The following is a 67,513-nucleotide window of genomic DNA, read 5'->3' as shown; positions in this document are numbered from 1 at the left end:
CAAGCCAAAAAATTCTTTCAAAACATACAAAAAACAATGTTTACCTTCCAAGATAGTGAGGAAAAGAAATACAGCCCAAATACTAAAAAATTGAGGGTAAAAATAAAGTACCTAAGCTTCCCAAGGAAGGTAGAAACTATATGTTGCCTCCTTCCACCACCCTTTGTAATCTTTGATGTCACAAACACTTCAATAGAAGTGAGATGAAAAGGATGACAAAAAAGTGGGTAGATGAGGCTGAAAGTGTGAGGAGAAAGAGGGTGGATGGGGCTCAATGTGAGAAAGAGAAAGATGTTCCATGTTTAGTTAGCTATGCATTTATTTTAAAATTTTTCACAAAAGTAGTCTCTACTAAATAGCAGTGTAATGTAACTTGCAGGTGAAAGAATCTCTAAAAAAACCCATCTCATAAAGTTAATGTGTAACCTAGGAATACATATAGTTTCCTAAGAGAAAATATATTTCGTGTCCTAATTAACAAAACTTTGATACAACTTAATATACAATGTGAAATGTTCCACCATATCTTTTACCCCTTTGTACATACAACTATAACTTAGAATGAGCCTAGGAATGCCAATTTCCATTTAGGCAAAGTGAGCATAACCAACTACAAAATTATAAAAATGACCTCATTATCCCCTTCTTGATATTCCTTCATCCGATAATTTGTATACTCGTTAAACATTAGGATGTATGTTAAAGGACAAACCTAAAGAAATCTTTCAAAGCAAATAACATATCAATACATCTAAGTAGAACTTAAGACATATACTCAAACTTGGCATTAAGAAAAAAAAAATTTCTTCTTTAATTTCACATATATAGCACTTACCATTGTCAATTTTTACTTTCTAAGATCATATGTTAGTTTTGAAGTAGGGTTTTAGTTTTGTGTATCAATTGCATTGTATTTGGTATAAAAAAAATTAAAATTGCAATCTACTTATAAAAATGATAATACTTTGGTCAAGTTAAAATTTCGAAGAGACAAAAATCCCTACTGAAATTATGCACGAGATATCCAATAATCAGTAACAACTTGCTCTCTACTTCCAATAGCATTATACAATCAATGTGCTGCCATTCTAATCCCCATGGTTTTGCAAGTTTTGAAAATAGCCATGAAAAATTGCAACATGGAATTTGTGTACTTCTTGAAATAGACAAGATGCAAGATATTGACAAAAACTTACATTTTTAAAGTGATGTGTTCCTAAATATGCTTATATAGCCCTCCATTTACCTATGCAATATTTCTATTAGCTTCGTAATTACCACTTTTTATTATTGTTTGGAGTTACACATATTATATTTGATGTTTCAAAAAATCGGAGTTTAAATCGAAAAGTTATGCAGTGCAAGGAGTTAATGCAGTAACTTGGAAGCACAAGGCTCGACTAAATGCAAATCACAGCTCGACTAGGTCTCTATGACCTTGATTCAACTGTAGCAGAAGTTCCCTAATCGACCATGTGGTACGACAAAGAAGTCACAAGGGGCGACCAGGTCGAGCTAGAAGATTCCAAAGTGCCAGTTAACAGTAGTTTCACAGAGACCCTCGACCTGGGCGCAACTAGGAGACCTTGGAAGTGCGACCTGGTCAATGATGCCATCGATTGAACATGAAGAAATAATTGAAGATCTTCCAGACTATGTCAACCATGGCGCATCATGGTCACGATGATGGTGCAACGAACTACCCCTGGCATAAGATGCTTAACGATTAAGATTCCAAGGAAGAGTTCAACCAGGGCAATGAAGGCATAACAAGTTTAGCATAGTCGACCGAGTCACACCTTGGTAGTGCGATTAGGTCGACTCCGGTTGACTTCAAAAATTTGTTTTGCGATTTTGTTGTTGATTGCTTCCTGATTTGGATTTGAGCGCGTGTAAACCCTAAGGGGTATAAATTGAAACTTCTAGGAGATAATGGTGGTCGTCAAGCCGTGTATTGATTTTTGTTTTTTAGTATTGCAAAGTTTTAACATAGTTTTCGTTTTTGCTGTGTGGAGATTCTAAATTTCAATAAAAGCAATGTTTACATTATCGTTTATCATCTTGTATTTGTGTTTGATTAATTGCATAATGACCAGATAATCTCCAAGATTCTCCAATTGTGATGAAACCCTAAGTTAAATTCATAAAGCTAGGGTTTAGTTGATTGTTTATAATAGGATGTGGTTGCATGATGTTGTTTAGACTTTTCTAAATTAATTTTCATAATCAAAGTACTTTGATTAGTGTGGACCAAGCCTAATATATGTTCATGCAATGGGATTAATAGAGAGAAATTCGTGTTTGCTGGATAGGGTATACTCGGTTCTCCCGATCGTGCTCCGGACGATTGGAGTGAACCCGGATATGCTATACTACTTGAGCGGATTACTTGTCTTTATTTAGGGTTCATCCTATGCGTTCATATTAGAATGAACCATTGAAGCCCCATTATGGATAGTTGACCGAACCTTAATTATTGAAAATTAACGACTTAGGGTGGATTCATAACCGAGAAATTACTCTCCCATAAGGACCTCACATAAAGACCTTGTGCCCGTCTTAGTATAGTTGAATTAATTAATTTTCTTTCATAGTTCTAAATAGAAATCTAACTTTCAATTTTTTCTTAATGTTTCTAACATAGTAAATTAGATCAATTTTGGTACAACACTGCATTGAGTCCCTGAGGATCAACACTCGACTTAGTCACTATTCTACTGAACTTGGTAGTAGTTACGGATTTATAAATTTTATCTTTGGTAGTTAAGGACCCTAAGCTTGGCGAAGCTATCAAATTTTGGCACCGTTGTCAAGGACTTACTTATAATAGTGAACCAAAATTAGTTGATGTGTTCCAAAAATGTTGAAAAGTAAGGTATACTCCTAAGAGGGGGGTGAATTAGGTTTTTAAAATTTTCTTTGAAAACTCTTTGTTTTATAAGTTCTTTTAGGTAAGTGCTAACCCCAACCAACTTTATTTTTAGCAGTCACACAAACACAATGATCAATAATCCTTTGAACTTTAACCAACAATCTTTCCAAGTTCAATCTTTTATGTTAACGACTAGCTTAATTAAATTCTCAAAATCAATGAATAATGATAATATCAAGATGATTTTCAGATGATCAAATAAATCAAGCTTACAAATTTCCTTTAACAGAATAATGAATCTCAGCACAATAACTTTGACTTGTGATATTCAACTTATAATAATTCAAATCAACTTTTCTTTTCAGATCATAACAAAGTTAAACTTTTCTCAAGATTAATCTCAGCTTTAACATTCAGCACTTCAGAATTTTAATCTAATGCTTCAATTTATTACCAAATTCCAAAATCAATAATTCTTCTCAGCTATGAACAATGATAGCTTTAATATAAGATTTCAATGATTCAATTTGAAGTGTTTCTTAGAATAAATAATTCAATCACTTAAGATTTATCTTCAGTTGTGCATTCAACAATTCAGATTTCAAAGCTTTATCAAAAAAACCCAATCAACCAATCAATATAGTTCCTTTGATCAATGTTCTAGCAATTCCCAATGAACAATCAGCTCTCGTCAATTAATTAAACTTACACACAGTTGATATATTTGCAGTAAATTAAAGAGAGTAGGGAGAAGAGTTGTAGACCGTATTTTTATAAGGTTCAGCTTGAAGCCTACGTCCTTGCCCCAAGCAACAGTTGTGAGGATTCCAACTTTCTTTATTAGGCCAAAGTTACAACCTCTCTCCTTCTCAGGTGGAGTTCCCCCTCTAATGAGAATCCCCTCTCACTAGGCAACAATTCAATCCCTTAAACGGTCAAAACAAGTCTCTCTCTAACAAGAATACCCCATCTCGTTGGCCAACGATTCAACAATTCTGAATCGTCAAACAATAAGAGAAACAAGAAACAACTTGCGTACAAATAACACTCTTAACAAGAGCATATGAGTACAATTGAAAATTACAATATACTTAAATCAAAATCAATATAGAAAGATGAAGTTCAAAGTAAGTATCACCGGGGTTCTTTCTTAGATTGTAGAACTCAGTTAGAAGAGCTAAGAATCTTGAACTTTTATCAACAAAATCATAGCAGGTACTTCAGCAAAAGTATTAGCAAGAGAGCTTTGGAGAGTAGAAAGAGTTTAGCTTGATTGCTACTTGTAGGTGTGATTAATCTTAAGTTTTCACATGTATTTATAGATAGAAAAACTTAATTTTTGTATTCCCCAAGTTTACTTGCAGTATTCCCTAGTTTTGACAAAGTTTGGGGTCCAAGCAATTAGTTTTGGAAACTTTCCCTTGCTATTTTAAATTTAAAAAGTCGAAGGTCAATCGAATGAACTATCGGGGTCAGTTGCCTGTGCCTTTTAAGTACAGCGTATTTTCAAACATAGAATGGGGTCAGTCGCCTAATTCTATTCTGTTTGCTCAATTTTCTCAGCATAAAAATTGTCAGTCGACTGAGCGAACATGGTCAGTCGCCTAAAGTTATCACTTTCCAAAAAATTTTGAATTTCAATACATTAAAGATGTCAATCAACTGATCTTACAAGGTCAGTCGCCTAAACTTGCATTTAAAAAAAAAAAAAACTTTGCTTTTCAACACTTTAAATCTTAGATCTTTGAAAACTTAAATGAGACTTATTTAAAAAACCATTTTTAAAACATGGTCTCTAAGTCAATAATTGCTCCTAAGAGTTTCATACATCTATATTGAAATTGTTTGAAGTACTAACATGAGACTCTTTCAAGACTATAACTTTCTAAGCTCTAAGTCTTCATGTATTTGCTTTGATTCTTTATATTTGACTTGGCTTCAAGCTTCAATAGACTTTAACCTTCATAAGATCTTGTAGCATTAAGTTTGAGCTTTTAACAATCTTGTCAAGAACTTAATGTTGATCACTTAAGTCACTTGATTTTAATCTAAAAACACTTGAGTCACGAGAAACTTTACTTAACCAAATATGTTAAGTTCCTTTGATTTGTTATCATAAAAATAAGATTCTAAGTCTTGTTAGGCCAACAAATGTGTTATTTTAGGCCCCTATTTATCTATGATTTGCTCTCATTTTCTTGGTAATTATCCCTTCTTATCCTAGTTCGGGGTGTCATGTGGTTTGTTTCATGTATCAAGAAATTGGAGCTTAAACTGAGTTAAGCAATGCAAGAAGCCAAGGAAGTGATTGGGAAGCACAAGGCTCGACCAAGTGCTCAACCAGGTCTCCCAGACCTTGTTTCATCCAAAGCAACATGTATCTATTCAGCCATATGGTGCGACTAGGCAATCACAAGGGGCGACCAGGTCATGACAAGAAGACTCCAAAGTGTTAATTACTTGTAGATTTCACAGAGTGCTTCAACCATGGCGTGACCAAGACACCTTGAAGCTGTGACCAGGTCAAAGAAGCCTTCAAATGAACAAAGAGTTAATTGGAGATTTTCTAGGTAGCTCAACCAGGGCGTGACCAGGAGAAGTCCAAGGTGCGACCAGGTCATCTTTGATCGAATTCAGAAATTGTTGCGCGAGATTTTTTGCCAAACTTTCCTGATTTGAATTCAATCATGTGTAAACCCTTTTGGGTATAAAATCAAACTTCAAATAGGTGATTAGGGTTCCCCTTTGGCTCCTTTTTTGGTTAGTGACAAACCGTGAGTGCCATTGGGTGCCGTTTAGCTTAGTTTTAATTTCAATCATCAATTCATTGCCTTGTTTCAATTCCAAGTTGTAAGTTGCAATTGTGGTTCCCTTTTGGTTCTTCAAAGGTCCTGTGGCAAACCTCAAGTTTGATTGGTGCCATTGAGATTAGATTTCATTTAATTGTCAGTTTACTGCATTGTATTTCAATTTTGAATTTCAATAAAAGTATGCTTTAAATTCCATCTTTCAATATCTTGTTCTCTTCTTTAATTTCATGCAACATGAGTAGCTAAATCTTTAGTTCTCTAGTTTTGATGAAACTCTAGGCCAGATTCCAATAGCTAGGTTTTAGTCAATTGTGCATGAAAGGGTTTGGTTGTGACAAAGTAATATATCCATGTTCGCTGGATAGGGTATACCCTGTCTCCCGATCGTGCTCTGGATGATTGGTGCAACCCAAATACCCTATTCCAATTGAGTAGATTATACTAAAAAGGAATTCATGTTCACTAGATAGGGTATACTCCGTTCTCCCGATCATGCTTTAGACGATTGGTGCAACCCGACTACCCTATGTTACTCGAGTGAATGACTTATTTTGGAAACCTTAATATGGATAATTGACGGAACCTAGGTATTGCTCACCAAAGGCTAGGGTGGATTCATAACCAGAGACTTACTTTCCATAGGTAATTTAATTCAATTTACTTGCTTTCTTAGTTTAATAGAAAAATCCAAACTTCAATCTTTTCATTCTTATTTTAGTGTAGTAAGCTAGATTACAATTGGTTGTCCGCTATACTAGATTCCCTGAGATTGACACCCAACTCACTCCTCATTCTACTGAACTTAGGATTAGTTAGGTTATAAATAATATCTTTAGTAGTTAAGGACCCAAGCCTAGGGTAGCCTACCAAATTTTGGTGTCATTGCTAGGGACTCAGTTATGGTAGTGAGCCAATTCATAGTGTAGTCTATTACGTATTTTTATTTTTCTTTATTTTCTTTTGTTTTTATTTTTAAGTGATATTTGAAGGCTTGATTGAATGCTGAATTTGTATATGTTGGGTTTGCGATCCTTGGATCCTGAGTCAATGCCTATAGACCCTGAGATTGAGAGATCCCCTCGGTTAATTAGGAAATCTACTTCTAGTCCAAAGTTAGCCGAGTCCTCTGAACCTAAAGTCATGGTTGAACGTCAAACGGTTCCCACTCTTCACCATCAAAACCAAAACCTGGAACCTCCTGCTCCCTATCGACCTGTTGTAGAAGAGTAACCTCTTTGGCCCCTTAGGGACTATTTCACATCGAATGCATACATGTTGGCATCTTGTATCTGATTCCTAGATGTCGAGACGGCGCAATTCAAAATCATGACCTCCACCATCTCGATGCTTCCTAACTTCTTTGGGAATTCGACTAAAAATCCATGCAAGTATCTTGATGAGTTTCTTGAAATTTGTTCCACCATCCATATACCTAACTTTGGTGATGATGCCCTTCATCTAAGGTTATTTCCATTCTCTCTCAAGGAAAAAGCCAAATATTGGCTGAATTCTTTAAAGCCAAACTCGGTGACCACCTGGGCTGCCATGTAACATGAGTTCCTAAAAAAGTACATTCCCATTAGGAAGACTAACCAACTTAGGAAGGCAATCACTTGTTTCTCATAGATAGATGGTAAGCAATTTTTCGAGACTTGAGAACGCTTTAGGGACCTTTTGCATAAATGCCCACACCATCAAGTCCCTAGGTGGCAGTTAGTTCAAACCTTCTATGAAGGGTTAGCTAAGCGCGATAGATCCATGGTCGATGCATCTTGTGGAGGTACTTTCCTCACGAAGCATAAGAATGAGGCTTGGACTCTCTTTGAGACCCTCACCAAGAATTCTTAGCAACATATGGTTGCTGCTCATAGTCCTTCCCAACCATCTTCTTCCCACTTTAAGGGAGTCTATGACTTAGCCACCAGCCATGACCTTGCCCCCACACTACACACCATTTTTAATAAATTAGATCAAGTCTTGTCCTTAAGACAACCACCTTAGTCGGTGGTATGCACAGAGGTGTGTGTCATTTGCTCTGATCCCTCTCACTCATGTTATACCTGCCCCCATGCATCTCCCACACCTGAGTTTATGCAAGAGGAAGTTAAAGCCACCCATAAATGGTACGATATGTCAGCCAATGATCCATACTCTAATAAGTACAATCTTGGGTGAAGGAAACATCCTAACTTCTCCTAGAGACCACAACCTTCAAATTTTTCAGCCCAAAGACCTCAGCAATCATCCACTGCTCCACCTCCTTGCCCATTTCAAAACCCTCAAAATCTTCCCATGTCTGCCCCTCGTCAATTAGCTTATCAACAACTATCTCCTCCTCAGCCTCAATATGATAAATCTTTTTAGGAGACGGTGTTGAAAGCCTTTTAAGGGCATCGAGGCAGATCATCAAGTTGTTTGGCAATTACTCCACTCCCATTCTCAGTCTATCACCAAGTTAGAAGCCACCATGGGCCAACTAGCTACATCCTTGAGTTGGAGAGATGAGGGTAAGTTGCCGAGTCAGCCCCTCGTGAACCCAAAGGCCAATACGAGGTATATAATGTGAGCTGATTGTTAGTCATTCGACATATCATGAGCAAGCCCAGATTGTGACCACCCTCAAGAGTGGAAGGGAGGTAGATAATAGGGTCGGGGAGAAGTTAGACCAAGGTAAGGGTAAAGAGAAGATGAAGGTTGAACCCAGTATTGAATATATTCCCTCTTCCTTCAATCCTGTGATTAATCTCGGGACGTCCACCTCCTTCGTTGAAAGAGCATTACCCCACTATGTCCTTACAGTGCCATATCCTGCAGCTCTTCAAGCACATTCTAAATATAAGAAGGAAGAAAATGTCGAGTCCATGATGAACACATTTATGCAAGTAAAGGTCAACCTTCCTCTATTAGATGCCATTAAGAAAGTGTCTACATATGTCAAGTTCCTCAAGGACTTGTGCATTGACTGAGTATGTGAGCTCCATTCTCCAAAACTCAAGGACCCCAGTGCTGCCACCATTTTATGTGTAATTCATGATTACACTATCAATAGGGCCTTGATAGATTTGGGAGTGAGTGTGAATCTACTTCCCTACTCGGTCTACAAACAATTCAGTTTAGGAGATCTTAAACCTATCCCGATCACCTTGAGTTTTGTTGACCGATCTATGCAAAGGCCCTGGGGTGTTGTTAAGGATGTCCTTGTAAAGGTCAATAAGTTATATTATACTGTTGATTTCATTGACATGGAACCTACCGACCCAGAAAAGAATCTGATCCCTGTCCTTCTAGGCCAACCATTCTTAGCTACGACTAATACTTGTATCCAATTTCGGACCAGGATCAAGGACGCATTCTTTGGCAACATGAAGCTCTAGCTGAATGTGTTTCACGTCTCCCAAAACCCATCTTTGAATGTGTACAGGGATGTGGACATGATTGACGAGTGTTTTGAGGAGGTTGCCCCATCGATTCTTACAAAGGATCCTCTTGAGGCCATGCTGCAGTGTGATCACCCCTCCTTTTTAAGACTAAAGGACCCGTATGATTATATCTTTGCTATTTATGACTCGCCCTCCAACCTAAAGAGTATGATTTGGGTATATGAAAAGAGGACCAATAAGGGACTAGTGGAGGAACAACCTATTATCAAACTCGGGTGAGTTCGACATGAGCTTTCATTGTAGCTGGTTGAAGACAATAAACTTAGCACTTTTGGGAGGCAACCCACTCGTTTTTCTTGTTTTTATTTTCCTTTGTCTCTTTAGGTTGTATATTGTAGGGTATGTTCGAGTCTAGAGTCCTTAAAATAGGTTTTAGGTTAGTGCCTCAATCTAGGGTGCGACTAGGGCTTCCCTGGGTGCGACCAGGTCCACCCCTCATGGTCTTGAATTAGGAATGGCCTCTGAATTCTTAAAAATTCCAAACTTTTCGAGAATGGTTTGACCAAGGCATAACCAGCACTTCCCCAGGTGCAACCTGGTCGAGCCTCTAAGAGCCTGTTAACCTTCTAAATTCTAGAATGGTTTGACCAAGACACGACCCTCACTTTTAAGGGTGCGACTTGGTTGAGCCTCTAGTGCCTGTTAACCTTTTGAAATCCATAAGAGTTCAACCAAGGCACAACCAGCGCTTCACTATGGAGCGACCTGGTCGAAAGCCAATTTTCCTAACTAAGTTGGGGGTGCAACTAGGCTAACCTAGGGTACGACCTAGTCAAACCTGTGCAAATCTTTTTAAAACACCTTCTTCCCGTGAAGCCCTAACTCACTTCTTCCTTTGTTTCTTTGCACCCACTTCGTCGCACCCTGCCCAAGCTTGGTCACTCGAGCCACCAACATCTTATTCACCTTCGACGACCTTCCCTAGCCTTTATTCATCCATTCCCCATTCAAAAATTCCCTACTTGTGCACCTAGGGCCCTTGCAGGAGGTTGCGTCTCTTCACCTTCTACCTTGTCGCATTTGGATCATCTCCTTCTGGGTAGATTCGAACGATGACATGTCGTTCTGATTCCCTAAAGGCAGCCCCAATCGTCTCGTGTCGTTGTCAAATGGAAGAGAGTTGAGGATCAGCCTAGGGATGAGTGTACATCCGGGTCTGATCGAATTCCACCTTCTTAACCAAAAAAAGAGTGATCGTACGGCCTAGAAAGAGTAGGGGTAGACTAGTAGAGGGAAGAGGACTCAGAGGATGACCCTTGATGACTATGATTTCAGTCCGATGTATACGTTCCAGCTTGATGAGACTTGTGAAAGAAATGCTACATCGAGGTCCTCAAAAAGAGGAAATTTGACCATTACATGACCCCACTAATCACGTCATATCATCCTAAGTTGATCTGGGAGTTCTACACACATATGTAGCACGATCCCTCCACCGACACTTGGAGCACCGTGGTTCAGGGAATCGCATTTGAGCTAACATCCGAGTTGATTGATTGGGCATGGTCACATGACGAGATCGATGACATCCCCTAGCTAGTGATCGATTATGTTGAATCTATGAGTCCGATCCCGTTTTGATAATGACAAATCACTTTGTATCTTACCTATGCACTAAGCATTTGAACATGATTACCCTTGGCACGCATGGATGGTAAGGATACGATGGAAGCTATAAGGAACTCAATGCTCACACCACAGAATGGCATTTGAAAAGCAAAAGGAATGAAGACAAAATTTGTCAATTGTAATTGCATTATATTTTTGGGTTAGTAATAATATGGTCTGTAATAATGCATTGCATGCATGATAAGATTTAATGCTCAAAGGTCATAGATTGACCATTAGGTTCTAAAACCCTTCAGCAAAGTTAACTGTCCATCCAACTGACTTAATGAACTGAAAATACCCAGCCGACTGACAGTGCCCAGCTGACTCACTATTTTGAACGTGGTTCAGTTAGCCAACTGACAATTTATCAGAATTAATTTTTGAGAGACAAAATGGTGTTAGTCGGAAAAAAAATTAACCCAATAGAGTGGATCAGCCGAGTGACTCTGCGGGAAATTTTAAAATTCAAACTTGCGGGAAGTTTTTCAAAATTGATTCTCTGAATTAATATCTTTTGAAAAGTTACCTAAATGCTCCATATTAAATGAAGAAACTTTTCCTTAAAATGGTCTATAAATACCTCCCTTACTCAATGAAAAATTACAAGGAAGCAATACACGATTTCTATGCTAAAACTCTCCTAAAGCTCATTCTTGTTCACACCTTTTTACTAGGGGAAAACTCTACAAAATTGCTGGATTGAAAATAAGGGTTTGGTTCTGAGTTGCATCTAAAATATTTAAAGAACCATTGATGACTTCTAAACCTTGAGTTTCACATTTTCTATTTAGTTTTGGTTTTGAAGTACGATTTGGAATTTAACTTATACAACTTGCTCTATGTTTAAAAGTGTTTTTGTACGCAGATATCCATTCCTTAATACTAGATCTTTGACGGTTCAAGGTATTATTGAATCATTGGACCAAACATAGGTTGTTGCTTAGAGAGGCTTCTCTTCCTGAAAATGAGGTTGATTTTTGTAAGGTTTTTGTTCTACCCAAAAGGAACAAGGTATAGTGAAATCCTTAGGTGGTTGACCTAAGGCAAGGACATAGGCTGGCGTAAGTCGAACCTCGTAAAAATAGCGGTGTCACTCTCTTTCCCTGACTCTCTTTAAATTTCCAGCAAACATATAAACTGCGTGGATGTTGTAATTCTTTCAACTATAAAAACAACGCATATTGGAAGTTAAACAAACCAAAGCCTAATTTGTTCTTGGGCTTGCGGAAACCAAAAGGGAGTACGTTGGTTAATCAATTTTTTTGCGGAAACCGTAAGAGAGTACGTTGATTGGTTAACAATCCAAAACTCATTAACTGAAGGTCTATTTAAATTCCGATGGGATGTTATTTTAATCTCCAGTTCAAAAGCCAACTACAGGACTTGCATATTCATATACAAGGTCGCTGAATATTGCAAAGCTAATATTAATTACTTGCATGGTGTTTGTTTGGCTTGAATAGTTAATCACTTGGTTGTGTATGTTGTGGTTGTGGATTGAATAGAAGAAGTTAGTGCTTGTGTGGATTGCCTAATCAATAAGAACAAAAGAAGTCTTTAAAAGATTGTAAAAAGTTAAGAACTCTTAAAAAGAATCTAAGAATTTTTAAATAACCCAATTCACCCCCCATCTTGGGACTACACCTTAGGTTTCACACTTTAACCGAAGTGGATTTGTCATTGGGACGTCGTAGGGACCACTCCAGGGCTGAGGTAAGGAGAATAAATTATGTTAACTATTTTTAAAGATTAATCGATTAAATTAAAGATTATAAGCATGTGGAAATTATGTGGGTTTTAATCTGAGTATATTATGAGGTATATGATTATATGAATGTTATCAAAGTATGATTTATCATTTAAATGTGTGGCATGAGAATATTTCAATTTATTGTATAAATTAAACTTGTTGAGATCACGTGGATTGTTGAAAGTAAAGTGGAAAGATTGTCAGATATATGGTATCGTTGTATGGTGCGATTGTATATTTGATGGATATGTTTGGTGATATCAAGGCAGAGGGGGACGACAATATGTAACACTTTGATCCTCGGGACTTAGCCCGAGGGCTTGCTCGTGAGGGACGACGATATGTAATGCCTTACAGCGAGTGCCTGGGTATGTGCTAGATGTGGTCACCAAAAGATAGAATTGCTTATACGTAAACATGATCCAGGGAAATGAGGAGATAAAAATATTGGTTTATGGAACTGTTTAATAGTTTTATATGTAAACATGAATGTTACAGTATTAAATGTTATTTATATATATGATACACTAAAACTCATTGGCCACACATTGATAATAATTTACTCCTTATTGAGAGGTGTCTCACCCCATCGTGATCAATAATTTTTCAGAGTATAACAGTAATTAGAGTGCGCAGTGGAAGCATTGGTGGGGTAGAAGGTTCTTGGTTAAAATTGTTATTATTTTATTTATGTTTTTTATGAGTTCAAAATTTTACTGTGATACTGGGATTTTTATTGTAATAAAGGATGGTTTTTAGTACTCTGGTAATTGTTATAGAGATCTTCCGCTGTGTATTTATTGGTATAAGAGATTTATTTAATATAACCCTCCAGACCCCTTTCTGGGTTCGGGGCGTTACAAGTTGACTCAGGTGAATCAATTCAGATGAGCAAGGGTTTAGGTTGACCTAGAGTGAGTCAACTCACTAGGTTGGATCAATTTTTATTTTATTTATATTTTTTTTTTAAATTGAGCATTAGGCCCTTTGGGTTGGTTTTTTAAAAATTAGGCTCGACTTTCGAATTGGCCCTAGGGCCCTTCTGGTTGATTTTAAAAAAATAGGCTGGGCCAGGGCCCTTTAAGGGGTTTTTTTTTTTTAAATAGGCTTGGTTTTTTTAAAAAAGGTTGGGCCCAAGGCTCTTTGGGGGTGTTAAAATTGGGCCCAGGGCCCCTCGAGTTTTATAAAATGGGTATGGGCTTTAATTTAAAAATGATTGGGCCTTAGGCCTCTAGGATGAAATACAATTTGGGCCTCAGGTCTTTAGGGTTAAAAACAATTTGGGCCTAGGGCCCTTTGGGTTTTAAAACGATTTGGGCCCAAGGCCCTCTAGGTAAAAATTTGGGCTCTTAAAAGTTGAGCATTGGACCCTCTAGTTCTAAAAAATGAGTTATTTAAAAGTTGGGCCTCGAGCCCTATGAGTATAAAAAATGGGGTTTAAAAAAAGTGGGCTTCTAAAATTCGTCTTGGGACTTTTTGAAACTGGTTTGGGCCCATGCCTCTAGACATTTTTTAAAAAATTGGCTCCGTGCCTTAAAAAAATGGGTTTGGGGCATAGGTTTGGCTAATGCGTTTGTGGGTTTGGACTGTGTGCCTATAGGGTATATAGTGGGCTTTTGTGGGTTGAGACAATGAACTCTGTGGGCTTAAGTTAGACTGTGAGCTTTGTGGGTTGAGACAGTGGGCTCTATGTTCCTATTTGCATGGGAGATACTCCTTTTTCAATTGAATAATTGTAGCATAGCATGATTATGGAAGTGAAAGCAATGTAATCATACTAACCTTGGGTCTTCTGCTCCTTTAGGTCTTCTTATCCTTGTGTTCTCATCTTCTGTGCTTTTTCTCCTCTATCTAGGATGTTTCTTGGTCTTAGCCTCTATCCCCTTGGTTGGTAGGAACCTTTCGTGTTGCAGGGCAATGAGCTTTGTGACTCTCTTCTCTGAGAAGAGTATGATGTTACCCTCTTTTCTTTTCACTAGGGTTGCACACCCCCCCCCCTCCAATTCCTCGCTAGTATGCCGTCTCTCTCTTTTTTCTTAGATCTCTCTCTGTTTTTTTTTTTTTCATCCTCTACCCTTTGCAAAGGTCTCCTATTTATTGGGTTGAACCCTTAGTCAACATAGGTAACAAACCAACCTTCCCTTTTCAACCCTTTCCTTGTTTTGAATCTCCCATGTGCGTGTTTTCCTTCCTATAGCAAAACTCCTATCCCTATTGCAATCAACTGATTTTCTTTCCATATGGGACCTTGGTTGAATATTAGAATTTGGGAAACATATCAATCTTGCGAATTCTCGCGTTAATTTATGAAGTCATTCATATACTCTCCCTTGACTGCTTTCTTTCTTGCTGAATTTGTGTGCAAGTACCCGTGAAGATCTCAGGGATATTCTTTGCAGCTTCTTACTTTTTTGTTTTCCCTTCCTATATTTCTGTGTATTTCTATGTTTCTACTATATTTTGATGTATTTCCCTATATTTTGATGCATTTCCCTGTATTCTGATGTATTTTCCTATATTTTTGTACACATTCAATAAAATTTTGTTATATTTAAGGTTCGATTAAAATTGGGTGTCTACAACTACTAACCTAGGAATTGCTTTTTGCGTGTGCAGGTGTGGGAACTTGAAAGGCTGGCTCGATTAAAGGCTCTGTGAATGACTGAGAGTTGCTCCCTTTTTGTTGTTGTTTTCCCCCCCCCCCCCCCCCTTTTTTCCTTTTGATGATGTGCTTGTAACACAATAAAGAATGTAAACAACAATTTGTAAAATACCCAATGAATCTTTCATTTCAAGTCGTGAGACCTAGAGAATCAAAATGAGAGATCACCTCTAGGCAAAGATATTAAATAGCACCAAAATTAAATTTAACAAGAAGAAATAAAATTTAAAAACTTGATGTTCTGCTACATAATGGTCGAACAAAATGGGGTGTTTACATATGGTTAAAATTTTAAACCAAGAATAAATTAAATAGTTGTGGATAAATTTTATAGTTCACTAATGGTTTACCGTTTTGAAACTACATTTAAACACAATGCTCCATAGCTCTTACTTCTATTATGATCCAAACTAAAAGTGAATTTTCGCCCCTCATCATTGTAACACAATGTTGTGCTATGGAAGTAGGTCACCTGTTGTTTTCTTATTTTTTTAATAATATATAAATTATATAATGAAATAAAAAAGAACTCACTAAAAACGTTCAAAATTTTCTACTAAAAATCAAGTCATCCATCAATAGTAGTTGCTCCTCCACATTTAACAATGCATAAAGATAACATAAAACTTCTCGTGCAAATCATTTTAATTGAATATTGAATAGGAAATTAAAGAGACAAAAAAAAAAAAAAAAAGATAAGATACACAAAACTTGAACACATAAAGTTTAATATTGCCAAGGCTATGAGCTTGAAGCTAGTGAGGAAGAGGTAGCCATCAAATTGAATAGGGAAAATTGTGGCCTCAACAAGAAAAAGTCACAAAGTTGTTGGCAAGAAAAGAAGGGGCCTAGAGATGGACAAGAACAACTTAAAAACCAAACGAACCAAACCAAACCAAACCAAACTACAAAATCGAATAAAAAAACAATTGATCATGTATTCAATTTGGTTTCAATTCCAAAATTTTAAATTTTAGATTGTTGATTTGGTCCATTTAGTAACCATCACGAATAAAACCATCCTGATATGTTATAAAAATAAAAATAAAAATGCATATTATATATAAATATTGTAAATTTAAAAAAGCAAGCGCCTAACTCAAAGACAAAGAGTTGTGCTTAAATTTTAAAAATAAACATATCAAAATTTACATGTTAATTATTTTGTAAGACAAAAAATATTAAATTGTGATATTTCGAAATTTTAAATTTAATTTAATAGTGAGATTTAATTAACTAGTAAATATTGGTCTAAAAATTAATTAATTAAAGTTTCGTTAACAATCTAAAACAAATTAATTTGGACTTACATTTTTTAATGATTTGAGGATGATGTTAACCCTCTCATGCCAAAAGTTGATTGATCTTAGACCTGACAAAGTGGATCAGGTTGGATAATCTATGATGAAATAGGCAAATTATCAGGTGTGGATATTAGAATCCATATCCGACTCATTTAAGTTGCAGATTTATGATAGTTAAGAACAAAAAATCCTTGGTAGATGGTAGATAATTCATCATTCTCATCCCTTATATAATTGAATTTACCATCTGATGAATAATTTATTTTGTATTATAATAACTGAAGTTACTTTAAAAAATTATAATTTAATAATTATTAGACATTTAATAACTAACCATGAAATTATAATTTTTATTATTATTTAGAACATGAATTTAGAAGCTTTTGTTTTGATCACGAAAAAATTGAGCATTTAGCCTTGAGTTTGAATATGGGCATAAGACAAATATAGAGGTATATGCACAAGAGTTGAGAGTGTGAGAGAAAACTTTGGTCGATAGAGCTTATGAACATTGAATTAATGCCTAATAAGCATGATACATGAGATTATCATTGAATTTAAACATTAGCTATTAGCGAATAGACGAATATCTATCAGATTTAATCCTAAATTCATCAACCTAATCATTTAGAGGCGAATAAAAAAAGTTTAAACCATTTTCAACTCAATTAATGTGTGAATTGATTATGAGTTAATTTAAGCAGGTTGGATTCGGTTCTACAGATTTTTATCCATTTTTTCAAGTCTAATTAATCTTTCAAACTCAAAGATGGGGTTGCATATTGCCACGTATCCCATTTGAAGTGGTCAGAACCACCTAACGTGGTGGTCTGAACCTACCCACTACTTTTCTAGGCCTTCCGAGGGGAGTTTTTTTTTTTTTCCATTTTTTGGTTTTTTTTATATTAAAATATTTAATTAAGGTTCGGTAGGAACTTTATTTCCCACCTTAATTTGAAGTAAAAATGTAATAACCCAAGAAATTCCCACAAGACTCGTCGACGAACACAAAGGTTTCATCAACGAGGGATCATCAGGATCTCGTCGACGAGAAGATACCGAGAGAGGGTTTAAAGCAAACTGAAACTCGTCGACGAGGGTGCAGGTTTGTCGACGAACTTTTTATAGGATTCTTCGATGAGGTGATGTGTCTCGTTGATGAATCCCACCCTATAAATAACTAAAACTTGGATTTTTAATCAAAATCTTCAGTGCAGAAACCCTCCTCTCTCTCTCACATGACCCCCTCCCTTTCTCTCTTCGATCCTGGCCCCATTTCTCATCGGATTGAAGATCTGAGGCCACCACGATGCTCCTGCAGAAGCTCTTTGCAAGTCTGTTGGAGCAGATCATGGGGAAAGTTGATTTGAAATTCATCCCAAATCCAAGGTAAGATGTTTTATTTAGAATCTGTTTTCCCTACAGTTATAAGAAGTGTTGTATACAGAAAAATACTGATATTTTGTTCAGGGGGATATTGTTTTCATGATGCTGAGTTAGGAACCCTGTAGGTATAGGATCAGAATTTAGTAGGGGCTTTTCAGATTTAAGGTAAGGGAAATATGCTATGCTAGCAATTTTTAATTTGTATACATAATATTATGAATATGTATTTACAAGCATGCAGATCAGATTATTTTCCAGAGAATTATGAATATTATCTTTATAACAGAATTACAGAAATCAAGCATGAGATTGTGTTTACTCAAATGTGTGGCATGAGTTTATTACACTACAATATATATATATAGATTTTACAGTATTACAGATATTCAAATATTTATGATTATTAGCAATGAATGAGACTTACAGTATTTCCCAGAGAAAAACATGATTTCTACACCATAACACTCAAACAGTTTATTCAAACAGATTATACAATGATAGCATCAAGATGCTACAACAGATTATTCAGAGATTACAGATATTATATATAGAGATTACAAATATTATATACAGAGTATACATATATCATATACAGATATTTTATTCAGATATTACAGATAGTACAGACAGAAAACACAGATGTTACACACAGATAATATATATATTTCAATCAGATATCTCAAATAATACAGCTCAGAATTATAGTGTTATGGTTATTTTTGAAATCATGTTAAAAGCAACAAGATGATTATATATTTATATATGTATACAGTATTACACAATATCAGATTCTTGTGAAAATTACAGACAGATATATTTACAGCAGAGCAAGGTACCATTGCTAGTTTTAGACACGTGCAACCACATGACTCAGATAGCATGTGGATTCTGTCTGACCGTGTTAGGAGAAATTTGTAGTCTCCCCAGCATGCTGGGTTGAGGTAGCCGGTTAGACGATGACAGAGGTTTGAGATAGCCCAGAGTGATTGCAGTGGGCTAGGATCTACATAGATCCTTACAGATTGGCAGATGATAGAGATTGACTTACTTGGAGGGTTGACCAGAGTAAGTCCAGCCTACGCCGCACAACCCTATCATGAGGGGATATATCATGATATACAGATCTCAATGTATAGCAGAAGTTCCTATGTACAGATATATCACACAACATCGGTTTATACTATTATATTAGTAGTACCTTCAGATAGCAAATTCAGATACACAGTTATATTTTAAAGATTACATGATAGATAGATATATTCTGTACAGTTTATTAGTTTTCTCAGATTACAGTATCAGTATTACTTAAGTATTTTAAATGATTAACTCAGCCGCCACACACTAGTAATAGCATATTTCCACTTACTGAGCGTTGTCTCATCCTAGTGACTTATTATTTTTCAGGGGATCCTGCTAGGTGAGCAGATCAGGCTCGCGGTTAGAGATTGTCTTCAGCTGCCCTAGTTGGAAGGGTAGGTGTATTTTTTATGCTAATGATTTGGGATAGATTGGTTTGGGATGTTGTCACTGGGTGTTTTCTGTTGTAATTATATTTAAGAGCTCTATAGTTTTCTAGTATTGTATTGTATATAGCAGTTCCCAGTTTTGTGTACCACTGCTTAGTTATGTTTGACAGAAAGAGTTTCTTCAGTACTCTCTTGAGCCTGAGTTATTTTCAGTACTAATTCAGACAATTGATATTTACAGGAAAAAAATGTTAAATAAATAGCAGGTCATCACAAAAAATCATTAGATGGTTCAGCAATTTTTAAGCAAAATAAGTTAGACCATCCAGCAAGTTTTGTCTAGGAAAGTCAGGCACCGTTTGATGCGTGGCAACAAAAATCGATCGATCATCCAATGAGTTTTTTTTCAGGTTCTCTAAGTCTTCCTATTCCATTTTTTTCTCACGAAATTGCAGAGTGCAAAGTGCAACGTAGTAGCTACTGACCAATCGGAAGATTGGGCGCAGCGCAACAGGTGATCATTGCAGCCGAACGTTGTGAAAGAGGAACCGAACGTTGGGAAGGAAGGTATATAAATGGGAGATGAGGTATGTTTCTTTTGCTTAAGCTTAAAGGGTTCCCGAACGTTGTGATATTATTTCATTAAGATTTGTAAGTTTGATTTAAAAATTGTGTTAGTTTGTAATATAAACTAGAATTTGATACATTCCATTTGGTTATATTGAACTAAAATTTGTGATTGGAAGCATCATTTGGAAACCCCCAATTTGAGGTTAGGGTTTATTCTATTTTCCTATTTAATTTATTTGAATTTGTTATTATTTTCATGTGTAATTGTTCTTGTGTAATTTGCTATTAGTTAAAATTTTTTTGTTGGTGCTTTGTTCTCTTTAACAAAGAATTTATTTATTTTGGACTGTCATACTTTATTCACATGTAATTTGGTTCAATTCACTTTATTTATTGTTTATAGCTTTAAAAAATAATGCTTAATCTTCTATTAAGAATCAAGTTTTGTTTGAGATAATATAAATTTGAGACTATGATTCTAATCAAATCTTAATAAAAAATTTGTTTTGAGTCCAATATGAATTAACAAGGGTCTACTTGGATCAACAATTTTATTTTTTGAGAAAAAAAAGGTTAATTTTATTGTATTTTATCTTTATATAAAATTTGGAAAAATAAATATTAATAACGTCTCAAATGAATCCATTCTTGTAAAAATTAGAATTAAAAAATGAGATAGACCTGTGTTGTGTATTTGCAATTAAAATAGAAAAGCACAAATAAAGCCAATAACTTCATGTTATGCCATGTGCTTATATATACATTTTTGTTTCATAGGTTTTACTATTTCTTGAGGGTCGGTCTAAATTGCAAGAAGCTCAAGTAGTGTTTCGGTTGTCGAACATGTGACTGAAGTGGAAGAAGACACCCAACAAACACGTCGTTATGAAATAACTGTGTGTGGTATAGATGAGCAATACAGGAGTGCGGAGTTTGGTGGGATGACTGTTGTGGATTTGAATGAAGGTCTGGGATCGTTGTTCGAGCCGCCGACTTAAGAAATCCTTGTTTATCACATGGATAAATAGGGAGGGCACACTAAACCCGCTGATTTGTTTGCCATTGTGTTAGACGAGAGGATGAACATTACAAACAATGTTAATTTAGATGACGAAAAAACCTATAAGCAGGAAACCATTGAAGAATTAAATGAGTTCACCGATGATATGAATCCACCCTCCTATGAAACGAACGATGCCACGAACCTCTAATGTACGCTTAAATTGATGCAAATGTCACAGATGTGTCACGCTAAGAGGAGCTTCAGGATGAGTGACTCGTTGGGATGCCATATACAAGTGACTCATTCGAATAAGTCGTTCAAGCTGGGTAAGGGGATGCTCTTCGGGTCTAAGGATCAATTGATAGCTGCGATGCAGATTTATTATGCTCAAACTCACCATGACTTCTATGTGGTGTAGTCTAACCTAGTGTTATGGGTTGCTAAGTGTAAGGAGTTTGATTGCAGATGGAGATTGTGTGCAATGCTTTGGAAGAAACACGACTTATTTGAAATCACTTAATATAGTGGTCCGCACACATGTTTGAATGAACTGCTATCGTAGGACCATAACCAAATCACATCATCCCTAATTGCCGGGGAGAGAGTGAATATGATTAGGGGAGATATGCCTACATCAATCGCCACTTTGAAAGAATTCATAGATCGTTACTTCAATTATTTGAGCTCGTATAAGAAGGCATGGTTGTGCAAATAGAAGGTCACTGCTGAAGTCTTTGGTAATTGAGAGATATCATATCAAACATTGCCGAAGTGGATGGAAACGATGTATAGGTACAATCCTAGTACTATAGTCAATTGGAGGTGGACTTTTGTTCCAGGATGCGATAACATTGCAATGTTGGTATCTGCATTTTCTTCATTTATAACATCTATTGAGTGTTTTCGTCATCGCCCTCCTGTTATATGTGTAGACGAGACACACCTGTACGGTAAGTATAAAGGTAAACTCCTTATTGCTACGTCTCCGGATGTAAATAGGACATTTTTTCCCCTTGTATTTTCCATTGTCCAAGAGGAAAGCTTCGACACATGGAATTGGTTTCTATGTTGTCTTCGTTCCGTTACCGATAGGGATGACATTTTCCTAATATCAGATAGGCATCTAGGCATTCTGGTTGTGGTGCAACAAAATCATGATTGACAACCATCACGTTCCCACCACCAATTCTGCCTTCGGCATGTGATAAGCAACTTCAATACTAAAGTAGCAAGTGTCAATCTAAAGCGTATGACAGAACGAGCGAGAAGGGAGCATCGGGTAAGAAAATTTGACAAGTGGATGGAGAGGATAATTGTTGAAGGTGGAGAACCAGTAAAGTCATCTTTTGACCACATCCCTTCTCATATGTAAACTCAATGTCACAACGGTGGACGAAGGTATGGGAATATGACCACTAGCCTTGTGGAGTGTTTTAACGCCGTCTTGAAAGGAGCTCATAGCCTCCCAATAACGGTCATTGTACAACTAACATTTTATCATGTTACACATTATTTCAAGAGTCGACGAGGGGCTGCTCATAAAGCAATTTCTAGAGGAAGTGCATTTACTTCACATATACTTCTAGCCATGAAAAGAGGGAAGGTTAAAGCGATTAGACATCGAGTCACGACGTTCAATAGGTCCACTAGTACCTTTAGCATAACAACAGCGTAACAAGGGCCATATGAAGGAAACAATGTTCAAACTTTGAGACTATCAAGTTTGTTCACCCATGCTACAACACTGTCGAACACTATGCGATATACACAGCCGATTTTAACCTGATTAGGCACGAGATGTATTGACCAACATTCTTGTTGCCAACATTGCAAGCAAATCCTGCGTTAGCTCGGCATAAAGGTCGACCCAAGAGCTCACATCTACGTAATGAGATGGGCATAAGGGAAGGTAAGAAGAAGAAGAACATGTGCAGCATATGTCATGACAAAGGACATAATCGGACAAGGTGTCCAAGAAGGACTGATGTAGGATGGGAATGGTCGACCTATGTCCTACGATTCAACCCTCACACAAGCACATACACTTAAACACTTTAATTTAAGAATTTAATTATCCAAACATAAACACAATAAAACATGCTTTATTTCACATGTTCAAGGATTTTGAAAAGGTGTATGACTTGTCCAGCAATTAAGTCCCGATTGGTTCTTTCACAAAGGAATCAAGTTACATGCTAAAAAGTCATTATTTCAAAGATTCAAAAATAAAAGTTCTATGTTAGCAAATTAATATTCATACAATTGATTTTAACTAACAAGTACCAATATTGCAATCTATGGATCAAAAGGGCTATTCAAAGATGTGATTTTAATCTACTAGCAAGGGTTCACAAAATATAGCAAAGGATTCAAACACAAGTCCTGAAGTTACCAAGAGATTGGTTTGGATGACTTGACGTTGTTCCACACGTAGTTAGGTCACACCGTAGGTCCTTCGTACAAGATTTGAATCACAAGATGAACGCAACAATGAAGTGTAGATGATGATCGTCGTGTGGGTGTATGAAGATGCTGGCCGTGTGGGGTTGATAGGGGCCGTGAGAGTATTAGATGGAGGAGGGGTTGATGGAGTCATTGGATAGTTTAGTGGTCTCTCACCATTTGATCTTCGAAAAGAACACCGTAGCTTCACACTACTCACTCACAAGGAGAGGAACAAGCTTTACAAGCTCAAGCAAAGAGATGCTTCTTCAATATCCAACTTCAACTTCATGTCTCTTGTTCTTACAATAAGAAGGCTATTTATAGGCATAACATCGAAGACAAAACACTAAACACTCAACAACTCTCAACAACTTTCAACAACTATTAACCTAACACAATTAATACTTACTAAAAAAACAAGGAACTCCAACTTTTAAGCACACAAGTCAAGCTTAGTTGTCTTGCATTATTACAATTCAAATTTGAAATTTAAACATATTCCAAAAGGAAGGCCAAAACCATGTGGGACCCATTGGAGCCATGTGGGGGCCACATGGGTTCTGAGTTGGACTTTGTTTCAATACTTCACTTGGGTCTTCAAGCATGGTTTTCAAGCACTTAATAATCTTGAAATAACATATCCACGAAAAATATAAATTAACACAATAGCAAAGTCTTCACATAAAAAAAGTCTTCCATCAAAGAAGTAGAAGATCTTCAATTAATCCCGTGTGTTCTTGCAAAATAGATATAAACAATAGTGGACATTTGGAGGTCGCCCACGCGTCACCATGTCAGCAAAGGAGTGGACATCGAGATGTCGTCCATGTGTCATCATATCAGTAAAAGGGATATATACGGCATGTTGATCCCCATCAAGGACCCAACTTGGGGATGGAGCTGGCCCATCGAATTGACTGATAATGTCTACGTAAGCCTCGATTTATAGAATACATTATTAACTTATATTATTTGATTTATATAGTGGTTGTTTTCAACTTTCCCTTTTTGCAGCATCGATCTAGGGCAGAGGGATCGTTTAGTCTTGACGTTGATCGAGTAGCACCAATCCAGCTAAGCATGGGCTGAGGGTCACACGGAGCCCTTGTACTGTCAATGGGGCACACAGTTTTTAGAGCACCTAATTGATGCAGATGGCCGCATCATTACATAGATTCGGGAGGTGGGATTCTTCGACATTTATCGTATTGGTCATATCCAGGTGGGTTGACATTTAGTCATGACCTTCATGGAGCAGTGGAGGCCGAAAACACATACCTTCCACCTATCCCACGGTGAGGCGACGGTCACGTTAGAGGACGTCATGATATTGTTCGGCCTGCCCATTGACGGAAGGCCCATCACTAGTCATATGTGTGGACTAACATACGGTGATGCAGTCCAGTGGGGACGAGTGGCACTACAACATACATGATGGGGATCAACATGCCATGTGTATCCCTTTTACCAATATGATGACACGTGGACGACCTCTAGATGTCTGCTCCTTTACTGATATGGTGACACATGGATGACCTCCAAATGTCCACTATTATTAAAACTGTTTTGTAGGAACACATGGGACTAATGGAAAATTATACTTGAAGACCATCTAACTATTTGGATGGAAGACTTGTTTTGAAGACTTTGTTATTATGGTGATTTTATACTGTTTGGATATGTTATTACAAAGCTATTAGGTGCTCGAAGACTCAAAGTGAAGTGTTGAAGCAAGAAGACATATATGGGCCCCACACGACTCTATGGGCCTCCATTTGGTCACATAATTGAGTCTCCAATTGAATTTGTAATAAGTCTAAGTCAACTAAGTATAAGCATATGTGTGTCTAGTAAGTTGGAGAGTGTTTAATGTATTAGTATTTAGTGCAGTATTTAATATTTGTGTCTCTCATGCTTGTGTGGGAAGTGTAAGTTATTTAATGTCTTGTCCCCCATGCTTGTCCCCCCCCCCCCCACCCATGCTTTGTCCCTCTATGCTTTGTATCCCATGCTTGTCCCCCCTCGATACTTTGTTTCCTATGCTTTGTCCCCCCATGTTATGTCTATAAATAGCCTTCTCATTGTAAGAACAAAGATGAAGGGAGTTGAAGTTGAATATTGAAGAAGCATTTCTTTGCTCGAGCTTATAAAGTTTGTTCCTCTCCTTATAAGTGAGAAGTGTGAGGCTACGACGTTCTCTATGGAGATCAAGTGGTGAGAGACCACTAATTTATCCAGTGACTCCATCATCCCCTCCTTCATCTAACACTCTCACAGCCTCTATCAACATCACATGGCCACCACCAAGATACACCCCCATGACCACATTCCCTACACTCCATAGCTACGTTTATATTAGTGTTTTAAAGCTTGTACGAAGGACCTATGGTGTGATCTAAGCTCGTGTCGAACAACATCGAATCATCCAACGAATCTCTTGGTAAATTTGGTACTTATTTTGAACCCTTACTTTATCTTGTGTAAGCCTTTGTTTGAAGGTAGAAATTCCATATTTGATAAGCCATTCGAATCATTAGATTTTGATATTGTCACTTGCTAGCTAATATCAATTGTATAAACGTTAGTTTGCTAACATACAAATTTCATTCTTGAAATTTTTGAAATAACATCTTTTTGGCATATAACTTGATTCATTTGTGAATGAACAATTGAGACTTATTTTCAAGACAAACACATACACCTTTTCAAAATACAACAACATGTGAAGGGTAGCATAATTTATGGTGTTTATGATAGTTAATTGAATTCTTAATCCAAAGTGTTTTGATTGTATGTGCTTGTGTGAGGGTTAAACTGTAGGACATAGGTCAACCAATCCTGTCCTACGTTAGTACGTGCCGGTAATTGTTAGGGGTTATGCCACCTGACACCGAATTGCACAATGCCCACATCCGTATGCGCTATCTATTGGAGCGGTTTAGTCATTGATCGGCAAATGCAAATGCTGAAACTGTAGTATGTTATGCACAAGCCCACATTTTGCGGTTGTTATGTGGGATGTTATTTTGCAATTTGTTGGGCAGTTTCACCCATATGATGTTCCCAGCATTGTTAGAGGACCTTGCGCAAACTCGCTCATATAGTTGGGGATCTGCGACTTTGGCATGGTTGTATAAAGAGATGTGCTGCACCACACACATGTTGAGGTGGCAAATTTGCGGTCCTCTACGTTTACTATAGATTTGGGCATAGGAGAGATGCCACTCCTTAGCTTCTTTGCGCCTCGGTACGCTGCATAAAGTAAGGGACGAAGATGGTCCTCCAGTTGACCCAGTACCACTAGCATACCAGTTAGTAACAACATCTGTTACAATGGAGTTGTACTCTAAGTGTTACAAATAGTACTTCGTAGTACTGATTGCTCGTTACATTCTAATATTTATGTTTTCGTTTTCTATATGTAAAGGGATGACATGAGGGTGCTATTAGTTGTGCAGCATATATTGCCCTAGTACAAGTTTGAGTTGGACATGCACCAGGAGTAGGAGGTATTCAATTTTAAAAAATCACAGTTTTTCTGTAAGAGATTTGTATAGTGCGTTTAATTTTTTTTTTTTCTATTTATGTGTGGTTCATATGGAGGTCGTACCCCGATGAGGTTATAACCGACTTACCTGCTGATTATCACGTCGAGAGTGACTTTTGGGTAACCCAATTGTCACTTATATGCTTTCATATTGTGGAGTGGTATCTCCCTAACCGAATTTTGCATCAGTTTGGCTATCGAGAGGGCATTCCTGACCCTTTCTCGACATCAGGGGTACATCTACATCCGCACGACCATCATATAGTTTATGGACGCGGTCAAGGGGTAGCTAACAGGATGACTTTCCATAGGATGTATGTGGACGCATGGAAGCATCAGAGAGAGCATATCATCCCAATGGAGCTGGAGGATGGTTCTTTGCATTTGGATGACCAATACTTGACGTGGTATAGGTCCATCACACGACCCTTCTTGGAAGAGACTGCCGCTGTATATATGAGCCTCGTAAGTAGACATTAACTCAGACATTGTACTTTTGTTATGTGGATTTTATGATTTGAATGCACTAACTAAATTTTGTTCTATACTATAGGCTAACATACTGTAAGACGTGTATATGATCTCTCAAGATCTTGCAGTGCAAGGATTGGTAAGAGCTAGATTGATGATTGCCCACGAGGACAGATGACATACCCATGTATCTTGACCTGACCTGCCTGCACGAGGAGGTCGAGGAGCTCCAGTATGAGGAGGAGATGCTCCGTGTGCATCTAGTGGTTCACGGAGCTAATCCGGTGTGCTGTCTGTTGTACATAGTGAGTACGTGTTTGGCCTGTCGGCACCCAATGCATGTTCTATGGGAGTTGATATTGCGGAGCCGTCTAATAGGAGGTCATATGTTGTAGATGTTCCTTCATCCTCTAGGCCTTCAGGTTTGAGTACCTTGGCCAACTCCGCTAGCACCCCATCCATGTCATTCTTGTTGGACGACAGTCTAGATGTGAATGACGTGGATGCACTAGTCATGTCACCTCATTCTCGTCCAACATCATTATATGAGTCATCTCCCCATCTGCTTCATATGGATGATGATGATGATGCAGTACCTCAGGGTGGAGATGATAAACATACAAGACGACGCTGGGGCAGGTGACCAGATGGATATGACCAACAAGGAGAGGGCGGACGCAAATGGCAGCCATCCCAACACCAGAGACGACTTGCATGTGGCACTTGAGTAGGGGTTTGTTGTATATGTACTTTACCCCTATATTGTGCTTTACAATAGTTTAATTCTTTTGATTTCATTTGTATAACATTGATTATTTTGATTTCATTCGTATAACCTCATTGCATTATTTCTGTATAATTGGGGATGCTTATTTGTTATTCCCCAATATGTATATGTAATTGGAAACTATTGCTTGCATAATCTCAATGTATGCATTTGTGTATGAAAGTTGTGAAATACTATTATCAGTTGCTGAAATTTATACATTAATTTAACATAGTGTGAATGTCAACATTAGTGTATAAAAGTTATGGAAACATTGGTATCGATTGTCGATGAAAATTATTTTTTTTGAACAGGTGCAAACATGGATATACTCGATTTTAATATGAGACTCTATCGAAATTTTTATAGTGATTCAATGTGTTGTGAATGTGTACTCTGCCAAAATTTTTAGATCTCTTTCTGTTTTATGTTTATTGCTTTTATTCTAGATCGTATAGATCACTTTGTATTTATATAAATGTTACCTAAGTACATTATCTAACCCAAAACGAAAAACTCCCCTAAAATGACATTTATTGTAGTTATTTAAAGTACTAATTGAAATTCAAAATTATTGAAGTGCAATACTTTTTAATAATATATTGGTAAGTAATTATTATTGTACTTTTAATTTTACTTTGTTAAGATAAAGGAATATGCATATTCTTAATGAAGTTTTTTTTTTTTTTAAAGAACATTTTGATATTTTTTCAATTTTGTGTAGTAAGAGATGATGAGTATTAATTAATGTTGTTGATAACAAAAAATAAATTTCTTAAAAAAATTATAATTTTAAAACATACAAAACTTGCTGAATGATGCAATGAGTTTTAAGAAAAAAGACGCCAAATTATTCAGCGAATTTTGACTGCGCGATTAAAAATCTAGAACTAAATCAAGTTCTAAATATTTTAATATAAAAAAAATAAAGAAAAAGGCAAAAACTCCTTCCGAGGGTTCATCTCCTCACTACGTCGCCGCCCTACTATATAAGTATGTTTTCCTTCCCGGCTGCAAAACCAGGCTTTTAGGGTTTTTCCTCAAGAAGTTCAGAACGATCCTAGAATAGACGAGGTTAAAGAGACGGCTCGGATTGCTGTCCGCCTTGACAAAGCACTTGCTTCGTCTTGGCCCTCATTTTGCTGTGATTAGGTTTAATTTTTTCTATTTATTTTCCCCAAATCTTAAGCTAGATCTCTGTATCAATGGCGGTGAAACCATCTAAGGCCGACAAGAAGATAGCGTACGATCAGAAGCTCTGCCAACTTCTGGACGAGTACAGTCAGATTCTGGTGGCGGCGGCCGACAATGTTGGGTCAAACCAGTTGCAGAACATTCGGAAGGGTCTGCGCGGCGATTCCATTGTTCTGATGGGGAAGAACACCATGATGAAGCGGTCCATAAGGATTCATGCCGAGAACACTGGAAACAAGGCTTTTCTCAACCTCATTCCTTTGCTCGTGGTTCGTATTGCTTTAGTTTGTTGATTTGTTCGTCTGTTGATTCACTTTGTTTGTATTGAATTGTGTTGGTGATTGTTTTAACATTTTTCGTGGGTTTATTAGGGAAATGTTGGTTTGATTTTCACCAAGGGGGATTTGAAGGAGGTGCGCGAAGAGGTCGCAAAATACAAGGTGAAGTATCTATCGATTATCCTTTACGTATTATTTCCTGTTTACTAGTTGCTCATAGTTCTTCTATTTCTTTAACTGGTGTCGAATTTACTTGGATTGAGCCATATTACGGGAAGACGTTGGTATAATTCGGTTATATATTTTTAAGTACTCAATTTGATTTTTTAAAAAAACTTGCATTGCATTTTCTTCTTGAGCGCAAGATAATTCTAGGTAACAAGCAACTTGTTTCATTACATGGTATTGATCTATTTAAGCTACTATTGGAGCATCCCAATCTACTCTCAATTGGATTTGAAACTGTAGCTACAGCACTTATTTGAGTTGAAATTGTATAAAGTAAGAATTGAAAAGTTGGCATTTTTCACTAGCATATGCTGTGTTATGGGTCTGTTTGGTATTTTTGGACAGTTGCCTGTTGGAATCAATAACATATCATTTTTGTTTGTGTTGCAAATTATATTGTAATCATTTTCTGCAATATGAATAATAGGTTGGAGCTCCTGCTCGTGTTGGGTTGATAGCGCCGATTGATGTCGTTGTCCCACCTGGCAACACAGGACTTGATCCTTCCCAGACCTCTTTCTTCCAGGTTCATATTTGCAGCTGATAAGTGTACCTCTCTTTTCCTTCTCTAGCTAGTTTCTCATGTTATTGCCTCACAGGTACTCAATATTCCAACCAAGATTAACAAGGGTACTGTCGAAATCATCACCCCTGTGGAGCTTATTAAGAAGGGTGACAAAGTGGGCTCTTCTGAGGCTGCCCTTCTTGCAAAGCTAGGAATAAGGCCCTTTTCTTATGGTCTTGTTATCCAGTCTGTCTATGATGATGGCTCAGTTTTTAACCCAGAGGTGCTTGACCTGACTGAAGACGACCTCGTTGAGAAGTTTGCTACTGGTGTCTCCATGGTTACTGCACTTTCGTTGGCGATCTCGTACCCAACCCTGGCTGCTGCAGTCCACATGTTCATCAATGCCTACAAGAATGTCCTGTCGGTTGCTCTTGAAACTGAGTATTCATATCCCCATGCAGATAAAGTGAAGGAGTATCTAGAGGTTCGTAGTGTTCATGTTCTGTAATACCCATTATAATTTTTCCATTCCTTGTTAAATTTATTATTAAATGTTGATGCATGTGTAGGATCCTAGCAAGTTTGCAGTTGCTGACGCTCCAGTTGCGGCTGCTGATTCTGGTGCTGCTGCTGCTGCTGCTGCTGCTACTGAGGAAAAGAAGGAAGAACCTGCCGAAGAGTCTGATGATGATATGGGCTTTGGTCTGTTTGACTAGGTTCCATGTTTTATTATGATACAACTCTTATGCTTGAGTTGGGATTTCAGACTGACGTTTTTTTCACTTGTGATTTTCTAGTATTAGTCCAGATGAATATTGTTATTTAAGACTTGAGTAGTTATTATGTGTTTTGAATTAACTTGTTGATTCACATTCTGCAGATTATATGATCTACCCTTTTTTTCATGTGAGTTTTTAGTCAATTAAGTTTAAGTAATATTGGGTCTGTTAATAATTGTCTTAGCTGCATCCAAAGTGCCAATGATTTTAAATGCTGTTACAATGTCTGGAGGTGCTATCATGCTTATAGAAATTATTGATTCTTATTTTAAAAGTTTGTTTTTGAACCTTTGATCAACAAAGTCCCTCCTGCCCATTCAATTTGAATATTTGCAATGATCTTTGTTTGTAAGGGGGGCCCCTTTTCTGTGGGTGAAGGAAAGAGGAACAGGTGGATGGTTTTTTTTGGGTAGTCTTTTGTTTTGTTTAAAAGTAGAAATTTGATTATGAAAAGCAGTAAGCCTAAATGTTTAGAATCTTCTTCTTTTTTTGTTAATTTTTTTGTTGTTTTCTGTGGAAAGGGAGGATGAGTGGTGATAATGCGATTATATGCTGTTCATGCTCACTTTGGTGCATAAGACTCGTGATATTGTTTTTTGCCCTAGAACTTCACTAGGGATGAATGTTGGCACTATAAATGCTCCGGCTTCTCAATCATTGTGGGATTTTTAGGTTCTCTTTCTATACATCGTCACAGTATTCTGGTTGTGGGAAAGTGCATATGTATGGTTCTGTACTTGCTCAATTCATGTGAAACTATTTTCAAGGGCAAAATATTGAGGTCAGTAGGGTAAAGTGAAACAGTACTTTGTATGATATAATCATGAGACAATTTTCAATATCAACCATTGACCCCTTGCGTTGTTGTATCAATTCCTGAACTTGTAAGCTTCAGTTTTGTCTTGAACTGATTTGATATTTTTCAATCTTGTCCCAAATTAGTGTTAGGTTTTTCAACACCCAGCTGTCTTTTAGTGGACGGCTTCAATTTGTTAATGTAGATCCTCACAGGGTAATGTGTAGTATTTTCTTTTAGGTCTTCACAAATCAGTCATACGAGAAAATGTTTGAATGGTGTTGATAATTCTCAATTTTTGTGAATTCAAACAAAGAAGTCACAAGAAGTACTAAACATCCTCTTAGTTTAGCTCTTTTAGTTTTTAGCTCCATATTTGTAGTTTGGTTTTTGAAAGAATTAATATTGTGGAGCAATTGACTGGACCTAACAGATTTTTGCGCATCTGTTGTAATTTAATTATTCATGACTGATTGATGGCATGTTTGGGTGGGAGGAATTGATTCTATAATGTAATCCTAATTCCAGACTTGATTCCTTTTTGTTGTTCTGTTAATTAATATACCATTGGAATGTGATTCCTTTGGAATGAGCATTCCCCCCCTTGTTAAGGGAATGAGCATTCGACCAGTGCTCTACTGGAATTGAGCTTTCCATTCTTAACTCTTTTATGCCCTGAAGACAGAAATGTCTCTCTACAGGGTTTCAATTCCATGCAAAATGTCCTTCCAAGCCCAAATACATCTTACCCATCTCTCTCTCTCTCTCTCTCTCTCTCTCTCTCTCCCTCCATATCCATACCTGTCCTTGTGAGTGAGCATCTCCGCAGCTTCCTGTGTCAACAGCGGCCACAGCTCCCTCCATCAAGTTCTCTCTTACCATATTTTTCAACAATACCATACCCTAAATATGGAATATACATACATATATATACACTTAGAAGCACACATACTTACATACATACACATGCATTCAGATTCATGCATACTCATTATATATGTATGTTTGTATGTGTTGTGAAACACTACGTTGAGTTATGCATGCACATAGAAAAAATTGAAATAAAATAGAAGAAAACAAGGAGAAACAGAATGATTTATGCGGTTTTGTAATGTTTTTACATCCATAGACCCCTTGTGAAATCTACACTACATATGAATTATGAAAATCGTTTTAGGGTGGTTTTAACCCTTGGATACAAATGTATATGCATACAGTGCCTGCATGAAAATCTTCAAAATACCCTCAGACAACACTATAATGAAAATACTCCTCTACACAAAACCTCTCACTTATTTACAAACTTTAAGTGGATAACTTTTTTGAATACGGGCCTCAGCTCAATAATACACACGTGCTCACATGCCACAGACACATTTAGAAGTGTGAAATGTTTCAATTGAATTGTGGTTACCTTACCTTTGAGATTTAATTACTTTACCTAGTTTCTGTAGCGTTTAAAGTAGCTAACAAAGAAAGAAATGCATAAAAAAGGGATTCACTCTAACTAGCAAAAGAAGAAAAGACATGAGTTTTTCTTCCTGTTTGAATAGATTCAATCTTTAAGCTAATGTTCTTTGTATTGAGAAGAATTAAGAACTTAAATTTGTTGGTTCATTAAGTTGTGAAAGCCTCAGATGAACATTATGGACTATTGCACAATGTGCTCCAACTATTACTGTAAGTTCCCAGGTGCTAAATGTGCTCTGACTATTGCACAAGCTGCTTATAAGTTAATTATCACAATTATAAGTCAACTCACACTTACTCATGAACAATTGAGTTGCATATTTGATGTGCTAGAATTTTACGTGTTTAAAGTTTTTATCTTAAATCATATATTTAAACATTAAGCTGCTTATAAGTATTATGTATTGGGAAATTTGCTACTTTTGTTTTATTAACTATTTGTGTTAGTTATTGAATTCAGTATTCGGTGAAGTATCTCAGAACTAGTAGGCTCATTGGTTTCTAAAACCATTTTATTGAATTGAGGATCTGTGTGCCGAGAGCATGTGTATTATTGTCAAATATCTAGGCCTGGCAAAACGGGTCCAAACCTGACGGGCCACCCATGACTCACCCAATTAAAACAGGTCCGGGTTTATGAAAACCAACCCGTTTATAAACGGGTCAACCCGGGTTCTGGTCGGGCCACCCGATGCGTGGCCCGTATATTTGGCTCCCCTATTCTTATATATAAACACATTAATCCACTAATCATCTAACCCTACGTTACTCCCATTAAACCCTAAATTTCTTGCTGGCCGTGGCTGCCTCCTGGTTGCTTTTGCTACCCTCGTCGCCTCTGCTCCATCGCATGGGAGACAGACGACTATCTTCATCAATCATCATCAGGTTGCAGACTTGCAGAGTTGCAGTATTGTTCCCTGCCCCACAAAATCCCAACCTCGACTCCACGGTCAATTCGAACTTTGACATCACAGCTCTCCACTCATCTCTGGTCTGATCTACCAGAACATATCTGGTCATTCTCGTGGCTTGCCGTCGTCTTCGTCTTCATCTCCGTCTCCAGCTGACTCGTGGTCATTCAGTCTTAGTGGCTTACTGGTTTACTGATTTTGTTTGAATCTGATAAGTGAGGAAGCCGAGAGAGATGATAAGTGAGGAAGCTTGATTCCCCTTCAACTGAGGGTCCGAGAGAGAGAGAGAGATGTGCTGTAATTTGGGATTTTAAATTTTTAAATCCAAGAGAGGAGAGATGTGTTGTAATTTGGGATTTTAAATTTTTAAATAAATAAGGGTGAGATGTGCTGTAATTTGCGGGTAACCCATGACCTGCCTGTTTAATAGCAGGCGGGTGAGGGTTTATACAATTAGCACCCGTTTAATCTCGACCCGTTTACAACCCGATCCATTTACAACCCCTCCGAACCCAATCCGTGAACCCGTTTTGCCACCACTACAAATATCAAGTAGCAAGATATCAAAGTTAAGTCATGTGAGACCAAACCATTATAAAACTTGGCGTCTTGTTTGTGATTGTTTGGTTGCTTGTAATTAGGTTTTGGTTGTTTGCTTTTGCACTTTGGTATTTGCAAAAAAATTTAATCACATTCAACAATATCAATAAATAATATAATTATATCGAATTCTGTGGTTTTAAGTTTTTATTCACAGTTTTTGGTATATTAATGTTACAACAGTTCATATAGAATTTTTTTTGGTGTTATGTTATTGATAAAGTATAATATAATGTTTTTGAATGTAGTTAATGTGTTTTGATTTATTGATGCTGGTACAAAATTAATGCTTTAAATATTTATTAATTTTTGAAGATATTCAAAAACCATATGATTTTTATGAAGATGGTGACATTCAAGGCAATGAATCCTTTATATAGAAGGATAGAGCTTTAGTACGTAATTGATGGAGAATGACAAATATTATTAGTGTGTTTGTGGATGAAAGGTTGGATGTGATACACATCTTATAGTTATTTTTAATTGAACTTGTTAGTTTAATGTACTTTATATGTGGCATGTGTTGATAAAAAAAGAAGAGGAATCTAAGCATTGGCTAGCCTAACAATTGGCAGGCTAAGATGGGATAAGCTTTGAAAACTTATTTGTAACCAACATGCTGCATATTGTTATAGAAAAAGTGAAATCTTAAAAATAAATGGACATATTAGATAAGTATCCAATTGAGCAGGTGCAATTCTACTGGCATTTGTGCACACTTTTTATGAGGAATATCATGTCACCAAACTTAATCCAAGATGATTTCTATTTAGGTTTAATTTATTCAAGGGATTTATAAACCAATGTTTTTTACTCTGGCTAGGCTAGACAGGTTATGACACTGTCTGATCTCTGCTGAATTTTTAGTATCAGACCTGTGTCAATGAACAAAGGCACACTCAGAACTGCCTCAATGAAGAATCTGGTCATGCCCATCTTTTGGTGATCCTGGCCTTTAGACCATGCTTCATGTGAAGAACAATAGAAGCAGCAGGCTTTACAGGATGGCCTTCCACTACCTGTAAATTGTAGTTATGGATGATGGCAGCTGCAACAGCCTTCATCTCAGTGAAAGCCAGCATCTTCCCTAAACAAGTCCTTGGCCCTGCATTGAACGCAAAGAACTTGTGAGGTGGCTCGTGCTTGTTCCCCCCCATCTCTGATATCCATCTCTCAGGCTTAAATTCCTGGCAATCTTTCCCCCACACTGATGGCATCCTCCCCATTGCATATGTAGAAATCACCACCATCGTATCTGGGGAGATGTGGTGGCCGCTCGGAAGAGTGTCAGCCCGGACAGGGGTCCTGCGCTGCAGGGGAACTGGTGGAAAGAGCCTCAGAGTTTCGCACAAGGCACCATGCAGATAAACAAGCTTGCTCAACTCTTCTATTTTGAATAATCTCCATGTTTCAGCTTCTTTTGCCGGTAAATTCGCTTTAAGCTCCTCTCTGATCTTGGTTTGGACTAATGGATGTCTAGAAATAAGCCAGAAAAACCAAGCAAGGGCTGCACTGGTGGTGTCTCGCCCGGCCAACATGAGGCCTAAAAGGTTGTCCCTTAGAAGTGCATCTGAGGGTGTTGGTCCAAGAACATCAGGTTCTGTCAAATAACATTTTAAGGCATCGAAACTCACTTCATTTTTGCTCGATTTTGTTCTTGTGTTATTGAGTTCGTCTCGCCTTCTTGAAATATAATCTCCTATAATGTGATCCAGGATTTCCCAAGCTTCACTCAGTTTCTTTTCTTTCCCAATACCTAGCCACTTTTGCAGCTTCCAAAAACTTTCTGGCATAAAATGGCGAGAAAATATTGTCTCGCAGGCCTCGTCCATGGCCTTTGAAAATGGAGCTTCTGGGAAATCAGTGCAGAGGGATCCAGGATACTGGCCGGTGGCCAGTATGCAGGTAGCATCAAACATAAGCCTTTGGAACAAGTCCTGCAAGTCCACCACAATGCCTTGCCGGGATACATGCTCCAAAACTGGAACAAGTCCTTTGTCCACACCGTCCTGCACAATCCTCCTTGTGAAGAAGTGAAACTGTTGGTGATTGAAAAAGGCGCTAGCGTGCTTTCTTTGGCTCCTCCAGTCCTCAAAATCGCAATTGAAGAGCCCATCTCCAAGAACATCAAATACCTTCTTAAACTCCGAACCTTTCGAATAATTTGAGAAGTTCATGCTCATTATGTACTGCACATTCGCAGGATCGCTCGTGGTTAGCATTTTCATTTTAGAAAACCAGGCACCTTTAATCATGAAAGTGCCTTTACTCTGCTCCAGAATTTCAGTATACTTCTCATGAATCCTGTTGGTATTTGAAAGCAGCATCGGCAACATTCCAACAACGGGCCAGTTCCATGGAAGCCCATTTCTGCTTTCGCAAAAACAGCAAATAAACATGGCAAAAATGACTACTAAGATGAAAAGACAATACCCCATGGTTGCAGTAAATGTTTCCATTGCCTTGGCAGGCTCAAATTAGAGCAAAAACTCAGTTCGAGCTGCATTTATACTTTTAAATTTGCTCTGGATGGAATCAAGTATACATGATTCCAGCAAGCCAGTACAGTTATAACCAACTCAAATGGGGTCTCAAATTTTCGGCCATGACATTTTCTCCAACAGGTAGTTGGCAGAAAACAAGTGTTTGCAATTGAAATCATTGCTTGTCACACACATTGCTTTCCCATGAAACAGGATGTTGTCTCGGGAATATGGGTAGTGTTGTTCATTTTCATGAAAATGTCATTGAATGACCCTATTCTCACCCACCATCATCCTGCCTTCTAGTCCTAATCAAACCCATTAACCCCTCCATGCTATTTTCTCTTGGTAATGGTTGCGGAAAACTCATTTCGTCAACAGACAATTATTGTAATTCATATGACACATGAATGGTAAGCAATTTTTTTAGACAAAATTACCCTTATAAGTCTAAGAAACATTATTGTTGATAAATTTTACTATACGAGTGTGGCAAAGATGCTTGCTAGGAGAAAAAGAAAAGAGAAAAAAAATTATTTTGTGCTCCAATGGCAAAAAAATGTTGAAACATAGAAAAAAAATTAATTGAATTGTAGGAATAAAAAGGAGATAAATTTTTGAGGAATTAAATAATTAATTCTGTAAAGTAATAATATAAAATATTACATTGCCTGAATAGTATAGTATACATTAATAAAATAATATTTACCTATTCACATAGCATATATCTTATAAAATTACATTTACTACCCAAAAAACTTAATAAAAAAATTATTTTTTATTATTTATATAGTATTATAAATTAATAACATGCGGTCATGAATTTAAAAATCATTGATTTTATTTTCAATAACTTATAGGTGGTTTAAAGTAATGTCCTTTCATTTTCAATACTTTGACGGATTCAGTAGTTGCAGGGGGTGTAAGTGTCGCTTTTAATATGCCCATTGGAATTGTGATTCCCTTGGAATGAGCATTCCACCGGTGCTCTACTGGAATTGAACTTTCCATTCATAACCCTTTTTTTCCTAAAGACAAAAAGCCCCTCTACAGGATTTCAATTCCATGCAAAATTTCCCTCCAAGCCCAAATATCAAACCCTTCTCTCTCATTCTCTCTCCATGCCCATCCTCGCGAGCGAGCATCTTTGTAGTGCTATAGAGCTTGATTTTTTCTTTTTCTAGGACCAATTTATTAGGACTTTATTCCAATTCCACTTGCATTTGCTCTCGGATTCCACTTGAATATATGCATCTCTAATTTGTTATTCCGTTGGTTTTTCCCCCTCTAGTGATACATCATATTGTTAATCTTTTGTTGATGTTAATCTCTGATCATTTCCTGGATTCCAAAAAATCATAGATGCATTTTCTGTACTTGTCTTCATTTTCTAGCCTCTGGTACTTGAATGATTTATATATTTTTTGTATTTTCTGTGTAGAGAAAATTATTACAAGTTTCTCAAGGAATCCAAATGCCCTGCTATTTCAGAATGAAAATTTTTAAAGTTTGAAAAATGATATTAGCTTATGCACATCCTCCTGTCTGCACCACACACATTTGGATCATTGTAGTCAACATTTTAAGTAGCTTATTCACCAAAAAAAAAAAATTTGTACAATTTTATAGCAGATTTCTTGTATAATTATATATTCGTTTTAGGTGTTAATATGAAACACTCAAATTTCAGTTTCCTTCACAATACATTGTTGAAGTAAGTTGCAACTTTTTCCCTGGAAATGGCAATTTCCTGGAGAGTTTGTTTGCAAGACAAGATTGTGCTAGGACAGACAACACCATTAATGAAGTTTGAACTTTCACCGGCGTGTCTTAATACAACTAATGGGTGACATGACAGTGTAGGAGTCGGAAGGAGATTAAAGGGATTGGAATGTAATGGTATGAGTTGTGGAACTTGTAGCAGTTCAAATAAACATAGGGAGACTGTTTTCTCTGATATATATATTCCAATTTGTTAACCCTGCCTTATTTCCCATACAAATACTTGTAGTGTATGTGAAACTTACTCTTGCACAAAGCTTGTATGCACTTCATGTCATGAAGAGAATGAATAAATTTTAGAGGGAGCCAATGTGATGGGGAATGAATTGAGAAGCATGAGTGGGGGAGCTACAGAAGAGCTGTTGTTCTGCTGTCTACTGCTGCTGGTGTGTGGGTTTGTTGTTATTATATCTTCTTACATCATATCTTTGTTTCTTTTGATTACCAATTTTATAGTATAATCATGAACATTTTTACTCGCAGTAATTTTCAGATCAAGATTGTTTCCTTTTATTAGCTCTTTCAAAATGTCATCCTATTCTTCTTCCCTTAAAAGTTTTTGGTTGCGAAGGCCGTATTAGAAAAGTGCAACAGCATTCTTTCACTATTGAAAAAAATTGATGCATTGTTTCTCAGGTTCTCTTTTTTTAATTCGTAGACTTTTTTTTAGTAATGCTCTAAAATAGGTTACAGGATACTTTGTGTTTTGAATTGCCTGGAGAGGTTTATACTTTAATACAGACTGGTGGTAGTTGTTTGTATGTCTTCAGTTTTCCGAATCTCTTTTGTATGCTGGCTTCTTTTTTTCACTCTTGCCTCAGTCTTGCTGTGTGGGTGTCTTCAAATTGCCGAGCTGATTGTTGTTTACATATTTACATTTGTGACCATTTCTGGTGTGCCCCTTGCATCTCTGGATTTTCATGTTGCCCTTGCTTTTTAGATACTCTAGATTTGTGCAGCAGCTCACTTTCTTCTGTTTCTTGCCTTTCTTTTGCGCGACAAAGTTGAAGATTTTCTCTCTTTTATTCTCGTCTCTCAGCCAGTCACTGTCTTCTAGTTGTGCTCCCCTCAGTAATTTAGAATATCTGATATAGCAGAACGGGAATCAATGACATTGATTTCAAATGACAATTCTAACCATAGCCGGGAACTGCTACCTCCGCCGCTGCAGCAGCAGCAGGCCAGCAGGCAATTTATTCAAGGCTCCCTGAAATATGCAAATTGAAAATGAGCCATCGAGAAAGTTAAACCTACAAAACTATCATAACTTGTTTGCGAATGATAGGGGACTATTGTTATTCTCAGTCGCAGCTCAGTTGGGCTGCTACACTTGTCCTCAAAATCACTATATGTTCTTAAACTATTACCAGGACTTCTAGTACTGAATTATGGTTAGTGCATTGTGCAGGGAAAAAAAATATGTATATGAACGATTCTCACAAGTAAATCAATGGTGTAATACAAATAATAAATAAAATGAGATACAAGAAATTTAACGTGTTCCCTCTAATATTGAGGTATGTCCACGGAACACGACGGTCCAAATCTACTATCACCAAATTTGAATAGTGGATATAAAAGGCTCATGCCTTATAAATACACAAAAGTATATAACAAATGCAGGAAGATGAAAAGGTCTCACCAAATATTGTGAACAAAACTCCAAACAACCAACAAAGTAGCTCAACCGGAAAAATGTCAATATGCTGGTAATAATATGTAGCTGGAGTAGTAGGAGAGAAAGGGTAGCAACAGGTTGCTGCAGCAGAGAAGACACTGGGCGTGAGCGGCTCTGCAGGCGTGAGGAGCTACTGCAAGCGGAGGTTGTGTGTGTGGAAATCAGAATGGAGATGAAACTCTAGGGAGAGCCGACTTGCTGCTGTTGGTGGAAATTACAAATGGAGAGAAACTAGGGGGAGAGTCGACATGCTGCTGTGCTGTGTGCTCAATGCATAGCCTGGAGAAGCTCAATGGATGGATGAAGATTGAGTGGGAGACAAGCATGCAAGACATGCTTCTTGAGAAGCCAAAACACGAATTAAAAATTGACCCCCATTTAATGCATGTCCCCCACAAAAGGAGGGACACCCAACAAATTTCCTCCTCTTGACTTATAGGGACAATTCCACCAACTCGGCCAAAACTCGACACTTCATATGCTTGTCTCCAGACAATGCTTTTGTTATCATATACAAACCATTATCATCAGTGTGAATTTTGTCAAACTGCAATAGTTTTTTATCCAACACATCCCGAATCCAATGATATCTAATATCAATATGTTTTGACTTCGAATGGAAGATAGAATTTTTGTTCAAATGAATTGCACTTTGGCTATCACAATAAAGAATATACCTTTTTTGTTTCATGCCCAACTCTTTCAAAAATCTCTTCAACCAAAACAATTCTTTGCAAGCTTTAGTAATAACAATAAAATAGGCTTCCATAGTAGATAGAACAATACATTTTTGTAATTTAGATTGCCATGTCACGGGTCCCTCTGTAAAAGTCATTGAATAACCCGAAGTTGATTTTCTAGAATCAACATCATTGGCCATGTTGGCATTCGTGAATCCATGGAGCATAGATTTACCATTTCCAAAACACAAAAACACCTTTGAAGTGCCTCTAAGGTATCGAATAATCCATTTCACCGCTAACTAATGCTTCTTTCCCGGTTTAGAGAGAAATCAACTAACAACTCCAACGACATAAGCTAAATCCGGTCTAGTGCAAACCATTGTATGCATTAAAAAGTCAATGACCGAAGCATAAGGAATTTTCTTAATCTCTTCCTTGTCTTTCTCACTTGTAGGACTTTGTTTTGTACTAAGCTTGAAGTGACTAGCAAGTGGGCAACCGACGAGTTGTGCTTTATCCATATTGAACATCGCAAACACTTTTTCAATGTACCGTTCTTGAGACAACCAAATTTGCCCATTTTCACAATCACGAATAATTCTCATGCCAAGATTTTGTTTTGCCGGTCCCAAGTCTTTCATAGCAAAAGACTAGCTCAACTCCAACTTCGACTTGTCAATCTTGGAGGAGTCTTGTCTTACAATGAGCATATCATTAACATAGAGTAAGAGAATAATATACGTACCATCCGAAAAATTTTTCACATACATACAATCATCCGAAGAGGTTTTTGAATAACCATCATTAATCATAAAAGAATCAAATTTCTTGTATCATCTTCATGTTGCTTGCTTCAACCCTTACAAACTTTTCTTTAATTTGCACACTAAATTCTCTTTCCCCTTTTGTTTGAAACCTTTCGATTGTTCCATATAAATTTCCTTTTCCAAGTCACCATGTAAGAAAGCAGTTTTTACATCTAGTTGCTCAACTTCTAAATTCAAGTTTGTTGCCATGCCAAGAACAACTTGAATAGATGACATTTTCACAATCGGTAAGAATATTTCATCAAAGTCAATTTCCTTTTTCTGACCAAAGCTTTTACCACAAGCTTAGCCTTGTATCGAAAATTCTTTCCATCATTTTTCAACCTAAACACTCATTTGTTTTTCAAAGCTTTCTTTCTAGGAGGAAGTTTAACCAAATCATAAGTATGATTGTCAACCATGGACTTCATTTCCTCTTGCATATCCTTCATCCATTCAGCTTTATTTTCATGTTTCATGGCTTACTGATAGTTTTTAGGCTCCCCTTGATATGTTAGAGCAACATAATCACTTTATGAATATTTAATTGAAGGTCTTGGCTCTCTTGAAGACCTTCTCAATGGAGCTTGCTCTTAAACTTGTTGCTCCCCCTCATTCTCATTTTCAACATTACTAAAAATTTCATCATTTTCAACATCTTCAAGAAGTAAATGAACATCTTTCATATTTTCATCATGTGCCAAAGGTGGAGAAGGTGATTCTAAGTCAACAAAATAATTTCCATTAGATTGTGGTTGCTCAACCGTGTCAAAATCTTCAATTGTTTGATCTTCAAAAATAACAACATCCCGACTTCTAAGAACTTTCTTTTCAACTGGATCCCACAATCTATATCCAAATTCATCATGCCCATAGCCAAGAAAAATACATTGCATTGTCTTGTCATCAAGTTTGGATCTTTCATCTTTTGGAATGTAAACAAATGCACGACAACCAACCAATTTCAAGTGATCATAAGTGATATCCTTACCCTTTCAAATTTTTCCAGTAACTTCACCAAGTAGAGGAGTTGAAGGAAACAAATTAATCAAGTTCACCGTTGTCCTCATTACTTCACCCCAAAATGATTTTGGCAACTTCGCATGAGAGTGCATACATCTCTTTCTCTCTAATATGGTGGGGTTCATCCTTTCGACAATTCCATTTTGTTGAGAGGTTTTCTTGACGGTCTTTTGATGTGCCTTGACTATAACAATATGCATCAAATAGGTCAATGTACTCTCCACCTTTATCTGAGCGCACACATGTCACTTTCTTTCCGGTCTCCCTTTCAACTTTGACCTATAAATGCTTAAACACATCTAAGACTTAATATTTAGTTTTTAAAGTGTAAGTCCAAACTTTTCTTGAACAATCATCAATAAAAGTAACAAAATAAAGTGCACCACCATGAGATTTAACTTTCAAAGGACCACATGCATTGGAATGTATCATATCTAGAATATTAGATTTTTTAGTAACAAACTTTGTACGAAAAGGAACTCTATGTTGCTTACCGACCAAACAATGAATACAAGCTTTAAGAGGAGTACCTTTCATTTCGGGTAGAAGCTTCTTTTTGAACAAAAATTGCATTCCTTTTTCACTCACGTGCTCAAGACGCTTATGCCATAAATTGGTGGAAGAGTGACTCTCAATTGCATTCACAACACCATTACTAATTTTACCTTGCATCATATATAGTGTACTAGTATTCTTGCCTTTAGCCACCACCAAATTACCGTTTGTGAGCTTTCATTTTCCATCACCAAAATGATTGTCAAACCCTTCATCATCAAGCTTTCCGGTAGATATCAAATTTAGCCAAATGTCGGGTACATGTCTCACATCTTTAAGCACCAACTTGCATCCAAGATTTATTTCCAAACAAACATTTCTCATGCCAACAATTTTTGACAAACCTTCATTTCCCATCTGAACAACTCCATAACTTCATTTGGAATAGGAAGTGAATAAATTTTCCCGAAAAGTGACGTGGAATAACGCACCAGAATCAATAACCCAATTAGTCTCTTAACTTGTCAAATTAATGCAACTTTCATCACAAACAACCATAAAATCACCATTAGATGCAATTGAAGTTGTGTCTTTATGCTTTTTCTCAAAATTTTTCTTTTTGTTTTGCTCATTGAATTTCAATTTTTTACACTCCCGCTTATGCCCTTTCTTATGACAATAGTGACACTTAATATCTTTTTTCGAAATTGAGCTAAACAGGCCTTTTGATTTATCATTACGGTGAGAAGATCTACTCTTGCTTCTACCTCTCCCCCGATTTTCCATCACAAGTGCCTCTAAATGAGAAGAGTCTACTGATTTTCTTTTAATTTCTTCATTCAACAAGATGCTAGTTACTAACAATTCCATTGAGAGCCAAATTACTAACTGTCGCAAGCAAAGTCTTCCAACTTTCCGGCAAAGAGTTAAGAAACATTAAGACCTGCAACTCATTATCAAAAACTATTTTCATAGTAACAAATTGATTGATAATATTTTTCATCCCATTCAAATGTTCGATAATAAGACCACTATCTTTATATTTCAAGTTCACCAATTTTCGGAAAAGAAAAGTTTTATTTGTAGCCGATTTTTTATCATAAAGATCCTTTAATTTTTTTTACAATTCATGTGCCGAAATTTCGGTAGAAACATGTTGAAAAATACTATTATCAATCCATTGTCAAATGACACAAACGGTTTTTCTATTAAGCCTATTCCACTCATCATTACTCTTGTCTTTAGGCTTTCGGTTATCACCCTCAATAGGTCCATCCAAATCTTTGCAAAATAAAAGATCTTGCATTTTTTTTTTCAAGTTACCAAATTGCTTCGATTGAAGCTAATCATAAAACCAACATTACCATCCATGATTTACACAAACCTAATGAGTCCAAAGAACACGACTCTAATACCACTTGTTGGAAATATATATACACGAATGATCCTCACAAGTAAATTAATGGTATAATGCAAATAATAAATAAAATGAGACACAAAAAATTTAACGTGATTTTCTTTAATATTGAGGTACGTCCACGAGACATGACGGTTCAAATCCACTATCACCAAATTTGTACAAAGTGGATACAGAAGGCACAAGCCTTACAAAATATACAAAAGTATATAACAAATGCAGTAAAATGAAAAGGCCTCACCAAAAATTGTGAACAAAACTCCAAACAACCAACCAAGGTAGCACAATTAGAGAAATCCCAATATGCTGATAATAATACGCAGCTGGAGTAGAAGGAGAGAAAGGGCAGCAACAAGTTGCTACAGTAAAGAAGACACCGACGCTTGCTGCAGGTGTGAGCGGCTCTGCAGACGTGAGGAGCTATTGCAGGTGGAGGTTCTATGTGTCAAAATCAGAATGGAGATGAAACTCTGCTGTTGGTGGAAATTAAGAATGGAGAGAAACTAGGGGGAGAGCCGGCTTGCTGCTGTGCTTTGCGCTCAATGCATAGTGTCACGATCTGACTATTTTCACAACCTTGTGAAAGGTCGTGTGGCACTAGCTAAAACACTCTTGTTTAACTAGTCAGCCTATCGTTTACCAACATTCATCCACAAAACACTTTCATTAGCATTCATTCAAATAGAAGCGGAAATAGTAAGCATTCATGAAAGTAGTGGCAAACAAGCAGTAAACATTGAATTTACGCAATTCATTAAGACCACCTCCGTTGACATCGTGTGTTTAGCGAGGGAGGCAAGTAGGCTACACACGTTGACAATAGCTAGTGAGTTTTACAATGACTGATGAACACTCACCCTCCCCTAAAGAGCTTTCTAGGTCATTCCCACTCTAGCACTAGGAAACATCAAAGTGATCGAGGAGTCATACTGCCTTATTTGGCATATAAAGACACTACTAGCAGAAAATAACCCTACACTAGTATTTACATGATGGAAACTCATCCCAATCCACGAGATAAGTGGTCACATGCAAGCATAATGCCCTGAACAAGCTTAGCTTATGACATTCTCCCCTACTTATGCAGTCAACGTCCTCGTAGACTTTGGCGCTAGGTACACTTTAACTTTGTCCACGAACGACTTCAAATATTCCGTAGAAATCCATCTGATTTCTTTGTCATCAAGGCATTTCCACTTCACTAGGAACTTCTGCCGCTTCTTCCTTGATGATATGAACTTTCGGTCTGTAAGGATCTCTTCAACGTCATGTTTGTTAGGTTGCACTGTCTTCAACTCTGCTATGTTGGACTGACTTCTGCTCAGGTCATTGGTGTCGACGTTGAACGACTTGAGGCAGCTGACATGAAACTACGGTCTTCTCCTCTGATTTGCCCACTTCTTTATTTGTATAGAAGCTTTCTCCAGATATGCTTGGGCAAACTCTACATTCTGTCTCCATTCTATGGTGAAGATGTATGCCCTAGGACTCTTTCGTCTATACGGCTCGCCCACTGTGAGGTAACAGTGGTAGCTAGCTTGTAACAAGTTCAAAAGTGCCCTTGTTGGTTGTTGAACTCCTTTGAGAATTGCCACAGAACGGAGCCACATCAAGTAGTTGCACGCCATTCTTCTGGTTGTCGTTGACAAAATAGCACAAGTACTCTTTCAGTAGTTTTGAATCTCTTCATCTGTCTGTCTATTTGTCGGTGATAACTCAAAGAGATGTCAATATGTGACCTGAATATCTTGAAAAATTTTGTCAATAAGTTATTAGTGAACATTAAGTCTTGGTCACAAATAATAACTTGGGGAACACCCCAAGAACAATTGTGTCGTCTCCTCTGCCAAACAGTACTTTGGTGCGGCCATGAAAGTATCATACTTCTTCTGCTCCCCCTTATCTTGTTGGTGAGTGAGACAAGTTTTGGTATAATCAACCACATCATCCCGCGTGTGCAGCCAATAATACCTCCTCAGTAGTCCTGTCATTGGAGTTATTCTCCACGAATACCCCTCAACGAACTTCCTGCAGTATGTAGTAAGGCCAAGAAAGGAATGTAACTCCTTTACTATCATGGCGATCTTCCGTTCTTGAATCATCCTTACCTTCTCCATACCCCTTCGAATACGACCGTGTTCAATCACATGACCAAGGAATTTGTTGTTCCGCTGAGCGAAAGAGCACTCCCCTTTCTTTACATCCAGACTGTTTCCCCTCAGCCTATTGAACACCTTTCGTAGATACTTTTCATGTTTCCTCTGGAACAATACCGATGCTCCCAACGATGCTTTGGAAGAGCGAACACATTCCGTTTCCAATTTATCAAGCTATTTCCCCAACTCTACTATCTCTGGAGGTACAATCCGACATGGCCTTTTAGCAGGTGGTTTCACTCCTGATAACAACTCGATACCATGCTTCACAGTCTGTCGTGAAGGCAAATTGTGGGGTAGCTTATCCGACACCACCTCCTTATCCTCATCCAACACCGCTTGGATGGTCGTAGGCTCCAGCTCTTGGCCTACTTCTTTGTCTACCACCACCATGGTTAGATGTGTCTGCTCACCCTAACCCAATCCCTCACTGAGTTGTACGACTGAAAGGGACTTCTCGTCGTCTCCTTTCATTGCAACGACTTGCACCATGCACGAGTGATCTCCCATTAGACACAGGGAACCAGCCGAAGGCATCGACACTGCCCTCGTCCCCCTTAGGAACTTTATTCCTAGAATGACTGGAAAGTCATCCAATGGCACCGGTGTGAAATTCGCATAACCTTCCCACTGTCCAAGCTTTGCAGCCACTTGCTTGGCTACTCTCAGAGTAGGTTGGGCTATAAAGTTAACTGCTTTCATGCGTCCTGTATCTTTTTCTAAGGATAAGTTGAGTTTCCATGCTTCCAATTGCGAAACAAAATTATGAGTAGCCCCCGTATCCACCATAGCGCGGGTACTCTTCTCATATATCCTCAAGTCCACAAACATTAACCCTTTTACTTGTGTAACTTTCGGTGTTTTTTTCCTGCTTTTCCAATGCGCTCACTGTCGCGACGTCCCGGGAGCGCGTGTGCCCCGTGCGGCGAATCAATTTTAATTTTTCAAGGAAAAACATGGAATGTCGGAGTCGCCACTAACCTTTTAGTGTGGCTAGAACACGTGATTACTACCCCATTAGGGGTAGAATGGGTCTATGTTACCAGAGTTAGGCTCGGGAGTTCGGTTACGCGAGGGGAAGGTACAAGCACCCCCTACGCGCCCGTTCTTACGAACGGTACCTAATTAATTTGAAATTACCCCTAAGTTAATCTAATAAGTCTTTAAATTACTCCTTTTTATGAATTTATAAATACCTATGAAAAAAATAAATAAATATATACATATATTCCCTCAGAGCTTAAGGTACGTGAAGCCCGAAGGCTAATACCCTCCGCAATAAAATCATAGGGATAATATACACACGAAAATAAATAATACTATAAAATAATAAAAATAAATATCATAATGCATAATACAAAATATGAATATACCCAAGGAACAAAAATACTAAAAATATTTAACACTAGCAATAATTATAAGTGATGACAATATTGACAATAATAAAAACATATTACTATAATAATAGTCCTATTAATAATATCATATTAATATTACGACGCTACACTATAAATATGATAATAATAATAACGAATAAATAACAATAGTAAATAATAAATATGATAATAATAGTAAGTAATAAATGATAAAGGATAATAATAAATAATGATAGGAATAATAACACTATGTATGGTAATAATAATATACATATTTTATTTACCTTAATATTGACACCCCATTACAGATACAATACACACGTATATAAGCACTCCATTAATAAAGCAAATCAAATTAAAGGGAAGCAAATAATGAACTTATGGAAACCTATTCAAGCTGTCACTAATATACAAATAATCAGTTTGGTAACTTCTAGACTTATAGTAATAAATCAAACCAAATTTGATATACAAACTTAAACAGTTAATATGGTCATAATACAATATTACATGGTAGACTATTATATTACATATAATACAAAATAATAAATTATATCATATACAGGATAATGGAAATAACATAATAAACCCCAATATACCTAGATTATATATGCATAACATCCTTATAACCTAATAAACCATAATAATAAAAATAATATGAAACAATATATTGCCGCATTATCTAAATACATACATGATAAAAAATAATAAACCACAACATTTGCATATACCCTAAAGAACTATGACTTAAATAACACAAATCCAATAATAGTATTCAAACATAAAGCAAATATTTAGCATGAACCTAAAAAAAAAAGTCCTGCACCCAAGAAAAATAAATCAATTAGTATTTGATATATATAAACAACAATAATTAAAATATGGAAACCAAGAAAAATGGCAAGATGGTAATGAACTTATGGAAAAATAATAATGGAAAAATAATATACACCTATTCAGTATAGTCACCAAAATTAATACACAACCCTAAGTGTACAAATATTAAACATTGAATGAACGCACTGATAACAAAAACACCAAACACATACAACAATGAAAATCCTTGCCACATGAATGATAATAATATTAACACTTAAAATGTAACCATAATGAAAACCCTAGACAGTAAACATACAATATAAAAACTCCCCATTTAATAATAATATACTAATATTGCAATTAACAATAACAACATACAAATTACAATAATATAACATAAATATTTCCATAATATAATAATAATACAGGTAATAGTGTACAAATAATACAATGCTGATACAATCCACATAATAATAATACCAACCATATACAAACAATAGAATATTAATGCTAATAAAATCAATATGATAATTAATATAATAATAATATCCAAATCATATCGTAATTTTACTAATAGTAATATACAAACCAGTAATATAAGCATAAAGCAATCATGTAATTAATAATAATATACAAACTACGTAATACTAATACTAATATAATTAATATAATAATAATGCTAATATTAATAAACCAACTATATAATAATATTACTAGTAATGAATATATAAATCATATAACATTAATAATAACAATACACCTATAATGTGATGACAATATTAGAAATATTGTACAAATCATACAATAATATTATTAATGGTAATATACAAACAATATAATAGCATTATTAATAATGATATACAGACAATATAATAATATAATATATAAATAATAATAATATTACTATCAATAATATACGAATAATAATACTAATATGGTCAATATAGTATATACATATAGATGCCAAAAATTTAAACTTTAAGTATTAAAACCTCAAACAAAACCAATATATGCGTATATATATATTAACACTAATAAATATATAAATATATATGTGTACTGTGTGTGTGAGATACAGTGTTCATGAGGTCCGTGTGCGTGTGTGTGTGGTGTGTGCGTACAGGAGATTGCAGCGGGTACTTACAGAGGGGGCCCGGAGAAGGGAGTCGTGGCTGGATAGGGGCTGGGCGTGGGTGAAGCAGGCGGTGACGGGAGTTGCAGGGGCAGCAGTGCTGCCGTGACTGTGTGCGTGATGGAGAGTTACAGGGGCAGCAGTGTTGGTGTGGCGGTCCGGAGCTGTGGAGACGCTGGAGTCGTCAGAGTTGCAGGGATCGTCGTACTGCCGTGGATGTGCAGCGGTGATGATTGGAGCAAAAGCTGGCCCTGAGGTTGGTCGGAGTTCCTGGATGACAGTGATGGAGTGTTTGGCTGCTCTCGACCGTGACTGTTCTCGACCGCTGGAGGAGGGAGATCTAGTAGGAGGTCTGGGGCTTCAGTTACTGAAGCCTGAAGGTGGCCGAGAGTTGAAGAGGGAGATGGGGCTGCTGGTGCGGTGGAGATGGTGATTTGAGGATGGTTTGCGGTGATGACGGTGAGAACTCTTCCGACGTCGGTGGTGGTTGACGGTTGTTGCCATCGAAGAAGCGAGAGCTGCTGCTGTTTGGTGTGTTCGGATGGGGTTGGCAACGGCTATCTGGCTTGTGGCGGAGGCCGGGTGTGAGAGAGAAGCTCGTGGATGGAGGTTGTTGGTCGTGGGACAGTGAGATGGAGGGGCTCGGCTGGATGGGATTCTAGAGGATGGTCAGAGAGGGTCGTGAGGTTGGATGATTGTTGCAGCGGCTGTGATGAGAGTATCCGCGTGAGAGAGAGATGAAGAAAAGAAGAAAAAAAATTTTCTTTGGTTTCCGCCCCTTGTGCCGCGCACCGCGCCCCTGTGCTGTGCGCTACCCCCTCTTTGCCATTATATAAAAAAATCTCAAAAACCCTAAAACAACTTCCCTTTTTTGATTTTCTTTTTCTTTTTCTTTTTTTTTATTCTTTTATTCTTATGGTAATAATGAAAAAGGAAATAATAATAATAATAATAATAATAATTATCATAATAATATAAGTATCCATAAGATAATAATAATAAAAATAATACTACTATTAATAGTAAATAATAATAAATAATTATGGTAAGAATAAAAATAATAAAGATATTATCAGTAAAATAATAATAATAATAATAATAATAATAATAATAATAATAATACTAATAAAAATAGAGTAATAATACAAAAAGTAATAATAATAATAATAATAATAATATCAAAAATAATAACAATAAAATAAATGGAAAACAAAAATAATTATAGTAAAGTAAAAATAAAATAAAGATAATAAAATTACTAGTAATAATAATAAAAATGAAAAATAATAATAATAATGATAAAAATACTAGCAAACTAATAGTAAAGTACTAATAATATAGGAAAATAATAATAATAATAATAATAATAAATAAATAAAATTAAAAAATATACCCAAAATAATAGTAAGGTAACACAAATTATAATACTAGTAATAAACAATAATAAATAATACAAATAATTATAAGAAAATAATAATAATAAAAATAAGGTAATAATAATAATAATATAATGAGAAGGGACTCCTTTGTTCTATTTGGTTAGGGCAAAAATAGGGTGTCTACACTCACCAACCGCACTGAACCCACCCTTAGGGCATTGTCCTCTTCCTTCTCGCTTTCCAAATCTTTTCTTAAAGTGGAAGCTTGTAAGGCATTGAGTAATCCCTTGTGTTGACACTTACTCACTCTGTGAGATCCACCACACAAGTAGCACAAAATTTTACTCTTCCCCTTTTTATTGGGTGTGTTGAACCCGGAAGACGATGAAACTTCCTTTGAGATTGATGATTTAGAGTCGACTCCCCCACTCTTAGGTTTGCGTTTCTTGAAAGACTTTCTACTGTTTCCCTCTCCGCCGAACTGTTTGGACGAAGTGGTATCATCACCAGTGTAGTCAGTCAAGCATTCTACAGCAGCTTGTGCAGTTGACAAGTCTTGAACTCTTTGCCTATGAAGTTCAGTTCTTGCCCACGGTTTCATCCCCTCTAGAAAATATAACAACTTGTCCTTCTCCGACATATCCTAAATATCCAACATTAAAGTAGAAAATTGTTTCACATATTCCCTTATCAACCCCGTATGCTTGAGATCTCTCAATTTTCTCCTTACATTATACTCAACATTCTCAGGAAAGAATTGGGCCTTGAGCTCTCTCTTCAAGTCTGACCAACTATTGATTACACGGCTTCCATTTTCAATTTCTCCGTACTTGGTACGCCGCCACAGTTTGGCATCACCAATCAAGTGCATGGTCGTAGTATCCACCTTTGCTTGTTCTGAGGCCATCCTCATAATGCAAAAGTACTGCTCCACATCAAGCAAAATTCTCTAACTCCTTGGCATCACGGGCACCCCCATACGTCCTGGGTTCGGGTACCTTGGTCTTGCCAACTCCCGGAGTGTTGGAGTTCCCCGTAACAAGAACCATCAGATTCACCTTTACATCCAGATCAGCCATCCGCGACTGCAAAGTTTCAATTGTATGGCGAAAGTCCTCTAACATGTCGCCTATCAAACTTGCTTGATGTTTTTGTGATTCCATCACTTCATCAACAAGTTCTCTCATCTGGGCCACCTCCGCGGCCACAGTATTGGTTGTTGCCTCAACCTGTGCTTCTAGCACGCTGATCCTCTCAACATTGTTTGGTGCCATGGTCACTTACCAAAACTTTCCAAATCCAACAACGAAGGTAACTGAATTCTCGTAGTAACTCAACCTTAGGCTCTGATACCAAATGTCATGGTCCAACTATTTTCACACCCTTGTGAAGGGTCGTGCAGCGCTAGCTAAATTATTCTTGTTTAACTAACCAACCTATCATTTACCAACATTCATCCACGAAACACTTTCATTAGCATTTATTCAAATAGCAACGAAAACAGTGAGCATTCATGAAAGCAATGGCAAGCAAGTAGTAAACATTGAATCTACGCAATTCATTAACAACTCTTTCGTTGACATCGTGTGTTTAGCGAGGGAGACAAGTAGGCTAAACACGTTGACAATAGCTAGTGAGTTTTATAATAACTGATGAACACTCGCCCTCCCCTAAAGAGCTTTTTAGGCCATTCTCACTCTAAAACTAGGAAACATTAAAGTGACCGAGGAGTCATACTGCCTTATTTGGCATAGAAAGACACTACTAACAGAAAATAACCCTACACTAATATTTACATGATGGAAACTCGTCCCAAGCACACGAGATAAGCGGTCACAGGCAAGCATAATACCCTGAACAAGCTTAGCTCGTGACACATAACTTGGAGAAGCTCTACGGATGGATTGAGATTGAGTGGGAGACAAGCATGCATGACATGCTTCTTGAGAAGCCAAAACACGAATTAAAAATTGACCCACATTTAATGCATGTCCCCCACAAAAGGAGGGACACCTGACACATTGTTCCTCTCCCTGAAAATATTATTGCTCATGTCGAACACCAGAGGGGAAATGTTATTTGGAGACTTAGATCCTAGAATAGCAGCACTTAGGCACAATGAGAAGGATAGATCCCTTTACTACATAACATGAACCCAAAGTTCATACCAACCCATTTCAGCAGAAAAAGCAGAAGAATCCTGCAATGTCCATTTTGGTCTGGACGGACATTTCGGTTGAACCTTGTTTTCATCCTGTGGTTGCAAGTCTTGTAGCGAGAGCCAGCACAACACTCATTGATGTTTTCAGGTCATCCATTGCCTTACCAAATGCCTGTGTTCACCCTTCTTAGTTCACCCAGTGCCTTGTGAAGATTGTGTGGTGTGTGTCTTGGATGTACTCAGTGCAATCCAAAGGGCAACTTGGTTCCTTCTTCAAGTTCTTCTGCTACCTCAGTGTCATCAATTACTGAGCTATGCTCTTTGCCTTGTGCAGTGTCATCAAAACTTATTAAATTATGATCTATCACTCAAATTGTGTGACATGAGAATAATTCATCTTTTATATAATTAAGCCTGTTGGGATTTTTATGGGATATATATATATATATATATATATATATATATATATATATATGTAAGTGTTATGGTGATATACTTATTTCATGGATTGTTGGGAATAGTGTGGAAAGGTTTTTATGATTATTATGTTGAGAAAACGAGGAAACCATTATATTGTTTTTATTACGTTAATTGTAATTATATGTTTTAAGAACCCTAATGGACTAGGTGTGATGAAATTTCGGTATTGTAGTTAGAAAGAAATATTAGTGCAGCCACACTGTTGTGGAAGTATTGACAGTTGATAGTCGGTTTGACCTGAGTAGGGTTGTACCCTCCTGGAGTCCGCACCAGGTTGAGGTAGGCAAACTGATCTTACAGACATATTACTTTGACTTAACTGTAGTTTGATCAACTAAGTTAAGTCCAGTCTTTGGATCCACAACCCATCATGGGGATTAAACGTGTCGTTAGTCCAAAAAGGGAGGTTGTTCTATACATATTTATAGATTTATGTAAATGAGGCTATTTGTTGAGCCGAAATTATGATTTGAAAGAAAATGTGTATTTTTAATTATATAGGCGTGAGTTACATTTTATAAATGACATTTTTATTTAAAGTTAAATTAATGGATGTATTTTGCTTACATAAAAACTCATTTTTCCACACACTAATAATAATCTATTCCGTCTTACTGAGAAGTGTCTCACCCCAATAAATATTTTCACATTTTAGAACATATGAGAAATCAAGCCTAGCGAGTTTCAAGGCGGGGTGTTAGTTATTATAGTTTAGTATAACTTTATAAGTACTGTGTGATATTGAGTTATTTATATATGTTTTCTTTTTCCTGGGGATGTAATAAGGTTATTTGGATGTACCTATGCAAACAATGTAACTGTGATGGTTTTAGTACTCTAGTATGGTATTTAAGGTTTAAGTTATTCCCACCGCATGCATTGAATTAATTTATGGAAAGTTGCCCATGGACCCCACTAAGTTTGGGTCGTTACAATTATGGTATGAGAGACAGTTTTATATTTTCGAGTTGTGACACTTGCCTCTTTATATTTTCTCAAAGAATGCTTACAAAAAAAGTTGGAATAAGTGTAAGATCAAAGACAACTAGATAAGAAAAATTGCGAGGAAACTTTAATTATAAATTGCAATGAAACTTCAATAATCATGATAATAAGTGGTGGAGCAAGAAAATGCAAGATTACTCTAATCAATGTTTGTGTATGCAAATTATTAGTGTAGATACCCCATTTTGTCTGATCATTATATTGCAAAATCTTAAATTTTTTTCTTTATTCTTTTTAAATTTGATTTTGGTGTCATCTAAGGTCTTTGCTTGGACGTGTTCTCTCATTTTGATTCTGTTAGTTCTAAAATGAAATATTCACTAGGTTTTCATACAAATGTACTATTGTTTACATTCTCTACTGTGTTACATCATCCAAAAAAGAAAAGGAATATATATATATATATAAAGCAAAAAGAAGGAAAAATACAACCTCGGCCGTGCTTGAAGCTCCAATTGGACCACCTTTCCAAGAGATCTCACATTTGCACATGCAAGAAAATCGAAGCCAAGGTTAGTAGCAGCACAACAAAGAAGCCCAAGTACTAAGTTTGGCTTTTAAATTTAAGGCCCATTGTGGGCCTATACTGGATTCAAAGCCCAGCTTGGGCTTAGTTTTGAATTTAAGGCCCACTATGGGCTTATGTTGGTTTTAAATCCCAACTTGGGCTTGGCTTTGAATTTGAGGCTTACTGTGGGTCTATGCTAGTTTTAAAGCCTAACATGGGCTTAATTTTGAGTTTGAGGCTCGCTATGGGCTTGTGCTGAGCTTAAAGAACAATCGGGGGTATTTCCTTATAAATTTCAAAGCCCTAAGTCTGCCTAGCCTAGCCCCTATGGAGTCCCCTTGTAGGTAGACCCTTTTCCCCACCTACTCCGCTTTGCAGCAAAAAACCCAACAAGCTTCCTAGATCATGCTTCCCTATACTATCCCTACTTTCTCTCAAAGGAATCTAAAGTCAATTAAGGTCATGCCCCCTCCTTTAGTCTATAAATAGGGAGATAAAAGTGAGACTCGGGGGGACTTTGGAGATTGAAGACCCAAGAGAGTCACTCAGATAGCAATATGAGAAAGAGAGGAGAGTGATAATAAAGGGATCGTAGAGAGAGAAAAAAAACCATTCAAAGACAAGAGAAGTGAACAATGCAAAGAGAAGAAGTTAGAAGAAAGCATAAATTTATTGGCAAACCTAGTTAGAGAAGTAGAAAGGTAGGTACTTTGTACCCTATTTTATTTATCATGGATGCTTAAGCTATTTTAGTGGCATGATGTGGTGAATATTGTGGATGATTGTGAGTTAGAATTCATTGCATGATAATAGGTTTATGAACAAAGAACCTTAAGTCAAAATACCCCAAACAGAACCTAAATTCAGTTCCAAAAACTCCCACAAAAAATCTTGCGAAAAATACCAAAAAAACCTAAAAATTTGACCCAATTACCTAGTTCAGAACACCCAAAATTCGAGTCAACTTATCCATGACCCTAGTCAACTTAACTCGTACTCGAGTCAATGAAACCATACTTGAGACCCTAACTTGAGTCAACCTAACTTGTAGCCTATTCAACCCTAACCTAAACCCAACTCAGCCTAGACCCAAGCCTGCCCACCTTACCTTGACTTAAACGAAAAAGCTCCAAGCCCACCTCCACCTAAAACTAAACCCATTCTTCCAAACCCAACTACTTGAGGCCCAACCTAATTAAAACTAAAAGCCTAACAAGCCCATGACCCAAACCATCCAAACTCAAATTAGCCCAAGCTAAAGCCTAAGTCCAAAATCAACAAGCCCATGACCCAAACCCAAATTAGTCCTAACCTAAATCTAACCCAACAACCGGGTGGCCCAACCTAACCAAAACCCACCTAAGCTTGAGGGGTCAGCCCATCTTAAAACCTAACCCAACCTATCCTAAGATAAAGCCTAATAACCTTAAGTCAAAAACCTAAACTAAACCCAGACTTAATCCTATCCAAAACTAAAGCCCTAACCCATTAGGCCCAAACCAAACCCTAAGCCAACCTAAGGCCCAAGTTCATCCTAAAACCTAACCAAACCCATTTACCCAACTTATCCCAACCCTAGCCTAATTCAACCAGACTTAACCAAGCCTAACCCTAACTAAACCCAAACGAACCCTAAACCAAAACCTAACCCAACCTAGGTTACCCTGACCCAACTCTAGTTAACCCAAATGCTTTTCCTCACTGTTTGGCTTATAGGAAAGCAAGAGAAAGCTTAGGAAGAGAAAGGAAAATGAGGAAAAGGAAAGAGAGATTGAGATAGAGACAAGAATGAGTGGGGTTACCTAAGGCCTCAAATCCCGTTTTGGATTTGGAATTGAGGGGAAAGGCAGAGAGGATTAAAGCAAAGATGTGGAAAAGGGATCAAAAAGAAAGAAAGAGAGATTAAAGTGGAGAGAGAGAGAGAGAGAGAGAGAGAGAGAGAGAGCAGAGGGGATACCTGGGGAGGCACCATTGTGTAGCGGTGACCGTTGCTGCCATGACGACTTCTAGTGTTGTTGGCAAGAGAGATGGACGGGGTGAGAGAGGAGAGAACTGGCAAGAAAGGTATAAAAAGGGAGAAAAGAAGAAAAAGAGAAATATATATATAAACTATAGTGGCCAGGTTTTCTGCAGATTAATGGTGCTCCACAAGTTTCACAAGTTGTCGGGAGCCCCAAGACCTTCCAAAGACTATTTATTTTAAAAAAAAATTCACCTATAGTGGTCACATGCATGTCACCCATCAGGTGATGACATGTGGTTCGCCGAGGACCGCACGTCCTAGGTAACGTCACCTGGCAACATGGCGCGATCCTAGCCATCTGCATTGTGTTTTTTGTAGACAGTTGGATCGCTGTCATGTTAGTGATATGTGCATCTTGATCCCATCTAGTGGCAGAGTGCCACGTGTCAACTAATATGGCAAGTGATGTCAACATGATGTCACTCTATCACGTGTCACCTCTAGTATTTTTCAAAAAATAAAAAAATCTGGCCATTCACTGGGTTGGCATGTTTTACCCTTGGATGGGTGACACATGGCAAACCCAGGCATTTCCTACCTCCTCTCTTTCTTTTAAACCAAGTCAATTTGAGTCCTCCTTGTTAACCTGGTCAAATTGGTTGACCCAATTTGACTTGATTCAACTACCTAAACTACTCCACCTTTTTTTTTTTTTTGTTAATTAAAAATCATTTTTAAACTTTTTATAATTCTTTAAAATTTTTTAAAAAAAAATTGAGAAAAATTGCCAAAAACTCAAAAGAATTAGAAAAAGTAGGAAAAATTTTATGAGTCTTTCTTGACTCATTGGGCAAAAAAATAAAAAATAAAAAAAATAAAAAATGAAAAAAATGAATTAATTTTGAAAAAATCCTTTAAACTCTTGAAAAATTATAGAAAATCTTGAAAAATAGGCAAAATTTTAGAAAAATTCTAAGACTATTTTTGCTTAGTTGTGGTCATATTTTAGTGGTTTTTCTTGTGTGGCTTGCTTATTGTGTGTTTTGTTTGCTGCATAAATGTATTTTTTTTTTCTTTCTTTATGCGTGTGTGCGCTTGCATGTCTCTGTGTATGTGCACCATCCCTATAAGGAATACATGGTAAATTGGGATTCTTTGGTCCTCAATTACCTCTTAAGGAACAGATATTTTAACATAATTACTTTGAATCTTTCATTAGTGGTTCTATTAAAAAATTTGAATTTTGGTGCATCTTGCATATAAATTTTATATTAGTTGTGTTGTATATATGTTTAATTTTCTTGTTTGTATATCTTTTTCTTACCTATGTTTGTAACTTTGTATACTAAGTTTTCTTTTAGTCTTGAAAGTTATGTCTTCACATACCTTTAAGGATTGAAGGTGGGAGGTCTTTGTCTTATGCAAGTGCTCTCGGAATTAAAGGCCAGGTAAATGAATAAACAAAAGAATTTGAATTTGAATTAATTAATTATCAAAATAATGTGGGGATAATCAAGTACCGCCCATTGGATGGGTGTAAAGGGATGCTAGTACATTTCCTTTACATAATCGTACTCTCGAATCCGACCTGGTAATATAGACTATTAACTATCGATTTTCTTAGACATAGGAATAATTTAGAGACCAATGAACTGGTATCATATTGATGAATAGGTATTCTAACCTCACCTAAGTTAAGAGTAGGTTAGTTGTGACTCCATTAGACTATATTGCGACCCATTTCTCACCACATAAATTATCCCTATTTTATGATCTCGAGTTAGCCATTCAGTTGAGGCAATTCAAAGTTTCGATCTTCATATTTTGAGAGTTGAACCTTTGGGACGTTGCTACAATTGGCATTCCTTTGATTAAAATGATTCGCGAAAGAGTGACACATGCACCATGCTCGTTGCACACCCTTAAAATAATATAATTAGTTAACGCAAATGACTATATTTTGGTTTGTCCATGCCACCCATAAAAATAGTGAAAATCACAATGATGAAAATCAAATAAAGGCAAAAAGTAGGCCATTAGGTGCGGTGGTCACTAACCTTGCCCCACTTTCACCCACAGTGTCTCAACATAAACCAAACTATGAGACGTTGGTAAGAGGATTGATGCTGGCGTTTGCAGATAAAAGAATGCCACTTTTTTTTCATAATCCACTTTTTTTTCATAATATATTGTTTTGTTTTGTTTCGCTTTATGTGTATTGTGGTTTCCACTTTGGTTTTCACAATATAAAAGTCCCAATAAAGGTTATTTAGCTTTTCCTTTCTATCCATTCTGCCAAAATTTGGCAGTTCAATGTTTCCTACTCAAATCATTACAACGGTTCAAATATATTTGAGGATGGGTTCTCTAATAGGGTATCAGAGCTGGGCTTTGGGCTGTTTGACTCCTCTGTGGGTTAGACTTCTCCTCGCTGCTTAGCTCCTCAGTGAGCTTGACTTTTCCTCGCCTCATTTCCCCCATTGACTCAAGGGGAAGTATTAATGTCCGTCCAGTCTCACATCATATCTGTGAGCAGTTTCAAGCCCAGTATAAGATCTTCTTAACTCTCTCTCCTTAACACTTAGGTTTTTAGGATGAGTTATCTAACAAAATATATGATGAAAATTTGGCACAGGTTAATTTATTTGAGATGCTATTCCTTTAAGTGTAGTATATATACATATAATTATACTTCTAATTTGGATTAACCAACACCTTTTTAGTTAGGTTTTGTTTTAATTCTATCAGACTCAAAGCTCCGTAGCTTCAATAATCAATCCTTCGTGGGGCAGTCACCATCAAATACGGAAACATAGTTAAAATATATTGTGAGAGTTCTAGGCTGTGGCAGGGCCTGGGCTTAAATTTCAGTAGCCACACTTGAAACCCCCTGTTGCCGTCCGACCTTAGCTCAGTTGGTAGAGCGGAGGACTGTAGTTTGTACTAATCGGCAATCCTTAGGTCGCTGGTTCGAATCCGGCAGGTCGGATACATTTTCCTATATTTTTTTAAATTTTCGATTGACTTATTAGTTATGTAACATTCCTATTTTGTAGCTCAGATTTTTTATATTTTTTTAATTTTCCCCAAAAATAAATAAACTTCTTAGTTATATCATCCATCCCGGATTTCTTAAATTTTATTAGATTAAATTATATTATCACTCCCTAAAGTTTAATATATAATAATAATATCTCGTCATGCTTTAAATACGACATCATTTTTGGTGTTGCGTACCATGATTTAAATTATATTATCTATCCATTAGTATCATAAAAATAATACATTTTTAGGTATTTACTTTTTCTTTTTTTAAAAAATATAATTATAATTAACTTTCATAAAATTATGTCTGGCTTTTTTGGATTTTAGGCTTTAAATAATTTAATTCTTTTGTTTTATTCTTTGTGGTTTTAGAAAATCAAATGGAAGCCCACACATCTAGAAAAGAATAATAACTATTAGAGCTTTCGTATGAGACTTGCATTATAACTGCTATTATAAAATTACAAAATTATTAAAAAAAAATACAACTATGTATATGCACGTTTCTTAAAAGCAAAATTATAAGTTAAATTCACCCTAGTCATTTATAGTTATAGTCGAAATGAATTGTACAAATTTTATATTATGATCTATAATGTCAAAAAAAAAAAACAACAAAATAAAATTATAAAAAATTAAATTTAAAAATATAAAAAATATAATTGAATAACGTGCCGGAGAAAAACAAGCATCTCATAGTTTTATAAACAAAATAAATAAAAAAGCTTTCAATTATGAATAAATAATTATGAAAAAATCGAAGTTAGATTTTTGGAGTATTCTGAGGTCTTCTCATGAAGAGTTAATTTCGTACAATACAGTATATACATATACAAAGATATACACTATATATAAAAGTACGAATTATGGAAATCATTTTGTGGACAAAAATAACCTCATCCTTTTAAAGAAAGACTAAAAGCTAAAAATAATTCCTATTTTTAAAAGCAAACTTCTATCAAGCAAACATTCCTAAAGAAAATAATTTTTAAACTATATGTAGAAGTATATGGATAGTGTAGATCATTTTATTGACAAAATATTCTTATCTTTTAAAATTAAGTCCGAATATTTTTAAAAGAAGTAAATTTCTATCATACATATAGAAAGTAATTTAATCAAAATTAAATTAGATTATTTAGAAAACCTAGAAGTTAATGTCTGAATTTAAAGAAAAACTTTCATTTGATTAAAAAACAAGTTAAACTAACATGATATATATCTATACTATAATAATGAACTAATAAAAGTACTAATAAATTGAAATATTTTGTGGTAAAATATTTTCTATATTTTAAAAGCAATACAAAAAAAAAAAAAAAAAACCTTGAAATGAAGTAAATTCAATCAAAATTAGACTAAATTAAATTTATAAAATTTATTTTACATATGCTATAATTTGATCTGAAAATAAAAAATAAACTTTATTTAGTCAAAAAAAATTGCAACATTTTTTGTATATCATATATACAAATGCAAAAATATAAATTTTGTAGAAAAAATATTATTATCTTTTTAGAAGTAAGAGAGTATTTTAAAAAATTAAATTTAACAATGTTAGGTAAGTCTACGTTTAAACTTTTTTATTTTAAATAGGTCAATATTTGGACCTAAGAAAAAATCATTTCATTTTTCTTTTTTAAAGTACAGTGGTTTTATAAATATTAAATAAAATGTACATCCAAAATAAAACAGGTAAGTTTCTCCAATATCTTCTAAATTTATTGTGAAGTGTCGAGCATCATTTAGACAAATAATAAAGTAATTTCTAAAATGTAAATTTTAGAGAGAAAATTAGAGACCTAGAACTACCCTCCTAATAATAAATTTTTGTTAGAGATGTGGCTCATATTTAAGTGGAACGCATGTACCGGGGAAGCATAGTGATGCAAAGAACAAGAAAGGAGATTGTAGGAGGAAAACTATCGACGGTTGCATCGACGGTTTGCGCTCAGTATCAAACCGTCAACGGTTTCAATCGTCTACAAGATTTCGCTCTCAGTATCTTTCCTTTAATGGTTTGCTTGAAACTGTCGACGGTTTTGTTTGACGCAAGTTACGGATTTTGAATCATGAGATCAATAGATTGAGATATTTCGAAGGATTTTCCTCTGGGGATTGTTATAGGAGTGTTTTAGATATAGTCTAAGTCTTATGTACGCATAGGGTTGGTATTTAATCAATATTTGTAACCCTTGATGTAAGCTTTACAATCTGATTGTAAGAACCTGAACCGTGATAGGTGGGTTTAATTAATTGAGAGAAGGGTAAAATTGGAATTTAAGGAGGCTTCATCGACAAAGTCAGATTTCGTCGACGAAGGTTTTGTTTTGCTTGTCGACGAAGTTTAGAGGCTCGTCAATGAGGAGAAGCCGAGAGATTTTGGGAAACTATGAATCTCAAGCTCGTCGACAAGGTCACCGTCTCGTCGACGAGCTGTGACCTTGTCAACGAGCTATCTATATGACCTCGTCAACGAGGACGCTATTTCGTCGATGAGGGCGGCCAGATCAAGGACTATAAAAAGGAATTTCCATTACTTCTCAGCTAAGAAATCTAAATATCCTCTCTCTATCTCTCTAGAAACTCACCATACACACACACACACACTCTCTCTCTCTCTCTCTCTCTCTCTCTCTCTCTCTCTCTCTCTCTCTCTCTCTCTATTTCTTCGTCGTTCATCGTTTGATTCAACAATCCGAAGTTACCACGAGGATCAGTGAAGGATTTTCTACAAGTTCTACAGGTTGGATCTTCATTTCGAAGATTTTCGGGTTTTGGCATAAAATCGAGGTAAGGCTCAGTTTTCATTTCTGATCCAGTAGTTTGGTAGAGTACGAAGTCGTGAGTATATTCTGTGTTGTACGTTGTAGGTTTTGGAACTGGTTTGTTGTTTAGGGGCCTTAGAGTTGGGGATTTGCTATTTGGGGAAAAGGTAAGGGGATTCAGTTTATGTCGGTTATTTTTGAAATCAGACTTGGTTGAACTGTGGTTCACGGTCCTGTGTGCATTTTGGTTACTCATTTGGGGGGATCTAATAGGTAAAGCTATAGGTTTTTCATGATTATAGTTTTGGGAAAAAAGGGGTATCGAGTTGCATCTCTGGTTTTGTAGAAAACCGAATGTATATAGTGATTTATACTGTGTTATAGAGATGGTCATGTCTTGACTTGTTTAACTGTATGTGTTTGGAAAACCATGATTTTCGATTACCAAATAGGTGCGGTTTGTTTAGTTATATGAGCATGCATGTGTTGTATTTTGGTTGAAATGCAAGTAGGAACGGGGTTCTGAATTTGTTCCAGGTATTAAGAGTGTCCGGCTCTATATTCGAGGGCGTGAGCCTTACCGGATGATCACCGAAGGGTGTGGATCCACTAGTTTACGCTGGTACGATGCCATGGGAGTCTGGGACTAGCCATGTGCCAGTGACACCATGTTTCGCGGATTGGCTACAGGGCAACGCCAGATGTCGTGGGCCGGCTTCGGGCTAAAGGGTGTGACGACATCGGGGTTGTGAAATTAGTACTGGAACTGCATTTAACTGTGTATGTATTGTTGTCACAATAACACTCAAATGCCACACATGTTGTGAAATTAGTACTGGAACTGCATTTAACTGTGTATGTATTGTTGTCACAATAACACTCAAATGCCACACATCGATATAATATGCATTCTTTCTTACTGAGGGGTGTCTCACCCCTACTATACGTACATATTTTTCAGGTTCTTCGAGTAACCGGAACTAGCGTCCTTGTGTTGGGAGCGTAGTGGCCGATGTACTGCGGGTAGCGCTTGAGTAAGTGTTAGGATTTTTGTTTCACAGGTTTCCTTTTTGAGATATGTTGGGGACCCGGTTGTACGTTGTATGATGGAGTCTTAACTCTGTTTGTGTATAGACTCTGGTATGGTACAATATATGTATAAAATGACCTTTTTCTACTGCGTATATTCTGTTGTGTATGGATGTGTATAGGGTGTCTGGGAACCCCACAGGGTCGGACCCTCATTTATATACTGTATCTTTGGATGATTTGTTTGATACAAGGACAAGTTAGATTACATTTTCACCCGTGCGTCCCATTTCCGGGTTCAGGGCGTGATAGCTGGGTATTAGAGCTAACTAGGTTGTTAAGTCTTGTAGACTTAAGGTTTAGCTGTGAGTACATACCAGAGTATAAGATGTTGGATGTAGGTAGAGTTGGTTGAGGTTTGTTTCGTTGCTAGACGGGACTTGTCGACGGTATTCCATTTTTTTCCTAGAATGATGGTTTCCGTAAAAGCAGGGCAGACCATTGATGACTTTCGTGTTGGTGTGATAGGACAAACCTACACCTGGCAGGAAGTAGTTAACATGATTAGAGATAAATAATTGGGTTAACTATACGTCTGTACATGTTTTAGGAGTTTTGATAGAACTCTACTGTGTTGCAGCATGGAGCCCAAGGATAACGACTTGGGAAGTGGCTCCGAGGAGACTGCCAGCAATGAGTCTCCGTCTGTGCCTCGAGGATTGACGAGACAGGTTTGGCAGGAGATTGGGAGGAGTGAGGAGACGCGAACGCTCTCCTTTTGCTGTGGTGTGCACCATTGAGAGGTTCACACACATGCATCCTCCGACGTTCTCTGGGGGACATGACCCGACGATAGCAAAGGACTGGGTGGAAAAGACTGAGAGGATCTTGGAGGTCCTACACTGCACTGATAGGCAGTGAGTCCTTTATGCTACCTTCCGACTATCTGGGGAGGCGGGTCGATGGTGGACTGCGATGAGTCTGCTAGAGAAGTAGAGAGCCGGTCCAGTGGAGATGACGTGGAGCCATTTTAAGGAGGTGTTCTTTGACAGATACTTCCCGACTTTTGTACCTGATGCTAAGGCGGACGAGTTTTCTGCTCTAACTCGGGGGAGTGTGACGGTGCAGGGGTATGCGGCTCGGTATATAGAGCTATCCTGGTTCGCACCGTGTTTGATCTCAAATGAATATGAGAAGACTCGGAGATTCGAGAAGGGCCTGAGGAAGGACATCCGCAGGTTGGTGGGCATGCTTCAGATTCGCGAGTTCTCGGTTTTGGTGGATAAAGCCACTATGATTGAGACTAGTATATGAGAGGACGAGGTGGATCAGGAGCTGAAGAAGAGGTCAACACCTTCTGGTTCTTAGTCTGGATCTCGTTAGGGATCATGGAAGAAGAAGAGCAAGGGCTTGGGTTACCGTTAGAATACCGAGCGCCAGGGGTCTCAGGGGGACCAGGTTAGTGGTCGTTGTACCATATGGTACAGATGGCACGAGGGCAAGTGCCGATTATTTGGGGGTAACTACTACAATTGTGGCCATCCAAGTCACATGTTTCGCGATTGTCGTGCACCGAAGCATGACGTGTCTGCATCTAGTGTGAACCGGGGGAGCAATCAGATACCTTCGGGAACCATTCATGCGAATACAGCTCTGACTAGAGTATACTCTCTTACTCCAGCGTATGCTGAACATGCAGGGAACGTAGTGACAGGTAGCTTATTACTGCTTTCAAATAAGGCTTCTGTTTTATTAAATTCGGGTACGACCCACTCTTTTATATCTATTAATTTTATGAAACTCTGTGGGATGCAGACCCAAGTCATGGAAGAGGAATTGTCTGTAGCCACACCGTCTGGGAGTATATCGTTTTGTAGGAGGATGTTGGAAGACTGCCCAGTGGTAATTTAGGGGAAGCTACTACCACGAATCTTGTGGTATATAACATGTCGGGGTTTGATGTTATACTGGGAATGGATTGGCTATTCTTCAATTATGTTGTGATCGACTGTCGTAGGAAGATGGTAGTGTTTACACCTCCGAGGGAGTAGGAGTATAAGTTTGTGGGATCGTGTGTGCATTCGATGCCAAAGATTCTATCAGCACTGCAGGCAAGGAGATTACTCTTGGACAGATGTTAGGGGTACCTAGCTTGTGTGAAGGAACCGTCGTGGGATGAGTTGAGACTTGAGGATATTCGGGTGGTCAGTGAGTTCCTGGATGTGTTTCTAGATGATTTACCTGGTTTACCTCTGGATCGTGAGGTGGAGTTTGCTATAAAGTTGTTGCCTGGTAAGGCACCGATCTCTAAAGCTCCATACCGAATGGCTCCAGTGGAACTTTGGGAGTTGAAGAAGCAATTGCAGGAATTACTGGATAGGGGTTTCATTCGACCTAGTGTTTCGCCCTGGGGAGCCCCAGTTCTGTTTGTGAAGAAGAAGGACGAGTTGATGCG

At 37.0% G+C, this 67,513-nt stretch overlaps 2 protein-coding genes and 2 non-coding genes across 4 annotated transcripts; 2 read left to right on the top strand and 2 right to left on the bottom strand.

Moving 5' to 3' along the window:
- Window positions 1–7,276: 7,276 nt before the first annotated feature.
- Window positions 7,277–7,382, bottom strand: LOC131161120 (small nucleolar RNA R71). Its single transcript, XR_009138279.1, has one exon. It is a non-coding gene; the product is annotated as a small nucleolar RNA R71 (small nucleolar RNA).
- A 21,627-nt stretch (window positions 7,383–29,009) lies between these two features.
- Window positions 29,010–31,213, top strand: LOC131160305 (large ribosomal subunit protein uL10). The gene is made up of 5 exons (XM_058115839.1): window positions 29,010–29,566; window positions 29,669–29,737; window positions 30,231–30,329; window positions 30,403–30,795; window positions 30,881–31,213. Exons 1-5 carry the CDS (start codon window positions 29,309–29,311, stop codon window positions 31,025–31,027), a joined length of 966 nt encoding a protein of 321 aa, XP_057971822.1. The 5' UTR covers window positions 29,010–29,308; the 3' UTR covers window positions 31,028–31,213.
- A 4,583-nt stretch (window positions 31,214–35,796) lies between these two features.
- On the bottom strand, window positions 35,797–37,236 carry LOC131160304 (alkane hydroxylase MAH1-like). The gene has a single exon (XM_058115838.1). It carries the CDS (start codon window positions 37,204–37,206, stop codon window positions 35,797–35,799), a length of 1,410 nt encoding a protein of 469 aa, XP_057971821.1. The 5' UTR covers window positions 37,207–37,236.
- Window positions 37,237–61,116: 23,880 nt separating this feature from the next.
- On the top strand, window positions 61,117–61,205 carry TRNAY-GUA (transfer RNA tyrosine (anticodon GUA)). Its single transcript is given in 2 exon segments — window positions 61,117–61,153; window positions 61,170–61,205. It is a non-coding gene; the product is annotated as a tRNA-Tyr (tRNA).
- Window positions 61,206–67,513: the final 6,308 nt, after the last annotated feature.

Source organism: Malania oleifera, chromosome 7 (genome assembly GCF_029873635.1).
Source record: "Malania oleifera isolate guangnan ecotype guangnan chromosome 7, ASM2987363v1, whole genome shotgun sequence".
NCBI classification, from domain to species: domain Eukaryota; kingdom Viridiplantae; phylum Streptophyta; class Magnoliopsida; order Santalales; family Ximeniaceae; genus Malania; species Malania oleifera.
The sequence above is the reverse complement of the archived record's forward strand: the minus strand, read 5'-3'. Positions and strand labels throughout refer to the sequence as shown.

What these genes read in the sequence shown, in the direction of transcription:
- LOC131160304 (XM_058115838.1), bottom strand. Translation starts at nt 37,206, where the DNA reads ATGTTGCCGATGCTGCTTTCAAATACCAACAGGATTCATGAGAAGTAT.
- LOC131160305 (XM_058115839.1), top strand. Translation starts at nt 29,309, where the DNA reads ATGGCGGTGAAACCATCTAAGGCCGACAAGAAGATAGCGTACGATCAG. An exon ending in ACCTCATTCCTTTGCTCGTG is followed by an intron (nt 29,567 to 29,668) that starts GTTCGTATTGCT and finishes TGGGTTTATTAG; the next exon opens with GGAAATGTTGGTTTGATTTT. An exon ending in CCCAGACCTCTTTCTTCCAG is followed by an intron (nt 30,330 to 30,402) that starts GTTCATATTTGC and finishes ATTGCCTCACAG; the next exon opens with GTACTCAATATTCCAACCAA.